This window comes from Callorhinchus milii, unplaced genomic scaffold (assembly GCF_018977255.1).
Source record: "Callorhinchus milii isolate IMCB2004 unplaced genomic scaffold, IMCB_Cmil_1.0 Scaffold5, whole genome shotgun sequence".
NCBI lineage: Eukaryota > Metazoa > Chordata > Chondrichthyes > Chimaeriformes > Callorhinchidae > Callorhinchus > Callorhinchus milii.
The window spans coordinates 17,393,163-17,465,251 of record NW_024704746.1 but is presented as its reverse complement, the minus strand read 5'-3'; the positions used below and the strand labels follow the sequence as shown (position 1 = coordinate 17,465,251).

General features: G+C 37.0%; 2 protein-coding genes across 2 annotated transcripts; one reads left to right on the top strand and one right to left on the bottom strand.

The window, feature by feature from the left end:
* Nucleotides 1–12,364: 12,364 nt before the first annotated feature.
* hs2st1a (heparan sulfate 2-O-sulfotransferase 1a) lies at nt 12,365–58,044 on the bottom strand. The gene is made up of 7 exons (XM_042335726.1): nt 57,868–58,044; nt 20,627–20,868; nt 20,073–20,158; nt 17,694–17,832; nt 16,956–17,053; nt 16,047–16,204; nt 12,365–14,824 (listed from the first exon to the last, which is right to left on the bottom strand). The coding sequence occupies exons 1-7, from the start codon at nt 57,989–57,991 to the stop codon at nt 14,598–14,600; spliced, it is 1,074 nt and encodes a 357-aa protein (XP_042191660.1). The 5' UTR covers nt 57,992–58,044; the 3' UTR covers nt 12,365–14,597.
* A 603-nt stretch (nt 58,045–58,647) lies between these two features.
* Nucleotides 58,648–70,849, top strand: selenof (selenoprotein F). The gene is made up of 5 exons (XM_007887182.2): nt 58,648–58,740; nt 59,486–59,653; nt 66,060–66,123; nt 67,627–67,676; nt 70,243–70,849. Exons 1-5 carry the CDS (start codon nt 58,693–58,695, stop codon nt 70,372–70,374), a joined length of 462 nt encoding a protein of 153 aa, XP_007885373.2. The 5' UTR covers nt 58,648–58,692; the 3' UTR covers nt 70,375–70,849.
* The last annotated feature ends 1,240 nt before the right edge of the window (nt 70,850–72,089 follow it).

Genomic DNA, 72,089 nt, shown 5'->3' with positions numbered 1-72,089 from the left:
GAAAAGAGTTTCAATCTCGGCCACACTGGTGTAGAGAGATGCATTTAAATAGTACCTTTCACATTTGAAGGACATCCCAAGACACTGGACAGTTGAGGGTTTATACCTAAGCTTGGGGTTTGGATTTGGGAGGGGTAAGGGCCAAGGCAGGTGGAGTGGGAAGATGAGGTCAAAGAGGAAGCTCTTGAAGGATGCGAAGGAAGGGATGAGCGAAGGGACTCTGGGATGGAGTTCCAGAGAGTGGGAGTACAATATACAGAATACACTAGTTTGTTTGGCACTGAATGTGGTGTATCAAGTGAAATGCATTACGTTTCTGTATCAGAACAAGGTTCTGTAAAAACATGTGGTGAAATTCAGACACCAGTAAAGAAACCACTATTTGCAAGCAATCCGGGTCACATAAGATCAATTCTCTCAGTTTGCTGGTGCAAAAAAGGAGACCATATGTGAGATGCTGCTCTACACGAAGATGTTGAGAGTCTCAGGATGATTTGTTTTAGGAATTGTGGTGCCTTGTATTATTGTACTGATGTGCTGTGCCACCCAGTGGCACAATAGGGATATAAGTGACTTCTGACTAGTTACCGTGCTGTTTGGGATGCAACGAGTGAAGCTGATGTGTTTTCCTACAATGAGGGAGGTAAATAAAATCAGACAGAGAGTCAACTAGCCATTGTCACAGACTTGCTACAGCAAAGAAAAGATAACACAAAATATGTGGGAGGAGAGAGGGTTGAGGGTGTTGTAATCAGAATTCTTGGACTAAACCAAACACTATACATATTTGTCAGGCAACAGGAGCTGTTAGGCTGCACACTCAAAGAAAAGTTTTATCAAATCCAGAAAGAGTTAATGGAATTGAGTCGAACAGCAGCGATGGTTTCATTTGTGGAAAGTAATCAGTTTAATCTTATTAATCAGCCCTGTCACTTCCGTATTCCCAAGGTGACCTGTGGCCTAGATTCTGCAGTTGTTTACAGTACTTTTAGATTTATTTGTTACTCCGAAAAGATTTACAACAAACACAAAGATTTCTCTTTGTAAACGGCAGTATGTGAGCTGGAGCTTACAAAGGACGGACATGGTCCTCATATACTGGCTGCAGGGCAGTAACTTGAAGCCTTCTTAATTGGAAATGAAATCATTCGCTGCACATCCATGAAGCAGAACTAATCAGCAACCATTTAAATACATTGAGAAACAATTGGTGCTTTAGAAAATTTCCCCATTAAAGGAATGTCTGAATAAACCACATCCCCATTAACTGGCGTCAACTGTACGAGCGATTGTATGTCAGTGTAAGGCAATTATTCCAGGGCAAGATAATGACTTGTATAATCTGAAAATGTGCCATCAGCAGCCATTCTGACCCTATAACTAGCCTTAATCCAGAGCCCATTTATTTTGGACAATTGGAGCCTGGATCTGATGGCTGATGTCTGATACGGGCACTGGATTACAAGTGTCCAGTTCATGTCATGTTCAAATAAACCCACCTCAGGGGCAGGTTTTGTGCCTGGACTAAGTCAGTTTAAGAATTCTTTGCACATGAACCCATGCTGTTCTACCCTCCAGATGCACTTTCAACCATCAAATCAGTGTACATTGAGGTACACATATACAGAGGTTCGGCTGGCAGCCTGTATACAGTGCAGCATATCTATATGCACAATGTGATGGGCCCCACAGTCAGCTACATAAACAGAGCCATTCCCCTCTGCTCATGCAGCTTAACAGGTTGAGCAAGAACAAGGCAGCAGTACTCAATCTAAATAAAGCAGAACTGAACCAACAAAGAGCTCACAGTCTAGGCTGACACTCAAATGCAGTGCCGAGGGGTTCCCTGCATTGTCTGAAGGGCATCCTTCAGAGGAGACATTACACTGAAGACTTGCCTACCTATTCAGGTGGACATTAAAGATCCTGTAGTACTATTCTAAAAGTGAAGAGTTTCTTTTTGTGTCCTAGCCAACGATCCAAATAAAAATTGGTCATTCACTTCAAGTTTGTTGGTGGGACAATGCTGTGTGCAAGTGGGCTACAAGTACAGTCATTGCATTTTACAGAAAACTCTGTGATGCACTTTGAGGTACTTTAATGTGATAAGATGCCATATGAAATGCAAGGGTTTATTTATTTCCAGGCTCTAATACAGGCCAAATTCTGTTTGAAACCGAGATTTGAATAGTGGGATGAGATTACAAATCAAAGAAGTCACAAGCTGAATTTAAAGGAGAAGAATGTGCAGGGGAATATGTTCAATCTAAAGTACTCCCCTTTCTGCTTCCAAATAATACTTCACTTTCCTAATTCAGCATTAGACAAGGTACTAATCCCTGGGTTTCCATGTGGCCCCAATTGATAATGTTCCTGTTATCTGAGGAGGTCCCTGCAGAGAGAGGAGACCCAAATCATCATCTTGGAGAGATGGAGTCAAATTATGAATATCTCATAAAACATGAAAATTGGTCAGTTCAGGTCCTGAAACAGCTTTCTTCTCCCCTGTGAGATCTCATTGATATGATGTTTATATATATATTACATACACACACACATATATATATGCATTGTACAGAGTGCTTGACCTCCTAGTAGAAAGAGCTTTTGATTTATTTCATGTATAACCAGGTTATATGCAATGTTGTTGTAGGCAGAAATACAGATAGATGGAGAAAGAGACAGGAGACAGGAAGGCAGACAGGGAGCGAAGCAGATAACCATTAAGACAAGGAAAAAGACAGGTAGATAGATGGATAGAGAAACAGGGAGACAAGCAGTATTAATGTAAGATGACAAGTTGAACTGAGTTGTCCCTCTTTAATGGTACAGAAATAGAGACTGATCAGTTTTACATGCAAGCAAAAAGGCATCATTGCAAAGCATTGGAAATACACAAGAGATTACATTGAAGAGCAGACTGGGAGTTGCTTTACAGAAAGTTCAAGTAGAACAAAGAGAAAACCAATGCTATTGTATTGTAAATAGCTGTTGACTGCAGTTAGTCCAACTTTGTAACAATAATGAGAACACTGAAGGCCACCTCACAGAATTAGATAAGCATTCTGTACTCAGAAAGAGCACAATGAAAAGCTTTATACCTTACCATGCACCACCAAGCTAAAATAAATGCCCAGGTACAGTGTAACCACAATGTTGGCAAACAAGCTCTCTGCCATCGGCTTACAATCCAGTGGTTTCCTTTGAATTCATTTGTTAAAACAAATACAGAATATACACCACATTGGCTTCTGGCTTATTTGATAGTGAAGTTCCCCCAGGATCCTGGTCAAAATTGACACAGATAAAATTAGCCATTTATTTCACAGCTAATTGTGTGACATTGCTGTGCGTAAATTGTGCTACCATGTTTGCCTACAAAGTACAGTCACTACACTTTACATCAGTCATTTGACAATCATTCTTCACTCTCTGAAGATATTGGTTTGGAAAACAATAAATGTAAAACTGAGTGTAAAACTGCTTGAAAGTGACTAACATATATCCAGTTGCTGAAACTGACACTGTAAGAAAATAAATTAGTGGAGCATGAAGTAATAAATACAGCTTTAATTAAAGAATAGCTCTGTATTGTTAGTGAAGGGAGGAATTATCCAATAGGACTAGGCTTGCGCTTGGATCAGGCTGTCTTTGTTTAACTGGTGATGTAGATCTATGCGTTATTTTACAATACCACAGAGTCTTCATAACATTGATTCCTATTTACCAGCAACACAGGGCGAAACCTTGGGCAAGTTTCCTTACTCCACACGCCTAATAATTATCCCTCTAAAACAAAAAAAAATAATAAATTGTTCATTTTCAATCCACGACTGTTTGTGGGACGCTGCTGTGCGCAATTGGCTGCCGCGTCCGCCCACAAATATACAGTCAATTCACTTTACAGTATATTCTGTGAAGCGCTTTGGGACGTCTAGAAAATGTGAAAAGCGCTATATCAAATGCAAGGATTATTATTATTAAAAGTTTATATCCAGGTTTTTGTTTCAACAACTAAAACTTCTCTGCCATTAGATGTTGCTACAGTATTTGAAATAGTAAAAAATGTGCTTTGTAACATTTTCTGTGTATAGAAGACATCTGCTGGCAATTGAGAGTACTTCAGTGTCAGAGGGAAATCATTTTCAAACTATTTCGAATTCCACAAGCTATTGGTTCTTCAAGTGGTGAGGCCTATTCCTCTCTGAAATGTTGTTGCAATTACTTTGCCCCACTCCCACTTCATTTTGTAAACTTCCATTGAATGCCTATGGGCTAGGACAGAATGTCAGAGGTCACGTGCTCCCAACTCCTACTGTTCTGAACCAGTCACTGGGGGATAGGCAAGAACGTTACGGATTCTGACATCACTCTGTCTTCCTGGAGAATTGCCTTATCTCCTTCCAGATGGGTTTTATTTTTTTGAAGTAAAAACATAAAAATTGCTGGAAGTGTACATTGTGTCAGCATCTGAAAGAGAACCACGGGTCAATGTTCTGGGTGTGATGTGATGTAGTCAAAGCATCTAAAAGGGAATGCCTGCTACTCCCAAGCAAGACGTTCCCTTGATCCAACTGCTTGCAGTGAGTAAACACAATTAAATCTACACGTGCTGTTGCAGCTTGATTAAAACTTTCCACTTTGGTAACTGTGGTAACTGGATTTCACAGTAGTGTCAAAACTACCTGGCACTAAAAAAATAATTTTCTCATTTTCTTTGAGCACCAGAAAAGCAGGCTGAGCATCATAAAATAGGGTCAGTTGGTTGGCAGGACTATTAACCCACCATCCAATTTTCCACGTTCCAGAATGATATTCCTGGTATCAGATCAACTGAAGCTGAGCTTGTTCAGTTTCTAGTGATTTGCAATAAATGCCCCGGCTGTTTCCTGAGACATGCATTATAATAGAGTTCTGTTCCCCCCACTAGAGCAAGGTGCTCTATCCACGCTCAGCAAAGGAATAAATGTGTAACAGTCTAGTACAACAATGCAAAGCTGGCCTACTGCCTTGCTCCTTCCTACCTCTGTGACCTGCTAACCCCATATTAACCTGTCTGCTCCCTGTTCCACGTCCCCCGCCCAGCCTGCCCTACCATCGGTGGTCAGGCCTTCAACCTCTCTGCCCCCACCCTTTGGAACTCCATTCAGCAGCCCCTTCGCCTCACTCCCTCTCTTGCCTCTTTCAAGACACATCTCAAGACACTCCTCTTCTACTGCATCTTCAGTCACCCTCCTACCCCTACCCTTCCTGCCCTCCACCCATCCTGATCCCAACCCCCTGCTCAGATTCAAATCCCCGACTGTCCAGTGCCTTGGGAGGTCCTCCTGACATGAAAGTCGCGAATACAAATGTAATTTGTTGCTGTTGTTGTTGTTGTTGTGAGATAGAGTGCCCACAGCATGCCAATGTTTCTCACTACATCTGACCACTTGTTGATTCATTTATATATGCACTACTGCCACTCAGGCCATCAATAGATTTTAAGCCATCAATAGATTTTCATTTGGTGATAAGAAGACACAAGCGTAATTCATAAGAGTTCAGTGTGACTAGGTACATTTCATGCCAAGAATAAATGTCACAATAATAATGATAATCTATCTAATAAACTGTCATGAAAAACCACAGTCTCCATTAACGTTGACAGGAAGGGGGAGGAGAAAGTGTTTTTATATAGCAGTTTTTCATTAGAATGCATAGATAATGAACCTTTTAACTCAGCAAATGTGCTCTTTAGCCAGATATTCCCATTAGCAGGGTGCTCCTGATAACAGGATGTCCATTAATTGTTGTTCAGCGTCTTTCCACTTCTGTGACTGCTCTCTGGCTCCTAGCAGTCTTTGAAACATGACAATAGTGACTTTCATTGTGTTGGTGTAAATGGCAACAGCTTAAAGAAGTTTGCCCTTCCAGCCACTCAAAGGACAAGCTGAGATATGCAGCCACCCCCTTCCCATACAAATCGCATGAATTACGATGGCCCTGACGATGAAGAAAAAGCTGTGTCTACGTGCAGATGAATTCCTCTCCAGTGCTCAGCCCCGGTAACATATGAAACATTCACTTTTTTAAAAATAGGCACAAATTAATTTTCTTGTTGCCAAGGACAAAGCGATGACATGTTCTTATTGTTTTTTTGTAGGCGTTCTTACAGAGCTGGGTCTCATGTGCCTGTTTGCCTGTTTGCTTTTCTTTCCCACCTTGTAAATTCTGCACCTCCCCTTCTGCACCACAGGAACCGATATCAGGATGAAATACTGTGAGATTAGTTATAGTATAAACAGATGTTGAGCAAAAACCCTCAGCGTCACCATCCCCAAAACTTCATGGGGTTGTTTGTTGTTATAATATCAACATCAGCATTGCCATGTTCTAGATGAACAATTTCAGGCTGGTTTAGGTGGTAGCACTCTCATCTCAGAGTCAGAAAGTTGTGAGTTCAAGCCCCATGTTGGATGAATCTGGCTGACACTCCAGTGGGTTGAATGCCCTCATTCAATGTTGAAAACTTCCATGTTCCTAGGTTAATTTGCTAAGTAAGGAACTGCTTCTCTAATGGTACATAGTCTGTGTTGGAAATCATCAGGACAGAAACAAAATCTGTACCATTATTGCAAAAAGAATAAGAACAGATTTAAAGACTGTAAAGGAAATCAGTACTCAAAAGGATAAATGCTATGGCATTATTTAAAAGCTCATTAAAACTGCATCTTGTATGTTAATACAACCCATGTAAACTCTCACCATGACAGCTTCCTCTCCAACAGGGCACAGTGCAATTATCTAGAGTCCTGCACAGTTCTTATTGCTCACATCATACTGTACACAGTCATCATTTGCATCCTATTGTACAGTCTTTTAAAATAATATTGCAATTGCACAGGCATTAAAATAAATTGATTGTAGAATTGAGGGGAAACAATCTTTCAACACCTTGTTTGTTTAAAATATATTTTTGAATACTAATATCCTGTCTTTTGATACACATTCATCTGCCCATTATAAAATATATTGTAAATCATTTAATCAAAGGCCATTGAACACTATAAACACATTATTATTACAATGGCTCACATTATCACTAAATTGCCACTGAAGACCGACAATTAGAATTTGCTCATTAAAATGAAAGCAATACACAATAATCCAGTCAGCAAAAGCTTATGAAGGAGAATTATCTGTGGCAGCTTCTTAATTCCAAATAGTGTAATCAGCTGACAGTGAACATGTGCAAGGTATTCACCTTTGGATTGAAGTGTGATAAACCCGGTGACTGAGAGGCTGAGAGAGAAAGAGAGAGGTGAAATCTGAATGATTCTTTTGGGCAAACAAACAGTAAAAAATCAAGCCCAAGAAAGATGTAGAATTAGTGCGGCTTTGAATGTGGAACACGTACAAAACAGCTAGAGAAAATAATAGTTAAATTCACTGCAAGATCCCAACATGGCAGATGCCAAAATGGAATGAGTCCGGCTTTGAGTAAGAGTCACACGTGAATTCAGGAATCACAGTAACTAATGCTATTTTGGGCTTATATTAAGAGTGAAAACAGATTGATTGCTCCCCAAGTACAATAGAAATAATTTTGAGGGAGCACTCAGTTTCACATGTGCCTGCATTTGGTTTGATCAAACTGTCAATTTCATTTTCTCTTAACATTTTCAATTGTGGGCATGGCATCACTGACATAATCAATCGCCATCTGGACAGTCACTCTGATCATATTGTAGCATGTGCTACACAGGACAGGTAAAACCAACTGTTGGCTTATGTCACTTAGAATCCCCAACTGACCCAATCTTTCTGACAAACAGGTAGCAATCAAGAAGACCTCAGAAGTAAATAATGAAGGCGGAATAACAATACAAAGGGTTCAACAAGGTCTAACTTGCAGGCTGGGTTAACTACATGCAATCGCACACAGATAGATACCCTTAATTATGCAATTAACAGCCACTGGAAAGGATTACAGAATCCGCTGAATGCACTACAATAAGCGAAGGAGCAGGATAACTTTCAATGACTTTGATATTCTTATGGTGCCATCTAGTGACCACTTTTTATGTTACAACAACATTTTAAGTTTGGTTTTACGATCCATGCTTTTGACATAGCACCTTATACAAATCAGATACATCTCAAAGCGCCTCATGGAATTTTACTGTGAAGTGTAGTGACTGTACTTGTAGACAACGCTGCAGCCGATTTGCACACAGGAATGTCCCACAAACAGCCATGAAGTGAATGACTCGTTTTATTTGGCAAATTGTTGGTCAGGACCCTGGGAGAAACCTCTTTCTTTTTTTCAAGTACTGCACTGCCATGGGATCTTTAACATGCACCTGAAGAGACAGAGAGACCTTGTTTAATGTCTCGACCAAAGAACGGCACCTCCATCAATGCAACCCGCACCAGTGCTGCATGGAGGGTCAGCCTAGACTGCACGAGTTCAAGTCTCAAAATAGGGCTTGAACCCATAATCTTCCAAGGAAATCTGATTAAATCAAATTAATTAAAGTGTTTCAGTAGATTTTAAATCTGATAGAAGAAATTAATTTATTATATTTGAAATCATTTCTGGTGTCGCGCCAGATGTTATGATGAAAGTTGAAACCCAATGTCAAGTAGTTGCAATTCTTGTTTTCTTTTGCAGATGAAGCGAAAAACCTTTTCAGGTTAATGCAGTATAAAGCTGTTAATGGGAACATTTGAATCAGGTTTGACAAACTTTGATGTGAAAAGGTATTTTGTCAAATGCAAGTATCATTGCCATTATTTGCTCAGATGCAGATTACTTTCTAATGCAATCCAGTGAAAACATCCAGTGGAAAATGAAATTACATTTAAGAATGTGATTAATATTAGGGATGTTATGAAATAGATATGAATCTTGAATCACCTTTGTCATTTAACAGATGTAGGTATTTCAATAAGAGAAATAGCTGGTTTAAGCTATATACGGGTAGGAAAGCACACACAAAACCTGACAAAATCATATACCTATAGTTATTTTATACAAATTGCTTCCTAGCTCACGTGCCCTAGTTGAAACTGATTGTATGATTTGGGTAGGAGTTGCCCAAGTTTTCCACTCTGGGTTGGCATCATAGCATCTGGAGCTACACCAGAGATGATTCAAACATAATAAATGGATTTTCTATCAGATCTATTAAACGGGTAACTTCAGTTCCACAGATCCAAGTCATTTTTCATCCTCATTCCATCAGTTGCAGCAGCTACACTCTATTCATTCCATCAGATTATCAATTCAAAGTCAATTTATCAAATGTGGAAGAGCAGCCAACACAGCACGACCGCTCAATGGTCTTACATCATTCAAATCATGGCCATTTTGTCAGGCTGCCAAATGTAATATGTAGGCAGCCCAATTAATTTAATTCCTTTTTTATCCACTCGTAATTTCCACCCTGCTTCCTGAACAAGTTCCCTTTGTGGGATAGGTTTGACTGTACTCTAATCCCTTATGAGGTTGATTTGTGTTTATATGTATATTAATTAATGATATATAGACAATTCTACCGAGACAAAAGCCTGATAACTGATCATTTTATGTTGTCAATTGAAAATCTTAAAATATTTTTCATCTTTCCATCAATTTCCATGAACAAAATGATTGTAGTTGTAAATTCCTGATAATTGAACACTTGCCTCGTCTACAGTTCACATTGCAGCTGATTTACATCAGGATTTCTTTCTCTCTCTCTCTCTCTCTATATATATATATATATACACACACACACACATACTTACTTATAGGTAGTGAGAGACAACACAAACATTTAGCTAATACTATATTTGCCTAGTCTAGTTGGTATTCCTCACTTCAGAATCAGAAAGTTGAAGGTTCAATTACCTTATAGGGACTTTTGAGTTTATATTCCAGGCTCACCTGGGGGGTGGGCGAGCTGCATGGTTAAAGGTGCCATTCTTCAGACGAGAACCAATGTTCCATCTCTGTATGCAAGTATATCAGATGCAATGATTATTCCCTTCAGCATTTCTGCTCCCATCCTCTGGAATTCCATCCCAGCAGCCCTCTGCTTCACCCTTGCCTCCTTCGCCATACTTGAGACATTTCTCTTTGGTAGTGCCTTTGGCCACCTTCCTGATTCCAACTCCCAGCTTGGGTGCAAACTCTTAATTGCCCAGCGCCTTGGGACCTCCTTCCAACGTGAAAGGCGCTATATAAATGTAATTTTGTTATCAGTTGCATGTAGAATAAACAAAAAGTATGATTTAAATATTTTTTACCTATTGCTCACTTCAACAGAGGGTTCTCCTTTCGTAATATTACAACACCTAGGTTAAAGATCTCACAACATAATTCAAAAAGAGAAGTTCCTCCCAATGCCCTGGCCAATGATACTCTAGATTAATTGGTTATTCACTTAATGGCTGTTTGTGGAATCATGGCCAACCTATTGCCACATTTGCTTATATAATATCACTTCACTTGACAGTAGTTACTTTTGAAAAGTTTAAAAGTTCTACAAAAATGCTTAGTACTCTTGGCCTATCATGTTTGCAGATCATATGTGCCCTTTCAGATCTGCTTCCTTTCTCCCACTTCCGCACCAAAATGTGTATTCCCTCTGTATAATCTTAATGCATATAACTGAAGTATTAGGGCAATATTTTTAAATGAGCTATTTCTGTAATTGTTCAATGCACTGAAACATTTTAATCTCTTTGTAATATTTTTCGCATCTGTCATAATAGAGGCCAGCTTTTAAGAAAGCCGTCAAAAGGAACCTGCCCCAAGCTTCTGTATTACCTCTCCCACTGCAACCTGAAGGTAGTTCAATGGAGTCTTACAGGGAAACACCAAAAGGTCCTTTCTCTGCTCAGCTCCTGTCATTTAACAACCCACATGACTGGAATGTTCTGCATACAGTAATCAGAAGCAAATGTATATATTAGCACAAATATGCCACCTTTTATTTCTAATTTGAAATATTCAGAAAAAGTGTGTGAAGCATTAGTTTGACTTTATCCTTGTCAGTTGGGGAAGTTGATCTGGGATCAGCAATTTCAAAATGATTTTAAAAGGCCGGAGCGAAATGGAGTTATATAAGATAGTGAAGGACCTTTCTATCCAATGGACAATCTGCTAGAGGCCAAAAAGCTTCTTTGGCAGAAACCAAGCTTCACTAACCCCAATCTCCCTATTTGTGTGCTTCATGATTGACCAAGCATATTGTTAGGCTCCAACTTACCCAATTATCAGCAAATTAGCTTAAACAACCAGTATCTAAAGACTGTTCACATGAGTTTAAGTTTTCAATAGCCTTTAATAACTTTAGAATTGACAAATTCTTAATACTGGACAAAATTATTTTATAAGTTTGAACTTTTATTTTAGAAGCTTGAGCTAAATTTTCAGCAAATGTTCAAGAATTAAATGAAAACAATACCAGATAATCATCTTCAGCCATTCTGCCTCCAACCTCTGGAATTTCATTCCTCTATCACTCCACCTCGCCCCCTCCTTAGCCTCCTTCAAGTCCCGCCTCAAAACCCTCCTCTTCGACCATGCCATCGGTCACCCCCCTTCCCCTCCCTTCTCCCCCCCGACTCCAGCTCGGGTCTGAAATGCTGTACAGTCCAGCGCCTTGGGACGCCCTCCCGACGTGAAAGGTGCTATACAAATGTAATCTTGTTGTTCTCCTCAAAAAGTGGGAATAGGTCAATATAAAGGATACTTATGCACATCAGTGCAGGAAGACGATTCTTCATGTCATAACCCTTTATTGGGCCACACAAACAATAGCTTATGGATACTCTAGCACTGAACAGTGACTGTTTAATCTCAGTTCTACAGTATTGATTAACAGTACAAAGCCTTTTCAAACTTGTCTTTGACAAAAAGCAAAGGTGTCTTTAATGCAGCTTCTCAATTTTATTTCACGGCAATTCTCTGAATCAAATTTTCAAATATGAATAGTCGTAACTCTATGGAATGATTTCCAGGCCCTTGAGCTGATAATGAGAAGCTCTATACAGCTGCATAAATAGCCGGGGCATTATACGTGTAGTAAACTGACAAACCTACAACTGTTAAGGCTAAAGAGATCACATTGCAGAATTTAATAAGGATATTGTCAAACGCTAAAATACATTATCACGCAAGACTCATTTTCCATCAGATGAGTATCATTCATGTAGAAAATGAAATAACATTTGTTGTAATAGTATTGCAGGAGTTCAAACAATTCTATGGATCCTCTTGGTTAACATTGCTTTGTAAACCATGCCTAAGGCACATTGCAGAAGGAGACGGGTTCTATATGGAGGACTTGATTTCAATATTATTGCAGTGATTGGCCACCACACAGTGAGCAGTTTATCAGAGTGCTTATGGATGACTGCCTTCTGTGCATATCAATTATAATACACAAGTTTTTGTATGGGTTTATTTATTGGAGAGCACTTGCATCAGGAAAACTGAAAAGATACAAACAAAAGAAATTAACCTTACTAAGGAAAACAAAAACAACCATTTCCAACAGATTTTACACAATGTACAAATTAATTCAGAATGTACACTTTTTTTTTAACAACATGGATTGTGATGAGGAAGGCACTATTCAGCTGCTTGTGTTTTTAAACAGTTATATAGAGCACAATCCATGTTTTCCCAGTAATTACATTCTGTATGTTATCTATTCATGCATTCATCTCCAATATTCTGTTCATTTTATTGTGGGAAACAATGCTGGGAATAACACCAATCATACACTCAAACAAAACTAACTCCACCTATAAATATACAGCAAACATCTAAAAGCTTAGAAATAGTTTACACCAAATAAATGAATACTTAAAACCAGACATCTAATAGATTCATGAAACTTATCTATAGTGGTTAATGCAGAATCCCCCCCTCCCCAATTGTTGTCAGTGTACATGGGCTACAGCTCCTCACAGTTTATTAGCAATTCCATGTTTGTTATGTCAACCAGAGAGACTATAAAAAAAAGACTAAGAGGGTGAATAGGACTTTTAGTGGAACCCACAGGAGAGGCATTTTGGAATTGAAGAGTATTCCAAGCATTGCATTATCTAAGCGTATGAAACTACATTTTATTTTACAGTTAAAAAGATATTAAATGTCAGCCTAATGCATTGAATAATTAATATGCTTAAACTATACCTACATTTCCTCCCTGTGAGGAGATATCTGGCAGTCCATTACTTTGCATTACTTCTCTTCCTTGTGTAATGCGTTTGATTGACAGCATCATTTGCGATTTTTATTAAATTATTTTTCCATGAATTAATTTATCTTGGAAGATGAGCATCTCCCACTGCTATTTCTCACCCAAGCAGTTCTGACTTTTCTGTTGCTCAATGTTGATCAGCTGGTGAAGCTTTCTCAAGGAAGTTCCTCCTTCATAGACTTCACTCGCTATCGATTCTTTTTTGAATATTTTTTGGCTAAGCTGCTAAGAAGGCGTTGAGCGACTGAAGCAGAGACAAATTTCTCCCACAAAGTATACAGTCAATTCACTTTACAGTATATTCTGTGAAGTGCTTTGAGACGTTTTGAAGATGCGATAAGGCGCTATATCAAATGCAAGGATTATTATGATTATAAATCGTATGTGCATTTGGCAGTGACCTCAATGGAAACATTTCGGTTTTGAGAAAATTGTCATTTAAAAGAAAGAAATGGAACATAACTGTCTCATGAAACATGAACTGGAAATAACATAAACAGCTCAACACTAACCCGACAGTAATAAATTAACTGTTATTAGTGAAATTAATGAAAACATAGATTTTTAATATCACTCTCCATCACCTTTACGTAATTAAAAATGTGTTACTCCAGATTATGTGCTGCTGACAGTGTTACTTGATTCCTTTCCAACATGACTGTACCTGTGGCCTCAACTAAATTGAGGAATAGTGCACTTCTATTCTCAGCCCTTTTAATATTATTCTCTCTGGTGTAAACATACAATTGTGTTTCATACAAATTTAAATCGACAAACTGCAAGATATCACATACCTAGGAAAAGGATTACAGTATATAGTATGTCTGATGCAATGTTTTCAATTACACCACTTGTAACAAAAACTGGTGCAAAATAAATACTTGAAACTTTTTTTTTTGTAACCTTTTGGTCCAAACACATAAAATGTGCAATATTTACAGCATTTTACTTTTCTTACTCTGAAATTACAATACTTTGAAACACTTTAGAAAGCACCCTAGTAAAAATAGTTCTACAGTCAAAAGTTTACAAGACACAGGAATCCCTAAAACATACCACAATCTGATTAGCAATAATGACAGAATCTACACAACTGGTGCGCTATTTGTAGAAATGGATTTGCTTGCTCAATTGTCCACGCGATGCATCAAAATTATCACCCTAAAGTCTTTACAGATGGAAGTGGCTCATGGAGGATTTGATGCAAACTGTAGACCAAGAATCCTTTGCTGATTCTAATTGGAAAAAAAAACGTGAGTGGACTGTTCATATATTTCAAGGTATATGAAATATACCTGACCTGACTCAGCAGAAAGACATTGGATATAGTTCTCCAAGTAATTAAAACTGTTCTTAGTTCGTTTTGGGATAGATTTTTTCATAGAAAAAGCTCTGGGAAAGGAGATAAAGTTCTCCATCCTTTTCTCTCACTGCGTGAGCTCGAATAAACTGAAACTGTTCCAGAGCAAATTCATAAAACTCATTTTCCATTTTCCAGATCTCCGACAGCTGCAATCTAGCAATGGTTTCTTTAGTTGGAAGTTTCTTCTCTGTTGTTTTTCTAAGATGAGATTTCTTTCCTGTTTGAGTGCAACAGAAATGAGGAAAGAGAGGGGAGAGGAAAGGCAGATAAAAATTAAGGTAAGATTTTTAAAATCTTTTTTGTCTACCTGTTCTGTAACATTGGTTTGCTCAGCACTTCAGCACAGATTAACTATCTGCACCGATTAACCTGCAGCAGATTCTAATTTGCAGATCTTAAAATCAAGGTTGCAAATTAAATTCAAACTAAATTATTGTTCATCTATCATCACCTCTCCACATTCCCACCGTGACGACTGAGATTACAAACTCGCCAGAATGCTGCACTGTTTTTCTAACCAATGTTAAAAAAAACAATGAACTAAAAGTTTATTACAGGTTTTATTAATAGGCATTAAAAAGATTCAGCATCAGAATTCAGTCCATGGTTATAAATGTGGAATATGACAAAAGGCTTGGGACAAGCATAGCCATAATAATGCAGTTAACACTTCTTTCATCTCTCTTTTTTCTAAGTCATCCTGCCTGGCTGAAAGGTTAGCACATAGGCTTCTGCCAATGTTACTTGCGAGTCTGGACAGCAGCTTTGGTAAATCTTCTACCTCTCAATATATGTCCTCCACTCTGTCCCATCATACCCATCTGCTGCATCATGACAGATAAACTGTGATAATCCCCAGATTGTACTTGAACTATGGGTCAATGCCAAGTGATTACTTGCAGTGTAAATAGCAATCAGAGGAAAAACCGCCCTTCCGTGCATCCCAACAGCTGGGTCAAAATGGAATTGAGGAGCCTTGGGATTGGATGCTTGCCTGGCCTTTAGCCACAGTTAATGCATGACTCATGGATATATTTTTCAATGTCATAGCCATTGACCATCTTAAAGATCTGTGGATGGAGCAAAAATGCTGAATAGCCAGTCTGTTTTCTTAAAATCTATTAAATATTAGTTCTGCTTTGAGTTATGTCAAATCCTCCTCTTCGTTCCATTCAAAATACATCACCAGAAATAAAACCTAGACCCACTTGGTGGTTCTCATTTCTACTTTGCCTCAATATTTTTTTTCAACATCACAGCTTGCCAAAATATATTCAGCACAATGCACATATGGAATCTAGCCCAACATTTTGGAATCCACTGAAAGATTTACAATCCATAACACTAAAATTGGACATTTTATGATGTAGGCATACTGATTAAATATAAAATGTTTTATTAGTTCGTACATTTCGAAATGTACTTCACTTGTGACTGACCTGTGCGATAAAGTTCTGTTGCGCCTCTGAAGAAGCGAGGCAAGGCTGCCTCAAGTAGCATTATAAAGTCTTCTAACTCCTCAGTTACCCCAACTAGGAGGTATTCATTAACCAGGTTGTATCTGGCTTGTTCTAATGCCCATTTGCTTCCAATGTTCCTATAAGGACAGAGAGTAATGATGGTGAGTTGGCTGCAGATAGAAAAAGCACTTTCAGAGATTCTTACCCATTTAATTGTAAGGACAGTAGGACAAGTAATTAATCTCTTTCTTCAGTGTCACGTGCTGCTATCTTTTCTAAACAGGGATGTTTAATAACTAGGTCACAGGTGCTATTCTTTCTTCTGCAGTGAACAATGAGCTCATTTGCAACCTTGGACCTTCCGCCAGGTAGGCTGGAGGTCACGAGCAGAGAAATGCTGGCAAATGCTACAGCCCAATATGGTGTTGCTTGTATGCTCTGTGCTCACAGCTTGTTTGGTCAGTGCAAATCCACAGAGAAAAATCTACAAAGCCCTGCTTTGAATTAAAGTAACATTGCATGATCAGATTCAGCACTTTGGGAATTATCTTGGGATGACATTTTACTTTACTTCCCTGTGACACATCATGAATAAGGTTGGATTTTTTTCTCCCCAACTGGGTGAAATACAAGGTTTTGGGACATGGAAATGCTCTTTCCCAATCCTAGCAATAAGTAATCTAAAGTCAGTTACAAACTAAAGCACCCTCTTAAATCTACCCAACAGGCTCTAATCACACACATCAGAACACTTCCACTGCACAAAGGGTAAACATTCTCACACAAGCAACCTTTTACCAATTTTTACCAATTTAGTTCAATTTGTGTTAATTTGTGCAGGTTTATGCTGCAGGCCTGTACTCAATTATTTCCTTGCCCTGAACTTACCAACATTCTGAGCTGTGGCCACAGAAGAAAGGAATTTGAAGCCAAAGTTTCTCTGGAGCGCAGTCTGACCCACCAGCCGCAACACATTCATCAAATGTCTGGAGAGGAGGAAAGAAAACAGCAGATTACTGAAAGTAGTTTGAGAATGTATCATGAATGCAAAGGGTTAAAGCGACCACTGGACAAGAATTCCTCTTTCAAATCCTTGTGGAGTACTATAGCTCAGTAGTTTGAGCACTCGCCTCTCAAGCGAATCTCGGTTCGATTCCCGGCAGGGCGAAATGTTGGGCAAGTTTCCTTACTCCACACGCCTCTAGTTTACCTAGCAGTTAGTAGGAACCCAGTTGTTAAGACGACTGCTGGTCGCTTTTCCAGGGTTAATAATTCCTTCAAAAACATAATAAATTGGTCACTCATTCCAAGACTGTTTGCAGGACACTGCTGTGCACAATTGGCTGTCCACAAAATATACAGTCAATTCACTTTATAGTATGTTCTGTGAAGCGCTTTGAGATGTCTCGAAGACATGATAAAGAGCCAAATTAAATGCCAGCAGTCAAGATCACATGCTCAAACAGTCTCTTGTGAAGGTGAAGAAAATGCAGCACACAAACAAGTTGGGGTTGGGATGCTTTTATGCAACTGTGCAGCACTAAAAATGTCAGAATAAAACAGCATTAAGTTGTAGCTATTCTTAGGTCAGCCTTGTTTGTTATATATGGCGCGCTCTTGTTTTACCTTTTTATCTCCCTGTTTTCTTCTCTTTAGTCCGGGCCTGTAGTCATCACCAAAGCGCAAGAAATAGTAGTACGACACCAGTCTCTCAATTGGGTCTCGAATTACATTTAAGTAGATTGGTTTCTTTTTCACACCATACCTGTAGTGGTGGGGAGCGAAGGAGGGAGTGGGGTGGGCAAAGAAGAAAGAGGTGGAAATATAGATTCAAGAATTTAAACATATAATTTACCAAAGTTTTAATATTTACTGGGATTACCTTGCAACATTTTTGACGGAATCGTTTGATAAATCTAGTACTATTTGGCTTTAGTAGGGAATTTTGTTTTAAATGTGGTCAAGTGTGGATCTGACAAACATTATAACTAAGAGGGAAACAATATTCACTTCAAGGTTTTGAAAGAAGAATGAAACGGTTTATAGATTTCTAACTTTTCTTTTGCTTCAAACCACACAATACAATTAGAAAACAGAACTTGTGAAAAACTACATCTACACATTTGCATGTTTTCTCATGCAGAGCTTTATTAAAATATCAAAGCATGCTTTATTGTTCCCTCTGCTATTTTGTTGCTCATGACACTCGATTTAAATACGAACACTCTTAATTGTACTCTTTCTAGCAACAAAATGTGTAGTTTTTCCGAGAGGGGAAGAGAATGAAGGTTAAAAGACTAAATTTCACTATAAATTTCAAATAAATGATTAAGATTATACGGTCACTTCAAAAGTCAAAAAATGTCTAGTAAAGTACTTTGAGCATTAAGATCCCGTTATATATTCCAGGTGTTTTTTTTATATATAAAAGTGCCTATTTTCAAAGAAATTGGTAGTGGACAGATTCCTCCAGGAAATCTAGAATAAATCGTGTTCATGATGAGAAAATGAAAGGAACACATTCCAGTGTAAATCGGCCCAGGGAATCCCTGCTAAGCACATCTGCTCTACTGCTCAGCACTGATTTGTGCATCATTGGTCTCTTTCCAGACAGACTGGGAGCAATCTATTTTTAAATCCTTGGAAGTTTTTGCAAAATCTCTGCAGGGATGGGGGAAAAGAGAGAAAGAAAGATAAAAGACTTCTGATTTTAAAAGATTAGTACAGAAGCTCAACAGACAAAATAGTTATCTTCTTAAAAAAAGGACCAAAAAAATGTAGACGGCAAAGGCCCACCAGGCCTTCCAAAGGCAAGAGTTTGGAATGAAATTTAATGCGCACCGTAATGCATTTTACATATTAGTACCACAGGATCTTAGCTTCTATTTTCTATTCAAGGCTTTTCTAATCCAAGGTTTTTGCTGACTTGCTAAATGGTAGCTCTCTAAAGTTTCCGCGCCCCCAAAATCATTTCAACTTAAACCATTTTGTGAAAAGGGCTCAAAGACAAAATACCAACGTTCTGATGGAACAAAGTATAATGTTAAAGATTCGAAAAATCTCCTCAGATGAATAGAAAAACACACAGAATAAAAATCTGGGAAGTACTGGAGATAGCAAAATTCCAATCAACCAGAGACAAACCATGCAGAAAAAATACCCAATACCGATACCTGCTGTGCCAACTAATTATTTTTTATGTTGTATTTAGACTGTTGGAAACAAATTAAAATCACTGCCAGCATTTACATTTTCCACTCCCAAATTGCTTGCAACAGGATCTGCGAGATCTGTACATGTACAACTTGGTATAGGTGCAAAGCATTACTCACTGGCGCTAAATTCTTAATATTATCAAAAAGTCGGGAGTGTGACTGGTTCTTGGACATTAAAGTCCCACACATTATGTAGACCTGATGCTGTGCTTCAAACTGATTTCAAAAGTTTAACTTCATTTTTATGAAGACCACCGAAAGAATGTTAAGCAAAGGCAAAGTTATGGTAGATTGCGTATAATGAAACGCGATAAAGGTCACGGTACTCATGTTAGCCTCAATCAGACATGTAAAGATTTGAGAATTCTACTTTTGTTTATTTCTACATTTCAGCCTGGCTCAACTGGTAGCATTGTTGATTCTTGACTCAGAAGGTTGGGGGTTCAATCCCCATGTTGATATTTTCCCACAGTCAGAATTCCAAATTAAGTACTAGACCATACAAGGATTCTTTTTAATAAAAGGAAATGTGCTCGTTAAATGCTCACATAATCAGTGAGATCAAATCAGATCAGCATTAAAGTAAAAATTTAAATAAATTAAAGCATGAATTAGGAAATAAGATTCCCACTTTCCCCATCATCAATTTAGGCCAATTTCTGCAATGTAGCAAATAAAATATGCAGAAAATAATTATATCAATAGGGTTTTACTTCAGATGCATTTAACCAGAGTTAAGATTTCAATTTTCAAGTTAAAAATAATTTATTGCCCCAAAAAGTGCACTTACTTTGTGAAATCCAGATATGCTACATGTCCGTGATAAAATCCTGGCTTCATCTCTTTCCAGGTGGTGACATTTTTTACAAACCTTGCCTGAAACAATGATCAGAATTTGTTTGAGAACAATTTAAAATCAAATCTGTTTTACATAATTGAACTTTTGTTGTGAATGCAAAATTCCTTCACACTCAAATGTTTACTGGATAAATGAATGTGATCGTATATAATGACTGAAGAGGCGGTGCAAAAACAATTTGAAGGTAAGAAATGGGACGAATAGCAGGAAACCTGAGTCCCCACAGTGTGGCTCATACATCTAGACCATTAGAAGGTACAATTTCAGACTGGCAAACAGCACTTCACCAAAAGTAAATGCTGGAGTTTTTTTTAAGTTAACTATGACCAACTTATAACAAGACCAATCTGATATCTGTGATGGCAACACATCAGATAATAGGTTTGAAGAATCAAAACTCCAGCCGTGTTACATGAGCTCTAAACTAAGCTTCATAGACGCAATACTGCATTCCTTAGTTTTTAACAAAGAAAAATAGAACTCACTTGATCCTGTAAAGACATGACAGGATTATTTTTGGTTGTGTTGATATGCAGCACATGGTACTTATTTCTACCACACAGATCATAAGCAATATTTGTGAAAGATGTGCTGGCAGTTTTAGGTACACGGTTGTATAGGATGATAAGGTCGTCCAGCTCATCATCTCCTCCTCGGTCTTGCCTTGGGCTGTCCATTGTGTGGCGCTGCTCAATTTCTCGGACTTCATGTCTTGCAATTGCTCTCTCTAGCAAGAGAAAATATATAGAACTTGAAGGAAAGTCAGTAAATCTAGTAATGCTGTGCTTTAAGATTTAAATTAACATTATGTAATGTGAATACTGTAACTGGGAAAAAAATTAACACCACTACTAAAAATAATGAAATTTTGTTTGAGTTAATTGGGTTTTTCCGTCCTTTTGATTTGTGAAGATGGCTACACTGCATATTTGTGAAAAGCATCAACTCCAATCTTCGCTTGATGTAAAACAGAAACAAAAGTTGGCAAACACTCAAGTATTTTGTGTTTGCTAATCTTCTTATGCCTGAAGTTGTGAAGTGTAAATAGGATCTCAATCTTCAGGAGCTTCCTTACTCAGTCCATACCAGTCTACAATCCGTATAGCTGCAGATTTGGGATCAGACCATACAAACATAATACCAGTTGCATTTCTCAATGTTTACATACCATTTACATACCATTTTAAGCAATTAAAAAAAAAGATTCCTTTAGCTGACAGCCAAATTCATGTTTTTATTCTTTCCAATCCTTCCATAGAAAGGTTAGACATGCTTCCAAATCTGAATGAAAAACACTGTACAGAAAGCCTGTTCCAGGTCAGTTCAATTGCCTCTATATACTATAATCCTAGCCTAGGCTCCAAGTGGATATGTACAGGATGGAGATCAGAATGGATTAATGAACATTAAAAGTTCCAGACTTTATTTTTATTATTTCTCAAACTTTTAAACAGCATAAAAATGCAGTCATTTTACCATCTGGAATAATTAAGACTTAGGACAAATTTATTACCAACCTTTTAACTTTCAATATCGACTACGTACAATATAAAGTGAATAACTGACAAGTAATTGCAATAATGTGGAAACGTGATTAAATGTGAAGTGGTTTCAGGCAATATTGTGATTTTTTTGGCACTAAGAGCCCCTGCTCATAATTCGAGGAAATTAAATTCTAACTTCCTCTCTCACCACTCTTCCAGCACTGGTTGTGTTGAAACACATTTTACAAGAAAACTGGACAATGCCTCTAATGCAATACTTTGTGCTGCAATTTAAAGAACAGGTGTCATGTGCAATAGGATCCTGTTGAAAAGCAAGTAAAAGCTTGGAGCTGAACCTTGTCCGAGAAAGAGAAGAGGGGAAGAGGGATACATTTTGTGGCTACATCTCATTACCAGAATGTTAAGACTTTTATAGCTGTACCAAGGGGCTTTCACACAGAGCAACAATGCCTCATTTAGACAGAATATTAGCACAAAAGTTAACAGCCATAGGAGCAAAAAACAGCAGGAAAGCAAAAACAAAAAGCCTTTTTATGTGCACCAGCCTCAATACATTTGTTTTTTTAAAAAATGCTGATTTGAAATCCCAATAAAACAAGTTTTGATGCAAGGAGATAAGTTTACAATGGAAAGCTTGGTTTTAATCCCTTCAAATGAAATAAATGCTCACACAAAACATCTCCTGTGGTTACCTTTTTGGATGAAAACTAATTCAATGACTTGCCAGCATTTTACCAATGTTTCATCCAACAAAACAAATGAAAATTGATAAGATTTAGTGGCAGGCAACCGAACAAAACGATTATCAATCACCAATTTAAAAAGCACAAGAAAAACTATTTTCAAGTTTCTTTGTAGTCACCTCCTGTAACACACTTGTAATAGTTCCCTGCAAGCAGAATGCTTATCCTCTGTGCATAAGACAAAGTCCTTGATAAGTGTATGCCCAGAGGTGAACAATTACCCCTCAAAATCAATTTGCTCTGGCTCTGTAATGTGCAACCAATTCTCTCTCCCAAGAATTACACATTCTCACAGTGTAGCAAAAAAGAATGGTTTTATCTTTATTTACAAAACAACACTAAACACATTCAACACAATATATTTATTGGGAGTGTCAGTGATTTTTAAAACAAATCAGGTAATTCATTCATTTATAATAGTTCTAAGGTTTAGATTCAATGTCCCTTTGATGTTGAGTTTTTCGTTTCTCTCCTACTTCACGGTTTTGCAGATGTTGTAATTCTGAGACAGACCATAAACTCCTCTCCTATATGAACTAGACTTGAAAACAGCTTTAGTGAGGAAACTGCTCTGAGCAGTTAACAATCAGAAATTGTCCTTTTCCTAGATTAACTAGTACTCTTATACCAACATCAACTAGTATTTACGTAGCGCCTGTCACAAGATTTCAGAACGTTGGCAGCACAAACTCTCTAAAGACACAAATTTTTTAAAACTTTTTTTTGGTATATGGATTTCTTGCAGTGTTAATTTCCAACATTGAAGCACAGCATTTTTTTCTTGTCGAATAACTGCTTATCAATCAGCAAAATTGCCACACAAGTACCACCTCCATGTAAATTAAACTCCAGGTATTCAATGTAAAGTTACCCTTCAATTCACACATCGAACGAGCCTTTGATCTTAAACAACAAAGCATCTGCCTGATTGATGGGCTCCAGTAATCCTGACTACTCTCAGATTTGTTTTACAATTTGCTGCTTTTAAGAGTGAATATTCCTAACATTTTAATTACATTCAGTAAATTTTCTTTATAGTAAAGTGTAATTGCTTATTTTTAATATATTGGTTAATTAAATGTTTCAATACTTCAACATGGAAGGAATACTGAGCGTTATTTGGTTTCTCCTCTGATGAGCCGCAAGGAAATATCAAAATTTTGGTACCAATCCATCAATTTCCCGCTGTCATCAGTCACATCTAGACTTTAAAACCCCAGCCAGATATACTGTGAAAGAAATATGTTACAGCAAAGTTGTGAAACCATTGTGAAAACACAAAATTCCTGACATTTTCACTAAAATTGTGAAACCATTAAATCTTTCTTTCACTGCCCCTTTCTGTTTGTGCTTATAAACTGCTCCCTTCCAACATCCCACAGTTTTGACAGTCATCAAATTGAAACGTTAATTTACTTTCCCTTCTCCATAGATGCTGCCCAACCCGCTGAGTGTTCCCAGCAACATTTTTTTTATTTGAGTTTAATGAAGTTATTTGTCGATAAAGATTAAAGATCAATAAAATGTAGTTTTCCATCGTACTTTTTTTTAAATCATCCATGCCGTCTGTTCAAACGTCTTTGGAAAGAGCGGAAAATGTTTTCAAGAGGGACTTGTTTAAGAGAAACACTTTGGAGGCAACCATTTTTGAAAGAATTAAGTGGCAAGTATTTCCAAACTTTGCTCAAGGTACAAAGAAATGTTTTTGGAATAAAATGTTATTAAGCTTGTTTAGGTAAGTTTATCTTTGCAGAGATCAATACAGTTTGAAAACAATTTAGCATATAGAAACTCATAAATAAACTGATGAATCCCACCACTGTTAGAATTCTAATACAATTGATGTATATTTTTCTAAACACTAGTAAGCTTGCAATGCCTCTATCCACATTTGAACGGTAGACCTCTCTACTCATTCTATTCATTTGTTGGAAAGCTAAATACAAACTGTGATATAGGAAAGAAATTAACAAGAGCATTGCCAGAATGATTTGTATGGTTCTTCTCAAGAATAGGATTAATTCCGCATTTAATAGCCCCATCGCCGAGTATCCTGTGTATACAAGTCATTTTAAAAGTACTGCAATGTTTTTATTGCTGAATCAATTTTATTTTACTCTGATCTATTGTCCGCCATCATAGACAGCTAATAAAGCAGAGATTAAAGGCTCAATTTATGAACAAGAACAGTCACTAACCATATATTTTAATATATTGTCTCAGTACTAGTTTAAATTTCAAGATGAAATTAGGATTTCTTGATACTCTAAAGATGAAAGGAATCCAAATTAAACTTCATCACAGTTAACATGAATATCCTTCCCCTTTCCAGTTACTTTCCAAACCGTCAGAAATGTATTATGATTATAAAAATAAAACAACCAAAAGAAATAAGTCTTTTTAAGGATTGTGATTTGTTACAAAGCAATGCCTTTCAAAAGCTTAAACCTTTGCAAAGTATCAACGTACCTACTGTCATTCAGTCACTGATAGTGCTGCATAGAACTTGCATTTTTATCGCGCCTTATTGTCTCAAAATGCTACATAATAATTAGGGGGAAGTGTAGTGACTGCTTGTGTGTAGCTAAAAATGTAGCGAGTTTTTGTCTGTAAGATCTGTAAGAAAAACAGATTCTGTGACATGACATGTTGGACAGATATAATTTGATATTCAACTGTAATTCACAAGTTGTCTTTGGTTTGGTTTTCAGTTTGTTTTTTCTTTTCCTCGCATCTGGTTGATTTCCTTGGATGCTAGCAAAGTTCAGTGGGTAAAACAGTGAGATACAAACAGATTAAACTTTATTTGTAACACATAGATTTTCAATCGGTGATTTAACGATTTTCAATAAAGCCATGGTGTTGAATAAAATGGAGAGCGAGACCACAAGTTACAGAATACTTCATAAGCATCAGTTTGGTGTTAGTGTAATTTTCATTGCCTATGGATGTGATAACCAACTTCAGTGAAATGCTTTAGTTCCACTTAATGAACATTTGACAGTCAGGATAACAGGCCATGAAACAGGTCATTTTAACACTCTTTTAAAGAACACCGACACAATACATAGAACAAAACATTTTGAACGAAGGCTCTTTAATGCATGTGAAAAACTGAAAGCAAAGATGTTTTGACAAATTCACTTCTCGGGTTTCTAAACTGGTGAAGGTTCTTTTGGTGTGGTGGCTACAACCTGGAACATGCTGAAGAAAGCCATAATCAGGTGGCTTTCTCAAGTCAGCAATATTCATGCAGAATAAATATTCAAACTTTGTACTTGCTTCAACCTGACAAAAATGAGTAGTCACTTCACTTGCAATGGCAAGCAGCAAACCTGCATACAAATGGCGACAAATTGACCAAGAAGACTTAAAAATAAAACATGGGGGGTGGGGGAGGAGAGTGAGAGAGGGGGTTAAGAGATGAATCAGATTTGCGAAAAACTAAAAAATAATTATGAGTGGTTAAGGTTAGAATTTAACTAAAAACTGCCACTAGAACTATTAAGATTACTTTCATTACGAAACAAAGACTTGCTAGTGTTCAGGAATATTAACTGCACATGTTTTTCTAGTTACGAGATTGTTGATGTGTTAAAATTTCAAATCCAATTAAGCAAACCATTACACCAGTTAAACAGATGGAAGCAATTTCATGCAACGTACTTTATCCAAATAAAAGCCATGCCACAGAAATTCTGGTCTACAGAAATAGGAATGATTGTTTAAATTTATATCAGTTAGCACATTCAGCAAAGTTATGGTTGTGGTTGCAATACACTTTTGTAGGAGAGCAAGACAAAATGTATTTTTGAATGGTTTGGCAGCTTCCGAAGGATGAAAAGGACATTTCTCGCTTCCTTCCCATTCCTGATAATAATCTGTTGGTAACTTTCTAAAGATATCTGGTGAATGATTCCTTGTGCTTTGTAAACAAGACCCCAGAGGACATAAAGATGCAACTAATACATTAGATTGCATAATACTTTAAGTGTCATCATTTTTACACAACCATCTTGTGGGTAAAGTTGTCATAAGTGTTGAAGGGGACCAAATAATCACTCAGCTGATCTGGTTTTCACAATGTTACAAATGGCACTAACTCAAGATCAATATCGCAAAGCTTAAGTATCCTTCTAAAGTTCCAATGTTGGAGCCAGTTGAGAATCTTCGCTTACAGAGACACCCAGACGGCAGGACATGTGCCAATGTGGATTTTATTTGCTCAAGGCAAGGATTTGCAGACTGTACATACACATGAGAGAATGGGGGAAAAAAGAGGAAAAAACAAGAGACTTTGAAATTCAAAATTTGTTAATTGTGACACATGGGCCCGGCACTTTAATTGGAATTAAGTTTTATTGCAAAATAGACTTAGTAAAATAAGACCCCCATATGGTTCCTGGATGGTAGAAGTATGATGTCTAACCCTGAGGTAATTTAGTAAAAGGAATAATTGTGTAATGTACATTGCACTCAAAAATATTCTGGAAGGTAATCAACCAGGATCCTGCTCTGACTGTTAGCCAGTAACCCTTGTGAAAACCTACTCCATTGGCCATGCCTGCAGACACCTCACTTCTCCCCCACACTCACTGCCCATGAACATGTAAACACATTAATATAAACCACATTGAAATATCAACATATAAAAAGCACATATAAAAAGCACCGCGTAAGTCCTGTGAACCAACATCCACTGATTCAAAGTATCTACAACTGTCTCAACATTTCAAGGCACTACTCTGTAATCAGTATGCGAACAAAATCATCCCAAGTTTGGTATTGAGAAGCTTCCTGACTTAAGTGATTAAAAGTCTCTGCTCAATTAGAATTCACTGCACTTGGATTGAAAAGGAAACAGTACCAAATGCTCTGAAATTTCAAGTGCCACACTGAAGCTCATCCTTTCACATTAGCTCAGCGAGAACTCATTGCAGTCACACAATTATAAAATAAACTACTTGTTAATTCATCTCTGAAGGTCATTGCTCAACAATGCATAAAATAACCATCTTAATGCAATACCATGAACCAATCTCAGAGTTCAAAAATATTAGATGGAGGTCATTTTGGAATACAGTCAAGTGTTTTTTTTCCAATGTCGTCATCTGTGGGATCAGTTTGAGTTTAGTGCATTGTTTTTTTTAAAATATTTTTGTAATTTTTATTAAATTGTAAAATAATTTGATACACTTTGGTATAAATTTCTGTTTATACATGCTCAAAACAAAGCTGGAAAATCACACTGATTTCTTTTGTAATGTACTTATTTTCATTACTTGGCCATTTCAGGAGTGTTACAACGGTCCGGAAAGGGTCCCACACTCTCCTCTACAGCATCTACACTTAGCCCAGTAAGCTCTTTTTAAAAGAATAATGCTCATTTATAGAATGGTGTGTCATTTAAACGTTTAAACATTAGTGTGCAAATTCAATACATGATAAAATCATCCCGTTTATACTAACATTCAAAGTTCCGGTCAATCTAAAATATCTAACAGAAAGTACAAGTCAAAACTAATACCTTCACAGCAGAAAAGGTACAGGGTATTGAAGGCTTTGGCATTCCAATGGTAACTTTAGATATACCGTAAAAACAATTTTGAAAGAAATATGCTTTTTAAATTTATTCTAACGGCAAATTGGATACGATTTGGCACATGCGTAATTTCATTAGTTTCTCAACTTAAATTGCTCAGCATTTAGTCTTCCTGGAACCCAAAATCCAAACTTTTTTGTAATTCCAGTTGCACATCAAATTAAACCTAAGAAATTTTTCTGAAGGCAAAAGTAACTCTCAGATGGTGCAGGAAGGATAATGAAGGCCCAAATAAAATTGAAGATTATCTCATGAGAGTCATCACAATTTTAGAGCAGTAAAATCCATGGGGTGCTCTTTATGATCTGGTGAGGCTGTTTCTGGGATTGCTATCACTAAAATATAAGTGATCATGTGAGTGAATTTTAAAGCAACCGTTTCAATTGTATTTTCTCTTATTTGAATTCTGTTGACTTGCTGATGTACTAACTCCTTTTAGTGCAGGCAAATTCTGATCCACTCATCTGACAACTTTCTCATTTCAACAGTCAAGATTTACATTTTCTTCCGTATAATGATACACATGTTTCTCGTTTTGTTGACAGTCAGATCGAGTTTACAGCTCCCCGAAGTGACATTTTGGACACAATCTCTGAAAATGAAAGTCAATGCCAAACAGAATATAGTGTTGGAATTAGGGGACCCTTCATTGTGACTAACAGACTGAGAAAAACACCAACGAAATTGCTGCACCAAATAACCCTTTGACTGAGAATGATGCTATTGACAGATTGAAGCTAAATGTTGCTGTCGCACACTGCTACACCAATGCGATTCTCTGAAAGACCTTTTTCCCCTCCTAAATAGGCTTACAGCAAGAAGTGAATGCCTATAATAAAGAACTCCCAAAAAAAGGTAGAATCCATATAACTTCCAAACTATTAATTTCTGATAACAAAACAATATCTACACAGGTTCCCAGTGTAAGGAGACATGCACAATTTACTTGTGATTGACATCTCAGTCAAATTGATACGGTTAGTCACTGGGAAAATTCTTTCTTGACTGGCTAACCAAATATTCTCTACAGAACACTGCCTGCGATGCTCCAATTATAAATCTGTGCTGCAACATCACCCAAGTTCAATGACAAGGTAAAGCTTTTGAAGATTTCAACAAGAACTCACAAGCAGTGTACTTGTTAAATTTTCCATCAATCTTGCCACTGTGATTGAAGTGCTGAGTTTTCACTTGCTTGATCTTGGGTATTTCAAAGTATAATGAACTAAAACACTGCAAAGACATTTATCTTCATCAGCAATCCATGCAGCTTCAATGCATTCACCTCCACACCGCTGTACATTTCCTACCCATTTGTTAATCCAATTCATAGTGGTTCTTTGTATGGGATTGTCACTGGCTTCTGAGTAATTTGGCTTATCGTTCCATCAGCCAATTTAACCAACTGAGACCTGGACAGTAGTTGCTAATCGTTTATCACCTACAAAAAGGACTGGAGCTAATTTAAAGCTTCTTCTAGAAGGCCCCAACTTATGATAGAATGAGCAGTAGTGTATGGGTGCAGCTTTACTTAGATCTCAAGCCATGGTAAATAGCAATAAACCTTTGAATTCCTTGATCAGAATTATATTCTGATAAGAGCAATTCTGCTTCTGTTTGGAAGGTACCAGTATTTGTAAATAATAATATTTGCATTTGATACAGCGCTTTTCACATCTTCAGACATCTCAAACATCTTCAGACATCTCAAAGCGTTTCACAGAATATACTGTAAAGTGAATTGACTGTATATTTGTGGGCTAAACGCAGCAGACAATAAAATCAACAAATCCGTTAAATTTATCTACAGTAATAAGTGTCCCGGTTTCTTCTATGCTGTGCAGTACATTTTTCAGGAATCTGGGAAGTCTGACACCTTCATATAAATGTGCACTCAGAGGAAGCGTGGCATATATTGTTCCATCTTGCAATGCACTCTTTCACTTGCCCGTTAGTACAGGTATAATCTATTGTGATCCTTTACACTAAAGAATTACAGGACCCATGTGAGATATTTATCAATGTCAGCTTCACTCTCCAGAATTTCACTTAAGGAAGAATTATTAGACGAGTGCATTTTTATTTAGTGCAGAATTAAATCACATTGCGCAGATAAAGCTCCGCCATTAATTCATTTATTTTTTATAAAGATTAGGTGAAGATGGTTCCAATCTATAGAATGGCTAATAATTAAATCTCATCTTTACATGTAGTCACATTTGTACCTCATGGATCTAAATTAAGAATGATTTGTTGGGCTGATACTAATGCAATGGGCCAGAAACTGATAGTTCACTGATTCGATGGATGGGTAAAGGCATTCAGTCACCAAGAAGCTTGTTTGTTATGTTTATATTTAGATGAGTCCTGCAGCTCAGTGGTTAGAGCACTCGCCTTGCAAGCGAGACACCTGGGTTCAATTCCAGGCAGGGCGAAACCTTGGGCAAGTTTCCTCTGTTTACCTTGGAGTAAGTAGGAACCCGGTTGTTACTCAATTGGTGGATCGCTTTTCTGGGGTTAATAATTCCTTAAAAAATAATAATTTGGTCACTCAATCCACAACCGTTTGTGGGACACCTCTGTGTGCAATTGGGTGCCACGTCTCACCCACAAAATATACAGTCAATTCACTTTACAGTATGTTTTGTGAAGTGCTTTTAGATGTCTCAAAGACATGATAAAGCACTATATCAAATGCAAGGATTATCATTATCACCGATGCTTAGAAATTTTCCTGATACTCGATTTTAATATTCCATTGCCAGGCTTTTCATCTCCGATCCAGCATCGCCCCGAGGAGACCCCATTTACCTCTACCCAAGGATGATGATCATTAGTTGGTCAAGGTTAATGCAAGATATACCTCACCTAGTTGAAAATGAAAATATTTACTGCACTGCAGTATTTAAACAACAACTTGCATTTATATAACTGCCCCACACATGGGGATGAGTTTCGGAGCGCATAAACACTGCAACTATCCAGGGTATAAAAAGTTCAGAGCATAATAGCAGGATTTCTCTGCATTATTAATATGGACTGGAAAAAAAACATTGTTCTCGCCCTGCTTTCTACATTATCTGAAGTGGTGTCACTATGAATAACAGATTCTTTTGTAGAGTTTTAGTGACAGATTATTACAGCAATTAGCCCCTTGGAACTGGTTTACACTCCCAAGATTAATATATTAGTAACTAAATGAATACAGTACTACAATGAAGCTTGTCAATTTTACTCACTGTCAAATATTTAAAAGTGCTGCAGCTCACTAATAATCAACCGGCTTGTGGATTAGTTTTTGTTTTGTGATAAACATTCCAATGTAAATAGTAGAATTAATATCACCTTTATAATAATAAATGCAATAAAATAATATTTATTATTATCGATCACCTTTATGAGCCAATTGCACTATGGCTTGCAATGCTAAGGTAGGTTTTTGAAATGCAATTTTTTTTGAATGTATGACTTTCAAGTAGAACATAAACATACAACATAGAATCCACTCAATTCACATAGAATTGGACACTGGTCCACATGTACTGTATTTGGCATTAAATACATTCTTCTTGTTCATCACATTAAGGAATGTCAGTGCTCAGGATATGCTATGGTTTCCATTTTGACCAATCAAAGGCTGGCATGAAGGCTCCCATAGTAAAGCTGTACTCTCGCACCCAAACTTCACCATCACTTACTGCACCAATGCTGTTCTTCCCACCCACGCACCCGCAAAGCAGCTGAGTTTTTTTTAAAGCCTCTTTGAGTGAGAATGTCAATCTGCAGTTAGTACTACACCCATTGAGTATCGGGTAGAAAATGTTCCAACTCACTTTGTGAAGGACTCTTAACAGCTGGCACTATGAAAAGACGACCATTAGGTTGAGCTGGATTCAAATCAACATGTTAAAAGGCAGCCTTAACTTAATCTGCCACCCACTCTCTTTCACGGATAGACAGAATTGTGATCATAAAACTGACTTAAAAATATCCTGAAAGTGACGACAAACATAGGCTGCAATAACTTATTAAAGATGCAAATGTTCCAAACTTTGCCAAACAAAAATGCACTCTTATGCTGTTGCTATGAGCACAGCCTTTAAGACCTTTCTTGATATCCAGCCACCTACTGCAGGATTTATCTGTACTATATACCAATTGGAGACCAAGTTTTTCTTACTAAACAGAGTGCTAATATAATAAAGATAAAGCATAGTGTTGTATTGATGCTATGACATCGCACTTTTAATAAAATATTAACAAAGCATGCTGAGAGATCTAGATCCAAATTATTATTCCTCACATTAATTCAATTTAAACAAAAAAGCCAGCAGTTTAGTTGACCAAGTACAGTCGTGTAACAGTGTTCTTGTTTACATATTTAAAATGTAATCTTAAGCCACCAGCAGGGGCTATTAACATAGAAGACACAAAGATAATTTCATTATTTCAAATTAAAAGGTTTACTTGCTACTAGAGTAAGTAGTTGCCACTGGATAACAAAATTAAATGCAGCAATATATTTGCTAGCTGCTATGAATAGATTGTGTTTAGAATGTCTCGTTCATTTGCAAACAATCCATAAATAAGTGGAAGTTTTTGTGCTTAGCAGATAACACTCATATCACTGCTCTGTAAACTAAACCCACTCAAAACGCCTGACCAAGCAACCGTTTGTTTTAAACTCCATCACCCAAACGCAATTACTCCAGCATCTCATTCATGGGCCAGGAACGTCAATTGGGAAAATTTGCATTAATAATGCTTAAAGAGTTACTGAAGTGTGCCACTGCTAGCCAGTGTTTATGAAATACCATCACAGGTTCGGAATCGGTGGCCATCAGAACTTGATGAAGACAAATGAATTCCCAGGGACTTTCTAGTTATAAAATGAGCTTCTGCATAGCAGGGCCTTGGCCTTTGCCACTTGCTCCCACAAATAAAAGATTATAAAGTAAGCGAATAAAAAGTACATAAATCAAAAGGCGAGATGCAAAAATACAGATGGCGGTAATATATTGCAGTGGACGTCCTATGTAAATTAAGTTCTTTCCAATGTTCTCCATCAGGGCAATATAATCCAGGAGAAAAGATTGGGACATTTGACCTGAACATTGCTAGTAGCATTTATACAAGGTTTACATGTTACACGCTATAGAATGTACAAATCAAACTGGCTTCATGGACAGAACATTCCAATTCAAGAGATTTAGTTATTCTTATCTTAGTTATCAAGAAATTACATTATATTCTCCAACTCATTTAAACAGGATTATTTTTAGAAAACTCAAATACGTGTTCAGTGCATAACATTTATTCTGAACACACTTGAATAGATATTATGTAGTGTGGAATATATTTCCTCAAAGCTTATTTTGGTATGGTGAAGAAGAACAAATTTATTTCAGTCATACCAATCACAACATGACTTCATGTCTCAAATCATGGCCACCTTTGACTTTTTTTAAAAATGCAGTGTACAATACAAGCGAATATCAGAAAGTACAATTAAAAGTAATTCAACAAGATGTTTATGATGGAAATTAATGTAGAAACATGCCAAAATGTCCCATTAACTTACAGCTGTATTAATTTACTTCTCGAAATTCAACCGGTTTAAAATCCTATGCATTTTTTAACTCTAAACAAAATTATGAACTGCAGCATTATTAATATCGGAGGAAATGTGGCAACTGCTGAGAAGTTAAGTGTTCAATTTAAATTAGATGATATTAAATTTACTTGGGAATGATTTGTCACAGGAGCTTGTTTTTAAATATTGTAATCTTTCCTCCTCCTGCAGTCAGAGACTCATATGTAATACATTCCACAGTTTCTTTGCCCAAGCAGCCACTCTAAGTGTAATCCTGGACAATGGGTTCTGGTACACTAATTGACCTTGACATCACATCTAAGATTGACCTCTAAGGGATTTAACAAAGCACCTATTAGTCATTCTTAAATATACAGTGTAGGGTATACTAATCTACAAATTATTCTAACATGTACTGAAGGAGCAATGACACCCCATAGTTCACATTATAGATACTGCCATCTCTCCTCTAGGTCCATTTAAAATGAATATTTCCTTTGCTAATATGGTGTTAATCTAATTTTCAACTTGAAATAATAGTCATGCAAAGGAACTCGGCACAATTTCTTGCTGAAGAGGAAAAGAAGCTAATTCCATCATTTTCCGCAGCATTGAGCCCCGCAGCATGGAGTCCCACATCATCGAGCGAAACGCAGTATGCAGTGGATCTCTAATTTCAATTTACTTTTCACGATGTGCAATTGGCTGCTGCGTTTCGCCCACAAAAAATACAGTCAATTCACTTTACAATATCTTCTGTGAAGCGCTTTGAGAAGTCTCAAAGATGTGATAAGGCGCTATATCAAATGCAAGGATTAATATTGTACAGTATTGCACAGCTCAACAATCACTTTCTGTAAACAGCAGCCTCATTTGGACTTTAAGATAACAATAAGACTAAAATTGATGGCAGTACTTTCACGACCATTCATCACTATATTAGGAGAGCTCAGTGAAGTTTGAAGGCAAGATAACAGGTGTCTGTTTGCATCAGATTCATCATTGGGGGAATACAATCCAATGATGGCACCACATGGTCTTTTATGAAAAAGTCAGTTTGATAATCAAATCGTCATTCATAATGCTGTGTTACTTAATGTTTGCTATTCAACAATTCTAGCAGAATGTGCACATTAGAAGGGTCCTGGCTATAAAAGCCCCACTTATTCTCATGGCTAAAACATGAATGATAGCTTTGAGAAAGTAAATGGTAAAGTAAATGATTTCTTTGGAACTACACATCAGCACAAGTTCCCGTGGGATATGGGCAGAAGATATGGTCAGGATGAATTAATTATCTATTTCCTAACCACTATAGTGTTCCAAGTAAATGCTAGATTTACCATGAATTGTTATACTTGCCATAGCTGAGAATCCATCTGCTGTACTTTCAAATTTTATGCAACTTTGACCTCAGACTTACTTTTTAACCAACTAATGTAAATTATTTTTGCAAGATTACTCATTGATATACTGGGTGCTGCCACCTATATTCAGTACAATTCACATCACTGGAAAAATGATCAACTGACCTTTCCGACAACTGGAATGGCTAACAACCTTGTATTAATCACTCATAAATACTTTACTGTACAATTGCTACATTATCTAAAACAAATGCATCTGTGGTAATGAATGCCATCAGTCACTGGGGAGCATTCATCTGTGTATGCTAATCAGCGCTTGTCTGGAGGGTAGACTAATTCATATATTTACATCACTGTCTTTTCCCCATCCCGTTATGTGTCAAACAAAGACCAAGCAACATAATTGCTATGAACAGATCCCAGTTAGCCACAAACTACACAAGATAATGACAAAAAATCTTGTGAAGGCAATTACATCAATGACCTTCATGTAAGACCTTTATTACAAATGGTGGAACATTAGAAGCTGCTGGTATTAAATCTCTTAGTAGAAGATATTGGAGACACATTGATCACACATTTAGTGGTATTACTAACCACTTAAGTCAACCAGTAACTAGAATCAAGCACTGGATACGTGTATTCTAAATCGGCAGAATTTCTAATAATGCACATGTTCTCAAAATGTTCTGGAAACCCCAAATGATTATATCATTCAGGCTATTTCAGAAATACTTCAGCAATTACAAAGATTTATTTAACATACGTAATAGATAACAGGTAATAAACATTAAGGATGTGCGCAATTAGCTGCCGCGTTTTGCCCTCAAAATATAGTGAATCCACTTTACTATTATTCAGTGAAGCACTTTGAGAAATTTCAATGACGTGATAAGGCGCTATATCAAATTTAATAATAATAATGTAAATCCAAGGGCTCTGGGACGCTACCCTGCGTGAGGGGCGCTATATAAATGCAAGTAGTTATTGTAAATATACCTCTGATGAAGACAAATGTACTTTGTTGACATGTTGAAGCATAAAGTACATTTTACTTGGCCCCAGGTAAGCTACAAAATGAATAAATCAGACCCAATCAATGAAGGTGTTCCAATGCATGAAACCATATGTAGTTTACTTACAAGCAGACTTTCATAGAAAGCCAGAGGAAGCAAAGTCAGTAAAAGACTAAAGTAGTTGTCTAAGTGGGTAAAGTTGCAAGTTTAACAAGAAGCATAATAACATTTTAAAATCTGAAATTAAATTAAGTTATGGACAGGCAGTACAAGACAAATCTGATCTACCAGGAGAACATAGGAATAGAAATGAACAAGCTGCTGAGAGGGGTCTTGGATTTCATTCAGATCACACTATTTCTATTTATTGGTGTAATAAGATGTTCACTGTATAAACTTTCTTCTCCATTCCCACTCAGTGCAATCCCTGATCAAAAACACAAACTTACTGAAGGGTACTGAACATGGGATACCACTAGAGGTCATCTTACAATCAATAAAACAAGAGCAACAACAACTTGTATTTATATAGCGCCCTTATATAACAATGGCTACCAACATTAAAAAAATAGCATTGCTGCCACCTCGGACTTATCGAATCATGTTGGTAAGTTGAACACAGAACATAGTTTCATTAGGTGTAAACTTCAAGTTTGTCCATCATTTAAGAATTCAGATATTTTCTGAATTCAAATACCTTATATAAAAAAGACTTGTTATCCAAATAAGTATTTTTTTATTGTATGTGAATCTAGCATTGCCATGTAGGGCAATACTTGTTCACCTTCATTTGATTCCATTTTTAGCACCATATGCCATACATTTTTTCTCAGTGACAACAAAACAAACCTAAAAGTTCTCTATCTGCTGCAACAGATAATATATACTTCTGTCTGTTTACTCTTTTCACATCTTAAAAGCTCAGGGCACTGGTGGTAGTTGTTTCAACAACAAAATACTCTGACATAACAGCTTGAATATCAAATGGAATGGATTGAATGATCACAACAGGAGCCGTGCAAACAATGGAGAATAGGTTATTAAATTGTGTATACATTTAAAACATGCTGCAAGATGCCTCAGACCATTAACAAACGCCAGCGGATAAGTCGACATGAATATGTATTGTAACATTAGGTCGTTTGTTTTTCAGGTCAATGAATATTCCATTGCTCTCTGATTGGGAATTACTTGGGAGTACAAACACAAACAAACTTGTTAAATCCAATATGCTTACCAAATATTATCATCAAGCAACGACTCAAGGACACACTTAGGCAAGTAAGGACTTTACTCCTTGTTCATTGCTCATCTACCTATTCTCCACAATTTAACTTTAGAAGCTTCTTGAAAAACGGTAAATTATCTGGACTGTCTCTTCATTCACCTACAAGGTGCATACACACTACAGTTTTCAGTGTATCCTACAAAATACTTTGGTGAGACATCCTCCTGACACGAAAGGCACTATATCAAATGCAATTTTTGTTTGCTGCTGGGAATTTTTTTTTAAAAAACAAACTATTTCTTGCTTAAGTTACACATTATCAAAATTCCCACCCTGGTCATTTATTTCAGACCAAGTAACACCACCAATAAAAACAAACAACTACAAATTGCATTTGTATAGCGTCTTTCAGGTCAGGACGTCCCAAGGTGCTTGACAGTGAACGGTTTGCACCCAAACTGTGGGTTGGAATCAGAAGGAGTGGAGAGCAAGAAGGGTGAGAAAGATGTCCACAGACACAGTCAAAGAGGAAACTCTTGAGACAGGGCTTGAAGGAGGAAAGAGAGGTGGGGTGAGGCGCAGGGGTTCTGGGATGGAAAGTGGGGGCAGAAAGTATGCAGGGAGCAGACAGATTGGTAAAGGTTTAGTAGATCAAACAGGACCCATTTTTTGCATTATTAAATTAAATTGAAAGACAAAGTGGGCAGAGCAAAATCTATCTAAAATTGCAATGGAAGTCTTAACACATCCTCTGATCTTTACTCATGGACATAGCTGTGGAATAAAAGTATTTAAAATAAGTTGATTACCTTTCAATTTAGTTGTCTTAGGGTATATCATGTCAGTAATTTGTCTTATTAAATCATTCACTGGTAATACAAACTTGCCATTTATAAACTAGAAAGCAAACATGGTGTTTAATTTTTTTTTGTAATACATTTTTTGGAACTTTGGGATTGTGAAACAAGTTTCTGCTCAAATTTTTTATTTCTTTCTTATTTTACATAAGTGTAGAAACATTTCCATATAAATTTTGAGAATACCAATAAAATCATCCCTGGAAATAATGTTGCACTGCTCAAGAAGGCTCCTGCATTGTTCAAGAAAAAAAATCTGTTGGAAAAAATGGTTGAGCCCTTCCAATCCTTCAAAATAATAAGACACATGATGGAAACAAGATTTGCCTTGAAATCACAGATAAACAGAACTGGAGGCCATGGGTATAAATAAAAAGACAAGGCAGGTCTAGAGATTAGAAGATTGTTACCTTCGGAACCTTACCTAAAATATAAAAATATTAACCCATGGTTTCTCAGGTCCTATCTGCTGTGCGCAATTGGCTGCCGCTTTTCGCCCACAAATATACAGCCAATTCACTTTACAGCATATTCTGTGAAGTGCTTTGAGACGTCTAGAAAACGTGAAAAGCGCTATATCAAATGCAAGGATTTTTAGTATTATTATCATCTATGTTTAATCTTTGTTCCTTCATTACCCAAGTATTATTAACCTACAATAGTTTGGATTTCCACAAACTTTATTGGATCTTAGATCTGGAATTGGTCCAAATTTCTAATTTGTGAAGACAGATACCAAGAAGTAATTTAATGCATCTGTTATTTTCTACTTTCACTGTTTTTTTTAAAAAAATCTAATCCATCCCTTAAAAGGATTTATCTGGTCATTAACACTTACACTTTGTGCATGATTAATAGTTTATGGGATCCTGCTTAAACCTGTTCAAAAATCCAATTTGCTTTTGTTCTCTTACCCTTCTAATATATATTATGTTTACCCTCAACTAACATTTCCAAAATTCCCTATCTTCACTCTTTTTCCTCTCTATATATTAAAAGGATGCTGCTTCCTCCTCAGGTAACATTTATGCCCTTGGTCTCAACATTTTTCTTATTTTTCCTGGAACACCAGTCTATGCTCCAGTGCATAATTTCTGGTTAACTGCTTAGCACCAAATCTTTTATGTATTCAATCGCTGTTGTCACTACCAGTATCAGTTTGGTAGTGATGCAAATATATGGTATATATTGGTACAGTACTACCCCACTACACTATATTTGAGGGTGCAAGATCAAGTATCTCAGTCTAGCACACATCCACACATGAGTGCATTTACTGCATATTCATCCTAGCATAGCACAAGAGCACAGAACAAAAAAACAAACAGCTTTTGTTACGAATGTGTGTGGGGGCGGGGGGCATTTCTGCAACTTTCCTGTGTAACTATTAAATTTTTAGATCTGCTAGAGAATCAAACTTAGAACACAAGATGTTGTTGAGCAACATCAGCTGCACTTGTACTACAGCCAAAGAGCACCACATGACAAGAGCACATAAGAATGTATGGAATAAAAGGCTATTCATTTCACCATGCTTTTGCCTTCTACTCACGATGAACAATCTACCCCATTGTGGATCTGATACAAACTCTGCAAAATTTCCCCCTGGCCCCTTGAACTAATAAAGTAAAACTCCAGATTATCTATTTATCTCTAAGTCACCATTATTCATCTCTAGTTTATTGGGACATGACTGAAGCACAAATTTCTACTACCCCTATGGTTATTTTTCAAAAGCAAAGTTTTAGGCGGTATGTTTTTCAGCCACTCAGCAGCACATGGGTTGTAGCATTCAGCTTTTGTCTCAACGACATGGTGTTAGTCTTAAAAATTACAGCCTGTCTGAATAAACGTTTGAAATAGAATCAAAATTATCTCCCGAATAACCCAAATTGTTAGTTACGGCATTGGGCTGCTGGACTAAAGCCCCGTCTGCAACCTAATAGTGCATTAATTTCTATACAGTAATGTTCCTTCCAATTGGTGATAAAAGCAGTCAGCCTTCATCGGAATAAGTGGGTAAATGAACTGCTTGAACAGCCAGATAAAAAGGCAGATAGAACCTAAACTGTCACAAAAGCAACATTCAAAGCAGACAAATCTTTAAATATCAATCTACTATTGGACAGCTGCCACAATGAATGACAAGGAATCCATCCAAATCGGCTGTCGTGAGGACGATAAAAATGTGAAATATCAGGCAATGCAGAAACCAGAGCTTCTAAAGTAATGTTACAAGAACAGTTTGCAAGAAGTGAAATTGATCAGAAGGAAGAAAGAATAGTATTTCCTTTATTCCTCCAGTAATCTCCATATTATTGCACATCTGAACAGGAGGAACAACTATGTCTGCAAGCGTGGACCCTTTCCCTTCTTAGGTTTTAAATTACTGCATAATGCAAAACTTCATCAATGCTTTGGAATATAACATTTTAGTTTGCAAACAAAGCCTTAAGTAAAAATATCCCAGATGGTTGTGTAGCCTTATAGCCAAAAGCAATGAAGGAACACAGCCTTTTAATTGGGTTTGCCATAGTTTTATGGATACAACTAAAGCATATCTCAATCCTTCCAAAAGTTTTATTTACTCAATTTATTAAAATATTGAGGTGTTCTCTGCATGTATGATTCAAGGGCATCAAGGGCTGCAGCAGTGTCTTTTAGTCTCTATCATGCATTATTTGTTACTTGTATTCAATTAAGAAATCATTTGAAGCTACAAATAACAAGGCAACAAAACAAGTTTTGAAATACTTTCTTCATATAAAGATGATAGCAATATGGTCAAAAAAATCTGGTTGTGGTCTATCTCCAATTAACTGTAGCAAATCTTTACATTTTATTCACATGTGCAAACACAAATGTGTATAGCACACAAATATGTGTAGCGCATGAATATTTATAATCTAACAGGGTAACAATATAACTCTTGCATTTGATATAGTGCCTTATCAGGTCATTGAGAGGTCTTAAAGCGCTTCAAAGGACACATTGTAAAGTGGAATGACTATTTTGTGGACGAAAGTATAGTACTTAATCTGAATATCTTTTCCATTTTCTGCAAAACAAGCAAATGTCATGGCATGTTACGTGGAGAATGCAAGAAAAAAATAAACGGAGAAAATGTTCACATGCTAGAGGATTTCCTTATTAGTTTTAAGGCTTAATTTTTTTTAAAAACAAAATTACGAAAATATCCATTGGGAAGTAAGAAAGTATTATTTTAGTAACCATTTATTATTATTCATTATTATAACAGCTATGTGAGGGGGGAGGGAAGGGGAAGAAAGCTTCAATCTCAGAAGTGGATCAGCTCATGTTTGGATCTACACCAACTGTTAACAGTTAGATTTAATCAATTCAAAACTCCAACTGCTTTGGCATCAGTTATTCTTACAATTTCCAGCATGTTTTCTTATGCACCCACCTCCTGGAGTATTCACCAGACTGCTATAAAGTCTATTGGTATCATCTCTAGTTTCAATCAATATTTGGAAATGGATCTTGTGGAGAGAGTTACATGGCTGTAACTCAATCAAAGCATTCTGATGAGGTCAAACTGTGAATGCACCCAACAATTTAAGAACGACAGAGAACAGAGATTGAATTTCAGGCATGGAACGCCCTTCACAGCATCTTTTATGCACAGCAACGTGTACAGTTTTGAACGGCAAGATTTTAAAATGTGTAACATCATGCCGGTTGCACTGCAGAGGTGAGAATTGTAATCGCTGCTGGAAGTCAAGCTCCACTGGGTCCACCCATTAGAAAAGTGTGGGATTCTTAGTGTAAAGCAGTTCAGTTGTTTTATTTATCACATACCTGACCAAAATAGTGTTCTATTCTTGTACAGAGCTCAATATTAATGAAAATTGCACTTTTTAGCACCTCCTCTTCGACCATGCCATCAGCCACCCCCCTTCCCCTCAGCTCGGGTCTGAAATGCTGCACTCTGTCCAGCACCTTGGGACATCCTCCCAACATGAAAGGCGCTATACAAATGTAATCTTGTTGTTGTATCTATAAACGTATATTAGCTCCAAGTGTGCATCTTTGTAAAATTTAAGAAATCTTGCCTTGACTGGGCGTCACAATAGGTGAAGAACTAGTCTTTCAGTTCTGGGATATGGAATCAATCCAGCCCAGACAGATGGAAGTCTTCCAACAAGCATCAAAGTTTGTTGTGTCTCATTCCATAGTACAAATAATGGAGCATTTAGAGTGAAGCTTCACAGAAAAAAAATTCAAGTGGGGCTAGTATGGCAAATGGAAATTCCACACTGGTACGTTGAGTGGCTGGGTATGGCCTACTGAGTTTGTAATCAATATACTGTACATTGAAGCAATACTGAGGGTGCAACCAAATAATATCGTCACATCCAATGTCTATAATAAAGTGAAAAAAACACCATTCTCCAAAGCAGATATTGTTCATCTTTGGTACAATTCACAACACATTTCTTTTTAGTGGGGGGTAGAAGAAAGAGGGACAAGCCAAAAGAGAGGAAGAAAACTGAAATCATACACAATGTTACAGCTCGAAAGAAGTCAGACAAACTGATCCTACCATCAAGTTAGAAATAGTGAAATACTCCAGTTTTGAACTATCTCCTAAGGTACATACTAAAGTTAAGCTAACATTTGCATGTATCGTGTGAAAAGTACACAACACCATGAAACTCTGATAACTCACCCTTAGGATAAGTCGTCAATCCCGCATAACTAGTAACTCACTATCCTGGCTTTTCGAGAACTTTGTACTCTCAAGATAGTCTACTTTGGATAACGAGTCAACTCTGCCAAGTAGTCATTTGAATTATTTCCCTCGGGGTGACAAGTTTTCAAAGTTTCACTGTATTTAATTGATTGCCATACCTATTGGAGAAACTGGGCAAAAGCTCCACTGGGTTCAACGCAGTGTAGTTTTACACTTAATCTCCTTTGCTTGACTAAAACACAATTCTCTAGTTTAAAACATTCTCATTAAAATAGTTGACCCAGATACATACTTGAATGATCTTTCATTGATCATATAACTGTGGATCCATTAAGTATACATGCCATGTTGAACTTTGTGACATTCTGGTCTTCAAACTATTCTTTGATGTGTTTGCTACACTCAACATCAAGCACTGAGAGCACTCAACTTCAGTTAAACGTCTGCTTGATTCAAGTACAATTCCGATATGCATAGAATTGCACTGTAAAAATCTCTTCCTATTCAGTTCAATTACACATTTCATACATTCTGAACCAAATGCTTTTCTATATGCCACATACTCTACATTCATCAAAGGACAAACAAAGGAATTGATTTAATATCTGAAAGATAAGCTGATGTTTCAAAATAATTTATCCGTTACCAGAGACACACATTATATAAATTGAAACACCATACACAATTATTGCAAGAAATGTTCTTTTCTTTTAAGTGTTTTATTAGATTAATGCAGGTCTTGTATGTCACGCCAGAAAAGAGCAAGAGGAGAGAGTAGGGGAAAAAAAATAACTGTAACATCTACAGTGCTCAAACAATACTCAGTAGTTCATCAGCTTATGCCATCAGCATTTTCATTAGAAGGTAAAACTTCCTGTAGCTACAGGGTGCTTCTAATAATTCTATGTCTAGAGTGTCACCACTAATATTTTTATCTGGAAAGCATCTGCATACAACTTATCTGCCCAGAGGGGATCTACTGCCCCATTTAATCTTTTTCTTCCATTAGAAATGCCACTGAAAACCCCCTCGGAATTCAGCATGAGGATCAGCCTTTGGTTGATTAGACTTTCAACGGAAACATGAAGGGAAGATGGGGAGCTTGTCACTTTTCATGCCAATTGATGCAAAGCTCAAGTGACATTCGTGATAAATATAGCCTTGTCATTTGCTGGTTGGGTCAAATTTACCAACTTTTTTTTAAGGCAAACCTTTCAAATTACATTTTCGTCTCAGAAAAGTGTGTAGGAATTAACTACTACTGTATGCTTATGTGACAGGAGTTGGAAGCCTCAGAAATGCATGTACAACATCTGACCTTATCGAGCAGTTCACCCAATAATCTTTAAGACAGATACAATTGTTTGCTTACAGCCGCAACTGAATTTCTGTTATAGTCTTAGTCAACATCTACCAAAGAGACAAATTCTCCCTTCATTGGGTAGAACACCCACTCTATTGCCATTTCATCATAGACACTTTAGGACACCTACATATAGAAACCAAGGTTAGGTTTCTTGAAAAAGAGATCCACATGATGCATTACTTCTGGCAAGATTTTCACCAATGTGTTTCACGATTCAACCTCAATCATTTTTAAAGATGTGTTAAACCTTGATGAATAACTACTAAACCAAGACAAATTTTGCAAGTTTCTTCCATTTTATGCACAAAAAAACATTTAATCGCTCATTTACAATCGCAGAATATAACATAGAAACAAGTCATCCAGTTGAACTACATCTGTAACAGCATTTTAACTCACAAGATTAGTTCAGAAGAAGAATGCCCTTCAACCAGTCTTTCATTACAGCATCAACCTGCTGTCTTTTTAAAAAACGAGTCCAGTATCCTCATCTCGACCACCCTTCTTGGCAGCCTGTTCCAATCATTAATTACCCTCTGAGTAAAAAGAACCACACGAGGCATCCAACTAATCCCACTCTCCAGTCTGCTCCTCACAACTTTTAATATTCTTCTTCTTGATACAACAAAATCTACTATGTGCTCAAACAAAAACAGAAGTCGCTGGAAAACTCAGCAGCTCAGGCAACATCTATAGAGAAAGGAAAGTGAGTCAACGTTTCAGGTCCACAACCTTTCGTTCTGCAGTATTTTGCATTCTATTATGTGCTCAGGCAAATATACTTTGAACAATCAATAGTGAATCGACAATTGTTTACTTCAAGGTGCTATACAAATGTAATTTTGTTGTTGTTCAGTTAGATGATCAATGAGCATTAAATCAAGCGTCAGTAGATCAAATCCATTCAGACCACTTAGCAGAGCATCTGGTATTATACAGGATGTTTTCAATAAAGAAGCTGAACCTTTCATTTATAAAATGTGGAAATAGACATTCATATGGATAAAATTTATTTCACTGAAATTGTAACGAGAGAACATGGAACATAAGTGGGAATACAGTACCAATGAAGGAATGTAGTACAGAGAGATAATAAGGCAGGTGCACTGAGGATAACTGGCAGCAAATCCATTGCAATGTTATTCAGATATATGCCTGAATCAGTATCAGCATGAAACCAGAAAGAGACCAATTTTAGAGTCAAAATCCAATCTATGTACATCAATGATAGACCATTTTGTGCTCAAGCATTTAGCTGCAATATTTTGAAATATGACAAACTTTCATAACGAAAGTAATGCCCACATAATAAACACAACTCTAGTTTGCCGCACATCTACCATGTGGATGTAGTGTATACTGGCCGCAATATGAACAGCAGTTAATCTTCCATTTCTCATACAAACTGATCATTACTTAAGTGGCGAGACTGGAAAAATAATAATTTTTAAATGCTAAATCTAACTACTTTGTTTATTTAAAGAGAGTCTCTGGCACCATTTTCAAACAACAAACTACACATTTTAAGTACCCTATTAATGCAACGTTTTCTTGCATAATTGAAAATTCATTATCATCACACAACATAAATGCGAGTTCTTCAGTTAAGAAAAGCAGTATTTTATTTTAAGGTTATTGACAGTGCAACTTCTGTACTGAGCATTATGTTAGGCAGTATTGTTGACAGTTAAGCAGATTGTAAAGTCAGGATGACAGGTGTGAAAAACAAAAAACACAAGGGGAATGAAGAGACGTTGTAAAAGAGTAGTGCCTAGAAATGCACTGTACAGATTAGTAGGCTGGACAAAGAGAAACCCAATCTAATACTGGCTCATTAATAGTTTCTCCTTACCACCCAAAGCCTTAACGATACAGTGGCCCCATCAAAACAAGAACCGTAAAACGTACCAGAATTGCATGGTTACAACAGTGTATTCTTTATGGCATTGACCAGTAGTAGGAGAAACCATACAAATAATACCTTAAAGTGCACAAGAAAATAAAGCCATCATTGTTAGTGTTTTTTGTAGATGTAGAACATAAGAATCCATGGATTTTCCCCAAATTCCTCTTATCCATCCAAAATTGTGCATGGTCTTATAAAATCACCCCATTTTAGTAAAGCAAGTCCATTCATCACTGTGCTGCTTGATTAATATAAAATGTATTCTTCTGGGAATCATTAATAGAGATGTACCAGAGGAGGATACTAACAGTCGAGCATAAATCATGACAGCGTGGGATATTTTCATTTACCAGATAATCAATGTGTTAAATATAATTAGCTGTTTCAGTTGTCAAATGCCTCTGACAAACTACAGAAAAATGTAGCAACAGTGAGACTAAATAAGTAGCAACAGCTAGTCCAAATCAAATTTATAAAAAGATGAGAAGCATGATCTCGCTGCAGTAGCAACATGCTGGGAATGGAAGGTGTTTGCAGTCTGTGGAAAGACGAAATAAAACATGGATACACTGGAGCAAAATTATGGATTCCCTTTTGAAAAATGCAACAAATCAAAAGGTTATCAGCATGAAAAGACTGCTTAAAAGTATTATATATACACATGTGCCACCATGTAATAGAATAAGTAATTCAACTGAAATCTCAGCCTGTGCTTTTCTATTCTTAACTAAAATTAGTCACAACTTTTTTTGAATTATGCATCCCATTTTTACACGATCACTTGGAAAAACTTATTTAGGAAGGTTATAAATAATTTTCACGAATCCACTTTTTTTAATTCACCTCCTTCCACTCTACCTCAGACCCTGTGCAAAGTCATCTGTAACACATGTCAGTTGTAACACAGCTTGACTTGGTACTTTGATCTTTACTGCCACTCACATTTTATTCCAGCCAAAGGAACAAGCTGAAAATGATAGTGTTGTGTAGCTCCTTTGCTGCTCGCACCCTACTCCGTGTCCACATTCTGATCCCAAACTACTGATGGATTATTTCCCAGCCATTATTGTCTTACTAATGCTACCTATTTATTTATACTGTGGACACTCCCCTTTGGAGATCACCATTTGTACCTTACACCCCTTCTCAAGCCACAATGATTGAATTGCCATCCAAAAAAACACTAAGTGACACCAAATAGGTCTGGACATGTTTGCAGCATAAAGTGCAATCATGCAACCAATGTCCATTAGGATTTCTATGTCCTTCATCCCTTCTTAGACCGTGGCTACCCAGGTTAGTAACCATTTCATATTTTGATAATGCTCTCTAGTTTCTTTTAATTGTTCCTTTTCAACACCTAAAAGCAACAAGGGCTACCCAGTGCATTTCTATGTGCATTTGAAAGCACTTCCAATTCTTTGTCCATGTGATCATTCCTAATACGTGATCCTGACAGGCACTTTTGCCCATTTGGAGTATTACAGCAAATTTTCATGGACAGGCACATAAAAGATATACATAAGTACATGCCAAGGATCAAATCCTGAGATTTAGCATCTTAGATTGATACTGCACAATGCCCCCAATTCATCCAGACGTCCAGAAAACACCATTCAATTGTTTCATGGAACAGTTTTACTCACAGCTGGGTTACATTGTTCCACAAAGTTCTACATTAGATGCATGAAGACACATTATATTAGACAAATTCATGTAAATTGTGAGTGTCATTTGAAGAAATGTTTATATTTTCTTTCTTGCTATCTTACAATAACTTGGGAAGTACAGTTCAGTATTATACACAATTTTAAATGGTTATTGCACTGCATGATTTGTGTTGGTTTAGAATTCACTACTCAATAAACAATGAGAATAAGCTGATGATGGTCTGTAAAATGCTGATCTTTTAGCATTCAGATTACATTCAAGACATTAAAAAATTGATTGTTCCTAATCCCTTGCCATCAATAAAAGGTTTTGCTTCCACTCAAGATATAAAATGATTGGTTACCATAGCCATTGGCAAATTCATTATAGCACTGCAATGACTTACAGCACTCGTTGCTGTTGCATTCCAAGGTTGGTCAAGTATGAAGCAGTGCAAAATGAATCCAATGCAAGTGTGCACATTTAAGATGTTAGAGAACTTATTGATCTAAAACTTTGGATTCAAGAAAAATATACTCACAGAACTACTTATTCTGGGTTTTGTTGGCAACCTAAGCATTTAGCTATTTAAACCATGCAAAGACTGAATTCCCGGCACAATTATTTTTTGTCCAGAAAGGAAATTAGATACTGTAAGAAACTTTTATAAAGCAAAGAAAAAAAATGGTTTGCTACTTTGCACTTTCAATTGTTAGTTGTGTCTGCTACTACAGTATCCTGATTGATCAGAAATGAACTGCAGATGAGACAGCAATCATTGATGAGTTATTTCAGTACAGTTTTGATAATTACTGGCCAAATGAACCATATTAATTATCTGAGATTCGTGGGACAATTGATCCAAAACTTTGGCAATGTATTTACCATTGATAGTGGCTCTACGAGTGTTTATTAGAAACGGAAATCCGTAATATTTTGTCAGTCAGAGGAATTTGATCAGGTCAAAAAAAAAAACAGGGATATGCAACACTAGATAACAAGACCAGATATATTTGAAAATGAGAATGGCTGATGGACCATACCAATTTTGCACATTATCAATACAGGATCTTGCAACAATTTGGACAGATTTTGAAGTTTGGGTTTTAAGCAAAGCTGCAATTAGTGAGTACATTATGAGTATGCCCAATATAAATCATTGGCATTTTGCTGTACAAGTGACCTACATTCACAAAAAAATCACTGTCAGTTATGGGCCACCTTAACACAACAATGCCATATCCACATACATTGGAGATTTTATTCAATTCACACAAATGAATGATTCAATTTAAACTATATCAAAACGTAATGGTCTTTTAAATAGGAATAACTACAACTGTATTTGCTGCTTCAAAACTCCTTTTCACCTTCAACTTTGTGTCAATTTATACATAAAGTTCATAATCCTGAAATTTGTGATATTATCTTGGGTGCAACATAATCCATAATCTCAGCTCTCTATTGCAATTGTAAGATTAACAGTGCAATTTAATTTCTCACCTTGGCACAATCAAGAATAAATTATATAACCAGTTCAGGCACAATAAACAAAGGTTGAAGCCAATTTTTTCACCAACAAAATCCAAGAATTTTCTCAGCAGGACGTTCAAATATCTTGGACATTTTATCACACAATAGGTACATTGTTTGATCTTTTTATAAAAATGACGAAGATCTTCAAAACTTATCCAAGGATTACAATTTTAAGTTTAGATATCTATATTAAATACATACTAAAAAAGTGAAAATTCAACACCATTTTAAATTAGACAAGGGATTCAAACCAAAGGCACCTCAGGAATATTAGCTTTGACTTTGATCAAGGAACTGCTGGAGGCTACCTAGCTGTAGCGGCAGGGGACACACAAAAACATTGTGAAGACCAAGAAGAGACTGCAGTTTTACCCAGGGAGCGGGGAAGGAGGGGGAAAGAAAGTAGAGAGCAGGAGAAAAACCTGGCAGCTGGCCAACACACCAATGCTGAAACGCATGCAAACATTTTTTTTTAAAATCACAATTTTACTTGAATGTGACATTTTGATATGGGAAACACTAGACTTCTAAATTCCAATTGGATTTGAAGGACATGCAAACACTGTAAATTAAAACAGCAATCCCAGCCTTTAAATCGCACCAAATAATTTCCAGATTCAAATACGACATCGTCCTCTGTCCTGGAAAATCTGTGAATAATGGCATTTAAAAGGGAATGAGAGTGATAGGAATACAAAGGAGAATCTATACCATTCCTTAAATACACCCTTTAGCCGACAACTGACAGCAGCTGTAGATGTCCAGAGTGTATCATCTTGCCTTCTCAGCTAAAAGAAGGCTAAAAGGGTGTGGTGGCACAAAGAAAGCTACTGTAACCTATACCCCAGCAAGAATCTGTAAATTCGGGAAGGGAAGGGACACATCAGCAAAGAAATACATATATATACATGCAGGCTGGTAGATACAGCTAAAACAAATTTTACATTTTCTTCCAGTGAAAGGCTACTGTATGGTCTCACTCATGTTAAATTGTTACACTGTTGTCAATGGTGGACAAAACACAGCAACGTTATTTAGAGCTTCTTGAGGTGTTACACTAGAACGGGTCATTGATGGTGGCATTTGAGGTAGTGACACATAAATACATAATGGTTGTTGTTTTTGTTGCACTAATACACTAACTACACTTAATGACAGAGAGAGGTGGGTCGGTCAAATTAAAATCAATGTTTATTGATAATACTGTGTATTTGTCCAGTCTTAGCGTGTGCATTTATCTGCACTGATTTAGTCAGCACACTGCTTTCAGATCATCAGTGACAAAAGGCACTTTTGAAGACATTCATTGGGTCATAGGCGAAGACACGAAATACAATGTGTCTGAGTACACTGCCCCAAGGTAAGCACTCAAGATGGAAACAGATTAGTTAAACAACACTGGAATTTCAGTAATACTTGAATAAAACAATAATAAATTGGTCATTTTCAATCCATGATTGTTTGTGGGACACTGATGTACGCAATTGGCTGCCGCGTTTCGCCCACAAATATACGGTTAATTCACTTTACAGCATATTCTGTGAAGCGCTTTGAGACGTCTAGAAGACGTGAAAAGCGCTATATCAAGTGCAAGGATTATTATAATATATTTTTCAAAGCAATATTGGTTCAAATGTAAAAACCCTTCCATATACCTACCTGAGCTGGTCAGTCTGACATAATGGCAACACTGAGCTGATTACTTGCCACAAATGGTGATATCACTAAACTCATATTGAAAGACGCTATACAATAATGGTAATTTTGTTGTTGTTGAAAAGTAGAACCACAGGATTGACTGGAACACAATCCTTTCACCTCTTGCAACGATCAAAATTTCCTTATTTTAATTTCCCTCTAGTATATCAAAACTTACTATTTCTCTCCTTTCCCAATAACTGTTCCTTTGCCAGGAACATATAGCATGCACTGTAATACACAAACAATACTAACATCCAATTGATTCCAATTAGCTTAGGTAACCTCAACCATTTTTATGTATAATTCAACGTACACCATCATCTTGCAATTACAGGTCCCAAGGGTGTCAAATGTGAAAGTGGACAAAACTTCAAAACATGCTTCAAAACAGAAAGTGCTCCTGCTTTGGGTTAGACTATTTTTCTTAATGATCTATTAAAAAAAATGCATTCAATAAAGTTGTCTCACTTTTGCCAAATGCCGATGGTACACACGAACAGAGAATATATTCTCTTAAGTGCAGCCCAAAATCAATAGAAAATATTGGTTGTCTTGTAGGAAACAAGCCCAATACTTGTCTAAAGAAACAAAAGCAACAAAATAGGAGATAATTTCCTTTGGATTCAGATCTGTAATTAGTATGCCAACTCCTAGACTCTTCTAGCTTGAGGAAACAGTTCTGCTGTCGACAAAAATGATTAGTTTCATCTTTCTCTTCTCAACATCTTCCATTCCCAGATTAGTTAGTGTTTGTTTCTTCACACAACAAACAATGAATTAGAAGGCCACGTAACATCCAGGTTATCATAACCCTGCGTTGCACCAGGATTAGCAGCGAGACCCCAATGAGATATACGAAATGTAAAATAGTATCAGGATCCAATTAACTTTATGATTGGTGTCCTGTAATCCTTGGTAGCAGTTATATGTTGCCAAAGCTACTTTATTGCAAAGACAACAACAACTTGCATTTATATAGCACCCCGCAGACAGGTATAGAGACCAAGGGCACTGAAAAGACACTGTAATTTTCCTATTTTAGTGCAAATTAAAACATTTCAAATTATTGTATTCAATCTGAAGAGAAGACTTTCAAAGATCCAGTTTGGATGTACTGGTCATAATGCTAGATGTACAGTCTGCAAGGTTTGTGAGACTGCTCCCCAACTCATGAAACTCAAACTTGTTTTTGTCCTGCCAGATTCCTCCCTGCCTCTTCTAGACTCAATCTCCTTGAGTATTACTCTGCAGGTAACAACCACACATTGGTACTTCACTCAGGGATGTGTTGACGGGATTCATTTGTCGAGTGGAAATAAAACAAAAATAAAATTTGTTTTACTGTAGTTTCAATTACCCAGACAATTAACACCTGTTATTTCTAGAGTTATAGAAGTAAATGTAAATGAACCTAATTAGGACAGTTTTTCTCTAATTTGAATAACCAGTGAATAAGGTGTACACCTTGCACAAGCAAGTGTTTTCTGATCAGATAAACAACCCCAAGCTTTACCATCTAGAACTCACACAGCATCAGCTTCCTCGTACTTCCTATTATCACAGTTGTAATGCAACTTTGCTGGAGTAAAGCTGAATTTAAACCATTTTAGACATCTCCTTGTCTAACTTAACGTTGAGCATGCAACAAACAGGCAATCAGATCTTCTATAACTTTAAAAAATAACCTCTCCAGTTAGAAATTGGTGAACTCTGCTTGCTAGAAAGTGGAGAAGATACGCAGTGCAACTCCATGCTGTTCACTCACACCACTCCATGTATGGTACTGGTGTCAAATTGTCAGGACCAATATAAGGACTATAAATTACCAAGCTAATTTAAGACCAGTATTCTTCGTTTGACATTGATTGGGAGGGGGCTGGAAATGGGACTCTCAAATCCACATATATGACAACAAATATACAAACATGAGTTCTGTGCATGGAAATACATTTCTATTCAGATCCATAAACCAATTCAACATTTACCATAATGAATCCAAAGAGAGGAAATATTTTGTAGAAGTTCAGTAATCTTACTCGTATTTCCTTACTGATATGTGTGGGGAATGTATTGTGGAGCACACATAATTAAAGTTTTCAGGAAATCATTTCATGCATAATACTCTAGATTGTTTAATTTGTATCACATGATCCTTAGAAAAATAGTACATTTCCCACTAGACAATTATTTATCCATTATGCACAAGCCAAAGCACACCCATCAAAAGTTCTCTTCAGATTAAGAAAATACTGTACTGTAACCTGGGATCATTCAGTACATTTCCCCCTCCATTGAAGTTTACCTAGAATTACACATATTATTTTGTCTCCAAATAAGACCTATAATTTTCATTAATTTAAATTGGTATTCAATTTTTGCATCTTACATTGGAAAACTGAATTCATTCAGAAGATCAGCAAATAGTCCTTTATTTTTCTCTATGGATCTCAAGTCATTTTAAAAAGGGCAATTCGCCATACAAGAAAACAAAGAAAACCCAAAGGAATTTACAGTTCCAAAAGAAAACTGCAGCAAACATAAAAGTATGGAATGGGAAAGGATAGGCAGCCAATTCTATTCAATGGGCCCAAATCTTTGTTCCATCAGTGACTGTTCCCAATTTATTTAACCTATCATATTCCATGTTCAGTAAGATGTTACTTTCTAGGTTATTGTAGCTGGGCAACACAGCTGCTATTTGAGATTTATTTAGATATAATCTGTCTGCTCAAGAAGGCCCGTGGGGAAAGGTTTGCAAAAGAATGCAAATTAACCCACAACTAATTTATATTAATGAACAAGGACATCAACTTTTCATTAATCTGTTGGTAACTGGGGAAACAAAAATTGGAACAAAAAATAATTTAGGAAATAAAGACTATGCTTTTTACTGAATAGATAAATAGCTGCATTAGAAATTAACCCGCTGAACTCTCCTACAGCATAAAGCAATTTGGATACAGAAAATAAATGAAATAAAAACACATCAATCTAGATTTATTTTTAGAATTCCAAATCCATTTTATTTATTAAACCTAATTATATTTCATTTCATTTCTTGGCTAGACCATTAATGTGTGAGCCCAGAATGTAAGTGCTAGCATAAACAAGTTCAATCCTGTTCACATTACCAAATGGCCATACGCACATGCACATTCCAGCACAGGTCACCACATAGTGATCAGAAGAAGAATACTGACTGATTTTTGCATCCTTAGCCTGGGGTAACAAGGCCAACAGCTGCCCAGCTGAGATCAGATAACTAAGCGCAAACTGGGAATTAAACTTTTGATCATTGGTACAATTGGCTCAGTGAGCACAGAGATGGAGCCTTTACCTATTGGGATATCCAAGGACCCATACCTACAATTTTTTTTGTAAAAACAGCAAAATCTGATTTTAAAAATAACCATAAGTCATTAATATACAAAATAGAAATTGTAAGCACATCTGGGATTACAACTGATAAGATTAATCAGGAGAAAAAAATAATTTGGACCGAATATGTATTTGAATTGTTGCCATATTCGGCCGACTACAATTCTCTGGATAGGAATGTGCATATGTAAGGACTTTCAGTTAAGAAAAGGAGATTGGACTTGTTTATGCCGGCACTTGCTTTCTCACACATTAATTCCTGGCAAAGAAATAAATAATTGGTTCAATAAAAAATTAATTCGAGAATTCTAAAAGGAAACAAAGATTGATGCACTCTAGAATTCATTTATTTTTCAAATCTAGATCTGGGTTGTACTGTAATATGTCCCACCCCCAACTGCCTGGGCTCACAGTCTGCTGTATAAAGCCCTTTTGAGACATCCTCGTGGTGTGAAAGGTGCTATGTAAATTGTCACTCTTGGAAAAAAAACTTTTAATTTCAATGCAGGAATACTCAAAGCAACTTGGAAACAGGATTTCTAACAGTGCATCTTAAAATTGTCACATAATTTAATAGAAACCATTCATCATTTTCACTAGTTTTATACAATGTTATTTAATCCTACTCCTGAGGAAACATTCAGCAAAGTACTACAGCAAACAACATGCATAGTATGTGAAACATTACAAGGCAATTTTGGTACTAAAAATTGCCATTAATATCTGTCAAACAATCTGTATGAATCAAATGCAATGGAGAAATAAACAAAATCATCATCTTCTACAGAGTTAAAGTTTAAAACACATAAAATAGATTTATTGCATTAAGTTGTCTTTCCTGCACACCAGGTAGAAACCCAAGCCAAATATGTAGAAGAAATGTACAGCACACTACAGTAGGTGACACCAAATTGTGATTTCGACACTGATTATTACAAGTAAATTGCATTTTTTCCCCTTCAATATGCTGCTACTTATGGCAGCAAACCTACTGAACTGCAGCAAATGACATACCATTAACAGTACCAGTTAATCATTTATAAAATCTTACTTCACACACCACAATTATGTGGAAGCAGAAATAAAATATTTTAAAAGCCATTAGGCAGAATTGATAGAAAATGCAGCAGATAACTAGGAGTGATATACAGGGCAAAATATAACTGCAATTGTGCATCTCAAAAACGGAACAAAGCTGTAGCAATTTAGGAAGGCAAACTAACCCAGAGATTAGGTAAACTCATTTCCTGGTATCCATTATTTTAAGAAATATATACTATGTATGATATTTTAAATCACATTTCGTTTTACCATTTTATGAGAGTTGGCATTACTTGCATTTTGAAAGAGCATTTCAATCTCAATGCAGAACTGGATGATATTTATAAAGTACAATATTGGTATGTGACATTTGCTGGCTTATTGAAGAATAAGTTGCAGATGATTAAGAGAAAAGAAAAATTCCATTGAAAAATTCTTTGCATTTGCAATAGCGCCATTCACACCAAGAAGTTGCTTCACAAGATTTACTGTAAAGTGTAGTAACTGTGTATCTTATAGGCAAATACAACAGTAAATTTGCACACCTCAATGTCGCACATACAGCCGAAATTAACTATAATAATAATAATCCTTGCATTTTGATATAGCGCTTTTCACGTCGGGAGGACGTCCGAAAGCGCTTCACAGAACACACTGTAAAGAGAATTGACTGTATATTTGTGGACGAACGCGGCAATCAATTGCGCACAGCAATGTCCCACAAACAGTCGTAGATTGAAAATGACCGATTTATTATTGTTTTTTTTTGGTTTTGGAGGGATTATTATTAGGCTCTGCGTGGAGTAAGGAAACTTGCCCAAGGTTTCGCCCTCTGCCTGGAATTGAACTCGGGTCTCTCGCTTGCAAAGCGAGTGCTCTAACCATTGAACTACAGGACTCCACAAACTACGAATCAGTATGTGCCCAACTCATGACCCATTCATTTGTCCTATGCAGTTATATAATTAAAACTTTGAATAAAATAATACTCATTTAATCTCCTCCAAACCAGAATTTGCATGAAGTCACAGAACACTGTTTTGAACTATTTTGAAAATGAACAAACTGCTATACAGATTATACAGTATATAGCGCCTTATCACATCATCAAGACATCTCAAAGTGCTTCACAGAATACACTGTAAAGTGAATTGACTGCACTTTGTGGGCAAACCGCGGCAGCCCTAACGACTATTTTCAAAAGCATGGTTACAATTGAATATCACTCTTGTTTAGACTTGAAAATTGCAAATCTTGGCTTTTTTTGAAAAATAGAAGCATTTTAAAATTTAAGCACCATTCCCTAATCAAAAAGGCAGATGGGTGACCCGCTCCCAGATGGGAACAGGGAGGGTGGAGGACAGGGGGTAGGAGTGTGGCTGAAGGCACGGTTGAAGAGGAGGATCCTGAGGCATGCCTTGAAGATGTGCCTTGAAGGAAGCAACAACAACCACAAAATTACATTTGTATAGTGCGTTTCACATTGGGAAGATATCCCAAGGCGCTGGAGAGTCAGTGTTTCGGACCCAAACTGGGGGTTGGGATCGCGGAGGGTGGGGGTGGGGGTGGGGAAGGAGGGTGATCGATGGCACAAGATCGATGGGTCTTGAAAGAGGCAGGAAAGGGAGCGAAGCGAGTGTGGGATGGAGTTCCAAAGGCACTCCAAACACACTCCTCTCTGAAGTTGGCCACGATCGCTCAACCTGTTCTGCTACACAAACAGTCATTCATTCTCTTTTTTCTATTCAAACTTCCCTGAAAGGTACATACTCTGACTGATCCTCCCAGAGGTCTGAGCATGGACAGTTCATATGACATAATTCTTTATTACTCTCACACATAGTAAGTCATTTACAGGTTATCAACACTGAAAGATGAAGCATGATAAACAAAATACAACCCAAAGGAGATATTGCATGTAATTTAGAATCCCATTCATACAGCAGACCACACGTAACTTAATGTCAACTATGTCACTCACTATGTAGGCAATTTAACTCGTGAAATTAGATTATGAAATGCACAGAATACTGTGGTGCACCTCTTTAAAGGCCAGTCATAATTCAATAGCAGTCGAGAGCACTGCAAACGTCTCGACTGTATCAAATTGTTAACATCGCACACGTGTTAAATTCGCATATCTCAAATCAAAGGACTTTTATTTAACACAACGCGGGGCTGGTGTGTGTGTGGGGTGTGGGGGGGGGGGGGGGCTGAGTTGCTGTAATGCCCAGTACAGGCCCAACCACCGGCAGCTGCAGCAGCCGTGAACGCCCGTTTTCCAAAGCGAACTCAAAAAAAATATATAAAAGAAGCTGCTGCTCGAGGAACGGCCCCTCTCTGCCAAGAAGAAGGTGCGAGATTAGGAAATGGAGGGGAGGGGAGTGGGGAGTTCTTCGTTAATAATAAATCACGAAACCACCCAAGGCTGTGTGTGTGTGTGTGTGTCCGGGGGGTTCATATCCTCACACACACACACACACACACACGCGCGCGCCGGCGATGCCCCCTCCGACTTACCCAATTTACCCCGAGACTCCTCCAGCTTCTGGATCTGATTCTCCAAGAACAACATCGTGATCATAAATGCCACAACCGCGAGGAGCTGCAATTTGGGCGGCATGATGATTCTGAGAAGCCCCATGAAATTATCAAGACATGCCGCGGTTTAACCGAAATAAAGAAAACCAACGGGGGAGGGGGGGGGGGAGAGAGAGAGAGGGGGGAGGGAGGTGGTGGTGGTGGTGGGGACGAAGGGGAAGGTGAGGGGGTTGGGGGGGGGGGGGGGGGGAATGGAGTCAAAAGCGTGGAAAGCTCGACAAACGGCGGCGAATCTCGTCAGCTGTAACCGCGCACATAATCACGTCGGTGAGAGAGACGCAGCCGCTAAATCGGAGCAAAGAAGTATGTCAACTTCGGCCTCTCTCTCCCTCTGTGTGTGTGTGTCTCACAACTCTCACCGTGGGGCCGCCCGCCCGCCCGCCCTCACTGACTGACTGACTGACCGACCGACCGCCTCACTGACTGCCTTCTCTCCGCAACAGCGACGCTGCGCCGACTGCTGCTGCCGCCCCCGCGCGCGGGCTTCTCTTCCCGAAAGGGGGACGAGCGGTCCATCTCATTCGCCTGACAGAAAGTAGCCAAGGGAAGGGTCATCGAGTGGAAACGAGAAAAGCGAAAAGGATTAAATCCCCAGTCTCTCGCTCTTTTTTTTTTTTTTTTTTCCCCCCCCTCCCGTTCGATTACCACACAGAAGTGAACTGCGAGGATTTAGTTTGAAGCAGTCAGATAGGTAGAGGTGTCACTTGCCTGACTTGGCGCGCGTGGGGTCCTCGGCGGTTCAAGATGGCGGCGGAGGTTTTCCTGCTGTGGCTGTTGCCCTTTTTAAATGCGGTAATTTTGTTGAACAGATTCCTATTCTTTCTCCTTCTTTTCGGCGAGGTGGACGACAAGGGTGTGGGTTAGTCCACGGTTTCCTCAGAGAAGGATGAAGACTTTGGAGGACGAGGGACGCGGCTCCCCCCCACCCCCTTCCCCGGCCTTTGGTTCGCATGACGTGGCCTGTAACCTGTAATCACATCCTTTGGTTCCCAGAGAAGCAATTAACCGGTTACGTTTCTTATACGAACGTGCAATTTGATTTATCTCAACTCGACTTGTGATCGTTCAGTCTGTGTTGCAATGCTTCCTCTCCACTCCACAAGTGACCGTTCTTTCGAAATACTGCCACATTTTCTGTATTTTTCGTTTGCACCAGAAAGATGAAACAGTCCTCAAAACCGGCTGCTTTATTAAGGGTTGGCCAAGTCTCACAATCGTTAGAATTAAGGTCTCTATGGCTATGGCAGGTGAAGCTTCTCAAATGTAATGTTTCTGTGACCCAAAACTTCATCCCGTAGTATTTAAACTTGTGGATGTTTGTCAACATGGTGAAAAAATCAGTGGTTCCTTACTTGCTGGTATAGATTTGCTCTTGATGGTGAAAATAACTTTCCTCTTGTATTGTAACTGCCCATCTCATCTTACAAATTTGCACCAAAGACACAATCTTGTAATCTGTTTAACTCACTGATATGTACAGTATGTTTAAATTGACTTCATAATAGATTGATAATGAACCCTCTCCTCTCTATTTCAGATAGCAGCATATGGAGCAGATTTTTCATCTGAAGCTTGTAGAGAAATTGGCTTTTCCAGTAACTTGCTTTGCAGTTCTTGTGATCTTCTTGGTCAGTTCAGTTTAAATCAACTGGACCCATACTGCAGGCAATGCTGCCAAGAGGATGCCCAGCTTGAAACTAAAAAGGTACAGCTTTATTTTGTGCCTGCCATGCATTGTTGAGCAACAGATTCTTTAGTTATTTTCAGCAGGCTCTGGCCTGCTTCACATCCCCCATCTTGCTCGCCCCACTATTGGAAGGCGGACCTTCCGCCACTCTGCCCCCACCTTCTGGAACTCCATCCCGCAGTCCCTCCGTCTCGCCCCCTCCCTTGCCACTTAAAGATTCACCTCAAGACCCTCCTCTTTGACCATGTTTTCGATCTTCCTGCATACCCCCCCCCCCGTCCTCCACTCTCCCCCACCGTGACCCCCAGCTCAGGTCCATAACTCTGTCTGTCCAGTGCCTTGGGACATCCTCCTGACTTGAAAGGCACTACACAAATGTAATTTTGTCGTTATATTAGGTAAAATTTGTATTTCTCAGTCTGAAAAGAAAGGTTTGCTGCATTTGTTCCTGAAATAACTTTGAAATAGCATTGATAGAGTTGCTTGTGATATGTATTATAGAGCATCAGAGATGGAGATTCATTTTATGGAGTGTTAGTGATGGAAATGCACTTGCATTATTTGTCATTATCTCAACAATTGTTCTGAGATGCACGTGATAATTACTGCTGAAAATGAATAGCCTATCCATCCTCAGTAATTTATATACTCGTGTCTGCAGCCCAAAGTCTTCTTTATGATGATGCATACCTTTCGACATTGGACAACACAGGAAAATAAACCATGTCTGAATTTTCTCTCCTTTACTCATTACTCTAAGGTCAATTCTAATGTGTTTCCTGAGTATCTTTCACAGTACAAGATTTATACCTGCATTTTCTGGTCTGTGTGATTTTTGTGCCTTTACCCACTCAACCATTAGGGGAGCTATCTTTCTTTTTGTGGCAGGTGGCTCATTCATTATTTTTTTCAGAGCAGTGATAACAATTTTCTGTTTGCTTGCCTCTGTTTCTAGTGTATTTGGTAGAAAATGGATTTGAGGTTAGGAATTTTGTGGAACATAAACCATCAGTTTTTGTTTGACTATGATCTGTGAAATGCATAGTAAAAGTTATAATTCTGTTTAGTTATATTCTTTACTGGATTTTTCAGAGTAACTTTAATTGTGTCCTTGTATACTCAAATAAGATGGTTGTATTGCTTTTGAAATAATGACTTGGAAATCAGTATCAGATTAAAATAAGTTAGTTTTATAAGGTTTAATATCTCATGAATAACACTGAATTAAATTATTTGCGCAGGAATAATTGCAGGCCAACCCCATTGAACTGCACTTCGGTAGACCACACAGATGGTTTCATGGTGCACCAGAAGAATTGTATAATTCTTATACTGACTAATCATCTTTCTGCATGTTGCATGCTATGAATAGGAAGTAATATTAGCAGCAACTTTAAAAACACAGAACCACCTCCTGTTGGCTTTTTATTAGTTGTGACATGAAATCAATTTATGGACACAAAACATCACATTATAATGGGTTGGCTTGTACTTTTTAAATCATTTTGTTTTGAATTACAGATGATGCAATTAATACACGTTTAATTGAACTACGTTTTCATGAAAGCACTCTTAAAATAGTTTGCAACACATTGCAGCTAAATGTGTCGATGTGGGAGCAACAGAAAATCTTGTCAACATCTGTGCATTTGCATTCATCTTCCAAGATACTATTGAAATACCCAGTTCATTCAGTAACCATCAGAATAATTTCAGCTGAAATTATCTGCTTGGAAGAGGGCACATTTTGTGAATCATCAGTTCAATTATTTGAATGATGCCATTAATATTTAAACTGAAATTCTAAAGTTCACTTCCCTTGAGTGAATTACTGATTTATAACTTCACAATATTTGCTGGAGGAGTGTGAATAGACATGTGCAGTGTTGTCTTGCATATTGTAGAATATATTGGTGAATGCATGCCATTTTTAAGAAATGCAGCAGGATTACATTGAGGGAATTACTTGTAATCAGCATTGTGATTAGCTGTCCTATGATTGCAAAAATACATTTACTTACTGTTTGGGAAGTGGGGAGAAGAGAATTAAAAACAACTACTTGCATTTATATAGCACCTTTCACATGGGGTAGCGTCTCGGAATGCTTAACGGCAGCAGAGCTTGATGCAGGGGTGAGGTGACCGCAGGCACGGTCGAAGAGAAAGGTCTTCAGGTGTGATCTTATGACTGGGAAGGAGGAGGCAAGGGGAAGGGATTGAGGCAGAGAGCTCCATAGTTTTGGAACATAGGCTGAAAGCATGATCGTCAATAGGGACGAGAGGTGTGCAGGAGTCAGTTGAGCGAAGGCGGCGGGTAATGGAGAGGGGTGTATGCAGATTGGAGAGCTAGGGTGGTGCCAGGGCATGATGTGATTTGTACACAAGTATAAAGATCTTAAAACCAACCCATTCTGTAATAGGGAGTCCCTAGACCCTGGGAATACGGTATTTGGTGCGGGTTAAATTATGATGTGTATTTGTATTATACATTGGTATAATTAGGCAGTTCACCTGAGTGTTAGTGTAAATTTGGCACACCAATTTGATAATTGGGTTTACAAGTTTCACTTATTTTGCTTTGTGTCCCATCATCCAAAAAACAGTAGCTTCATATAGATGAAACAATATCAGCATGTTGAATTTTGCACTTTATTGCATTATTTGTTCACATATACTTGAAGTTTATTGTACTTTAACAAAATTTAGTAACCAGAGAAAACTGACTGCTAGCCTACAGCAATAGTGGAACTCTGGTTCATCTGACATTTTTAAATAGACAATAAAGTAGTTTGAACCTACAGTGACATAGAGTGAAAAATAACTCCTTGACCCAGCTTGAGGTAGGTGAACCATACACAAGTGTTGTACTGCTGCACTGTCTCACTCGTGAATAATTAAACATGAGGATTTTTTTTAACATTAAAAATTCAATAGTTTTCAGCAGGAATAAATAAAATATAAATGTGCTAACATATCCTGATTTCATAAAATTATTCAAATCCTTGAGAAAATGTAGGTTACTGTCAGTTGTTAGTAGATTAAGTTTGACTGCAATGTACATGTTGGTGCATTGTTAAGCAAAATAACACTGTGATCTAGAACAATATTTAGGTCTCATTGATATGTGCCCTTACATGTATCAAACCTGAGTGCGCAATACAGAATAGGCTGGAATTGTTTTGGAATTGAAGCATGCCAAATACCCTATTGTAGCAGTCAGTGAAACAAAAATGAATGAGTTGGAGGTGGACTTAACTATTTAATTGCAGTATACAGTACAATGTATCTAGATTTTTACAAACTGAAAATAGTTGTCATCCTGTGCATTGCCATAAACATCTTATTTAGTTATGCAGACTTCTTCATATGCTTTGAGTGAACAGGGTCTGCAGAGCAAAGGATTACATTGTTGTATTCTTCCTTACTTTAATCCAACCCTCTCAGTCCGCCTCTGAGAATATCATCCAAAATGAAAAAACAGAATTGTAAAGAGGCTGAGACAATAAAATGGCTGATGTCGATGCTAGTTTCTGACTTCAGTCTTCCCACTGAGGATTTCAAAAATGTGCATTAAATTTGCCTAATTTTAATGGTGGTTAATAACTAGTTCTGTTACACAATAATTAACTGATCAAGGTTTGACCAGCAAAAGGGATATATTTGTATTTGAGCTAGTTGGTATATATAAACATTCCATATAAATAGACAGTTATAATTTGTATCGGTACGATGACACAATAGTTCTAAGCTTTTACCGACATGTGATGAATACTCTAAAAGAACAGAATTCAATTTTGTTTTACAAATAGCAAGCCCAGCCCATCTGTTAATGCACTGTTTAGTGTCATTGAAGTTAGCAATCAGTGGACCAAGCAGAGCTGTCACTTTTAAGTTGCGTCCTTAAAAAATTAATGCATCAAGAAATTAAATGATGCAACTTCAAGCGTGTATGATTTAGTCCACATAATATTAAATTTGATACTAGATTTTGATTATCTTCATGGTATTTTACTTCCAGGGATTTTTAATTAAACGTGGAATTTGTATGTTTCTCCTTTAGGGGGTTTGATTTTCAATTATATTTTAGATCCACTATTTGTGTGTCTTCATGTTTATTTGATGTGCAAGTAGACATGCTCGCTCCAGTGTAGATACATATTGGTGTTGCTTCCAAATCTGATCTACCATAATTAAATATTGCAATTTGGTTAATTTGAATCAGAATGCTAGGAGGAGAATCAGCATTTTTTAAATGAAAATTGTTTGTTCTTCCCTTCATTAAAAAAAATCAAATGACAAACTGCAATGCATGATTATCAAGATCTGCACAATTGGAGAAACAAGTTGGGTTCTAATATACAGTAGTTTCCATACATTGCATGTACTATTTTAAACTAGAATTTATTTATAAAGTGTAGTACAAGGTACTAATGTTTTGAGTTGACAAAATTACATGTCAACAGGTCGGGGAAAAAAGTCACTAAGCACAATTTTCTGTGGCCAGGTTACCATTTCCAGTGATGTGGACTAGCCAGCTTTGTGCGCGAGTGCAAAAAAAAAATGGTAATTTCGTTGTGACTGCTCCTACACATGTTTCAGTCACTAGAAACACTTGTGAAAGCGTTCACAGCTTACTGGCTAGTGTTCTACTCCAGTGTGTGCCTGAAGCTGGAACCTTAGTGCATAATGATAGCCATGGGTCCATAGCACACTTTTGTTATAAGTGATCTTGTACTCCAGTGAGTTGCATTATAACAGAGTTGTCCTGTTCAACATTATCTGTTTTTGATCTGAAGAATAAACATTTTTTCTATTTTTAATGTAGTCAAAAGTTTTTTCATTATTCAATATTTTAAGGATTGAAGCAAATTATCAAATATTCAGATAGATTTAATTATCAAACTGTACTTAAATTACTTATTGATCAGTTTCTAGCAGATGAAAAAACAACTTTGCATAACGTTCAAATATGCATTGTTACTTTTAAATGACGCAATCACAATTTGACTCTTTTCAGGACAGAAAACCTTCAACCATTGCTATGACAAACAGCTGCCCTATGCTTTTTACAGATGAAAAGCAAGAGTAATTCAATCAGCTACATTCTTGGCACATATATAAATGGGACAGTTGTGGATTTCCATTTATATGTGATCAAGACTACATGAGAATTGTTGAAGATTAAGAGAATATGGTCTTGTAATTACAAAGGTTGTATTAAATTAGCTTCTCTGCTTTTAATTTAGCATCACTTTATACTGGGCACTGTGCTGTATTTTTTGTTCAAGTTTGATGAAGGTATACAATCAATTCTGTTTTTAATTGGATTTTTATATGCTTAGTGACTCAGCAGGCATCCATAACTGAACACAGCCATTGATAAGCAAAGAGCTATGATTAGGATATGAAAAAACTTACTTGAACAAAAATAAATTGACTACTGCATGCACTTGCACATTGCTTGCATTATCTAACTCCTGACAGCTGCAGCTATAAAATTGTTATTCGGTGCCTTAGTGGCCATGTAGTAAAGTATGTTGCAGTATAATTGGATGCTAGTCAATACATTTTTTATTTCATACCCCTGGGTGATACAGTTCTATAATATGAAATCTATCCATATCCATTTTGAAACTTGTAAGTTCTTTTACAACACAGAATCATCTATTTTCTAATTGTTCTTATGCTACTAGAGTAAAACTCGCATAAGTCTGATCTTTATAAAACGTATTATCACAATATTTCCATTCTACTCTCACTGTGAGTCATTTACAAAAGTAACTCTATGTTTACAGATTGGCTCTCCCCTCCATTGAGTCATTTATAGTGCAGAATAATTTCACCAGCAAAAGGATCAAAGTAGTAATCCCAAACTATGGCTGCATCCAAGCCGTCACAACAGAATGTCCAGGCTAGTCCCAAAGGAATGTACAGGCTGATCTCAAATGTATATTACAAAAAATCCTGTACTACATAATCTCTTGTACCCTGCATTTGATTTTTGCCAAATACAGTAGCTATCTTATTAATAGTCTACTCCATATATTCAACATTCTTTTCAATGGCAAGCTAGGTGATTGGCTCCTTCCACCTTGTTATCTATTACTCTCCAAAATTGGAAAAGCTATAGTTTGAAGTAGTTGAAAATAGTTTGATTTAAAAAAAACTTGCCAACCTTTATAATGGCATTATAAATTATAGTGCCACCTCTGTCTGGCTTTCAGAAATCCCCAGAGTTGGTTTGACCCACCCTATTCTTTCTTTTTTTACTATCACTGGGATATCCATTGATCTGGTTGCAACGAAAGGATTGCAAATGGCTGTCATTGTGAATGAATTTAAAATGTTGACTACTTTTAAAGGTTCATACATGATATCACAGTATAATTTGGTAATGTGTGAAAATTACTTTTTTTTATTTAAGTTGTATCCTGGTGCAGTCCTTGAAGTGTGTGGATGAAAATTGGGGCGGTTCCCCCAAGTCCAGGGTAAGTAACTAATCAATATTTTATTTATTCCTGAACAATCATTATCATCAGAATAACAAAATTTCATTTTACATCTTATTAATTGAGGATACAGCAGGAGTAAGTTGAGAATTGTTTTTTTTTAAATTCTTCATGCTGCTTATACAAGTGAGCAATGCCTTACTTGAGATTATTGTCGACCCATAACAACCGGAAGGGCATATTATTATTGCTACTACACTTGGCTTCACATGCTAAAAGACTGACTTCTGGGTCTTAAGTTCTCCACTCCTTTCACTTGCTTATTACATATATCCCTTTGCAAAGCAAATTGTGTCATATGTCATATGCATAACATGCATGTGTACAACATGGAGTTAAATGTCAGTCATGACTTAACAATGCAGAAATTGCCTTTTTTTAGCATTTTGCTTATAACATGGATACCTAAGGTGCAATATCAAATCAAATGCAAGGATTATTATTTTCACAAATTAATTTTAGCCTTGGATATTCTCACTGGAACGTTTGCAATGTCTTTAACCAGCTTTATTTTAAGCAGTAATTTCCAATCTATGAAAGCTTCAGTCAGAAATCTGAATGTTGAATCCCATGTGGAATCGGCTGAAGGGGCTGGTTTTAATTACAGTTTGTAATAGTATTCTGATTACCAGCAGGCATGTTGTAAATACATTTAATAACTCCTATTTTGCACACACCCTCCCTTTAGTGATGGTGTCAGTTTGTTAGCATTTTCAGTTCAGTCTTAGCCACAAGTATTAATTGTCCTGGATTTTTAATTCTTTCTGAAATATTAATGATGTTCCAGGCCCTTTATTTGCCCCTCTTCTGTCTCTGAGCCAGATTTGCATCTGGGATGATAGGATGTGCAGCTTGATCGTCAGCACCTGCTAATTTATTACATAAGCATTTGAAAACAACACAATTAAAAGATTGGTTGAAAAACATAATAATAATAATCCTTGCATTTGATATAGCGCTTTTCACATCGGGAGGACATCCCAAAGCGCTTCACAGAACGCACTGTAAAGTGAATTGACTGTACATTTGTGGGCGAACGCGGCAGCCAATTGCGCACAGCAATGTCCCACAAACAGTCGTAGATCTCCATGCTTTATGGAGTGCAAATATTCAAGACTGATTTAAAGCACGGTTTTAGGAGTACTGGAGTACTAAATACAGGGGTCAGGTTAACTAATTTTGCCATTTTACATGAGAGGGTATGAATGATAAAAAAAACAACCAAGCCTCACTTGTTAAAATCGGCATGGACTATATTCATCTCCCATACATTGATAATGTGGAAATCAATACAGTTTTTATGTATGTTAACTAAGACAGTATGCACTGCCAATCTCTTGCACAAATTAACTTCTCTTATGTCTGAGATTGTTCGTTCTTCACTCTTATGAAAACCTTGATTTAAATTTAACTACTTATAAACTTGGGAGAGGCACTTTCAGAAACTAACACAGCATTTTTTTTGTTTTAATTATCTTTCAGCTTTTGTCAGGAGTGATAAGCCTAAGATGTTCAAGGGTTTGCAGATCAAGGTAAGCTTTTTATCTTTCAATTTATTCACAAAACATCGTACAGTATATCCTCTTAACATCAGTCATTTTTTAGAATATGAGTATCTCTGATTGGCATAATAGAATTTTAAATTCTTGCTGTTACCTGTTAAAGAGAGGAGTATTCTACTCAAAACAATCCAAAATGTTAAATACCTGAATACTTGAAAACCTATTGAGGATGGTGGTCTGACTAATTTTGCCATGTTAGTCCAATGCCATCATTAGTGAGTTTGGGTCATCAACAGGTTCAAATGTACTTGTTGCAAGTCACACTATCTTTATGGTATTTTCCTGTTGAATGTTTTAGGGTGGCTTTCTCTGCACTATGAATGAAGCCTGCATTACAGAATTTCAGGGGAATTGTGGTCTTCTTATATCAGTAGTTCTGTTGTATTATGTGGGTTGATGTCATGCTAAAAAAATTACACTGGAATTTAAATTTCATCGATGTGGGTTATGAAAAGAAATAGTAGTGCTCCTGATGTCTTATGAATCTTTACCATCAGGCTCCAATGGGGACAGCATATGCTGTACATGGCATAGATACCAATGTTAAGTGCAGTTGCAGTATCGGGGTCCTAATGGAAGCCATATTATACCAAAGGGGTATAGAGAATAACTTCTTTATAAAGATCACTGTTTAGTTTTATGCTGTAACTAATGAGAGCATCTTTATGGAATATGTTGGATCTCGCATTTAATATCGGTGTAGCTCATGCATGATGAAGATAAACAATCATTCGCTTATAACAAGTTGCCCTTTTTAAAATTTTAACAATTATAACTAAAATTTTATTCTAAAGGACAAAATTAAATGGAAATGTTTTAGTAATCGCTTTCATTGCCATATTTTTGCTCATTGCTGTTTTGAAGCTTTCCTGCATCCTCCCTGCTTCATTCCTCATTTCTGAGAGAGTATTTGGCGATGTCTTTGTTAAAACTTTAACTTGGGCCTGACAGCACTTCTTAAAATAGGCTTTTAAAATCCTACATCAATTACATTTCAGTGTTCCTTATATATTGGTACCATTACTCAATTGCAGTATTGGGAAGGAATGAGTGCTTGGGGTTATCTGCCCAGAAACTGCTCTTACTAGCAGTACAATGGGAATTTGCTGAATGATAGCAGATAAATACCATTTGGATTCAGAGTGCAAGGTTTTTGATTATTCAGTACTTTTATAGCAGAAAGTGTTTTGCTGAGCAGAAAAGAATATTCAGATCCTTATACAGTTGACTTGATAAATCATGGATAAAGCACGTCAGACAACTAAACTGCATGAAGTACACAAATTGAAAAGCCCCTTGGGACAAACTAACTCCCTGTGGATACTAATCATAATGCAGAATATTGACAACAGACATTTGAAGTCCCTCTACAATTGCAGCAATTCTGTTGCAAGTCTTTCATCTCGCAATAAGTAGGAGAAATACTGCAATATCAAGGTATGCACAGCATGTAGTCACTGAACCACCCATACCTTTGCATTGATTTTTAAACAGCTGTTATATATTTGGTATGATGAAGGGATACTGTAAAATAGTTAATTGATGCATGGTGCCAAGGTACATTTAATGTTTTTGCATAACAAGAACCGCTGAGTTCAATTCCAGGCAGGGCGAAACTTTGGGCAAATTTGCTTACTCCACATGCCCAATCATAATGCCTCCAAAAAAACAAAATAATAATAAATTGGTCATTTTCAATCCATGACTGTGCGCAATTGGCTGCCGCGTTCGCCCACAAATATACAGTCAATTCACTTTACAGTGTGTTCTGTGAAGCGCTTTGGGACGTCCTCCCGACGTGAAAAGCGCTATATCAAATGCAAGGATTATTATTATTGTTAATAAGATTTTCCAGCACTGAAAGACACTGTGCAGAGCAGTAGAGAATTTCTTTCCCATGTACCAAAGTTGTCTCTCAGTTATTAAATGTAATTTGGTTATTTAAAGATGATTGATGGGGTCACTGGCACATTGCAAATATGACATTTAGAGAAATCGGTCACAGAACTGCACAATCTGATTGCTTCATATTGTGCAAATCCCATGTTGTATTTGTCTCATGAAGCCTCTCAAATATACAAGGTATAGTTTTAAGTGCCTTGTCTTATTAGCAGCTGTACATGAAACTGCTCATGAATTTTATTCAAAGCATAAAGGTGGTATTATGATACTAAACAAGTATTGAGTTCTGCAGTTTCTCCAGTTTAAGAATACCCATCAGCACTACTAACTTCAGCAGTGTTACCTGCTGCCATTTTGTTTTTAAAAACAGTACTATGATAAAAAACAGCATTGCTATGGTAGTAAATCGAAGGAGCTGGCAGAGGAAGATAACATTAATTATTGCAATAAGAAGCGCTGGAGCTTTCATAGAGAAATTGATAACAAATGCTGCTAAATACAGTTTTCTTCTTTTAGACTGTTTTTCATTTCAGCAAAATGCGTGTGTGTGTGTATATATATATATATATAATATAGATAGAAAGAAAGATAGATAGAAAGAAGCTGGTTAATCTTTTGTTCTGTCCTTTCCTAGTATGTGCGTGGTTCTGACCCTGTACTGAAGCTATTGGACGATAAAGGGAACATTGCAGAAGAATTAAGTATTCTCAAGTGGAACACAGACAGCGTAGAAGAATTCCTCAGTGAAAAGTTGGAACGCTTATAAGTTACAGCACATCATTCTTGCATTTCTGTATCTATATTTTGTCATCTCTCTATCTGTTCATTCGTGTAACACCCTATTACATTTTCATGGATATCATAAATGATCAATGGTGATCTAAATCATGTTAAATTTTCATACATCTCTTAACTATATAGCTGTCAATATAATTATCAGGAATTGACTTTCTAGACATATAACTGTTTTGGATGTTATACTTTGTTTCACTTTTTACAAGTCAACTATAAAGATTTTCTATTAAATGTACATTGTGTCAATTGGCTGTATCTTACTATTTACTGTGATGGATGTGATACATTAGAAAAATACACTTTTGTGAAGTCTGCACAAAAAATCTGTTAAAAGATGTGTGTAGTCTGATGTCATGTGCATTCTATGGTGGTTTCGCTCTACTGCAGTAAAAGTAGGTTCAAAAAATGTCATTGTTGAAGAGCTAATAAAAGATGTTTGTAAAGTTCTACGTTTGCATTAATCATTAATTTACCTATTAACATTGTCTTTACTCCAGATTGATTATGTGTTATTGTGACCAGTGTCAGTCCTCAAACTGGTTGTTGAATAACACAACTTTATAGCTTATCGTGCTACAATCTCCATTCATGATCTTTTCATTCCTATATCTTGCATTTTGTCAAATTGGGTAACTGGAAGTTGTTGATGCAATGTGTTGAGCCTTTGAAATGTGACAAAGATAGCAGCCTTTATCAGCACCCAGCCGCATACATTTTTCTTTTGAATAATTATTCATGAAGCTATCAGGCAAATATTCAAAGGATAAGAATATATTCTGAGGCCTAATACTGTCCATTTTACACTAACTTGTTCTGTTTTCTAACAAAATGAATGTTCCTGTAACCATATTAGCAAATAGAATAACAATGATTCAATCTAAGAACAGTCAGTCAGTCATATGTGGAGAAATGCTACTTTTGTTGATTGAGCTTGATTGGTCTTCCCATAATAAATCTTGCAATATGTTTCTGGTGGATTGGAAGAGATAACCTCTTGCTCTTTTAGCAAAAAAACACTTTGACTTCATAGCGGTAATAATGAGTAATTTAAAGATTCTGCTGACAGGCCAGCAGCCATTTCCTCAGTTGGATTCAGGAATAAATTCCCAATTAGTCAAATTCAAGGAGTAAAATATTGTAGTGTCAGCAGGAGAAACACACTACGCCTTTTCCTCTCACGTTATGTCCAATGATCAGGATTATATTAAGGAATTGGATTGGCCCTTATTCAATATAAAACCAACTGGATCTTCAACTACATGCCTCACAAGCACATTTGTATCTGATCACATATTCCCCTAAATTCAATTGAAATTCATATTTGATGCATCAAACTAATGTGATCCAGTGATGTGCAATGGCAGCTAAATTTAAAAATGCTTTTTAAAATCAGTGTTTGCGAGTTTTCCTCAAACTGATTTATCCCGAATCTACTTTAATTGAGGGTGAGGAATTCTGAAGTGTGCATGTACCTTGGACTTATTTCTGTGTCTTGGGTGATTGTTTCAAAAATCCTCTGGTTTAACAGACAATATGAAATGACTTCAGTAGTAATTTATATATTGAACATTCATGAATAACTTATCAATTGTTTTTTATGAACTGAATTAAGGTACAAATCTATATTGTATGATTCAATCTGTAGATAGCAATAAATTCTGCAAACCATCCTTCAACTTATTTTGC

Bases quoted from the DNA above. Each gene is read 5' to 3' on its own strand.
- hs2st1a (XM_042335726.1), bottom strand. From the start codon at position 57,991: ATGGGGCTTCTCAGAATCATCATGCCGCCCAAATTGCAGCTCCTCGCG. The intron at 20,159-20,626 runs GTGAGTTCTATT...TCATTGTTTCAG, and splicing joins TCATGTCTTTACAGGATCAA to GCAAGGTTTGTAAAAAATGT. The intron at 17,054-17,693 runs GTAAAACAAGAG...CCTCCTCTCCAG, and splicing joins GAAAACAGGGAGATAAAAAG to ACATTTGATGAATGTGTTGC.